Source organism: Cherax quadricarinatus, chromosome 15, assembly GCF_038502225.1.
Source record: "Cherax quadricarinatus isolate ZL_2023a chromosome 15, ASM3850222v1, whole genome shotgun sequence".
Lineage (NCBI taxonomy): Eukaryota > Metazoa > Arthropoda > Malacostraca > Decapoda > Parastacidae > Cherax > Cherax quadricarinatus.
In genome coordinates this window covers 51,565,205-51,637,293 of record NC_091306.1, presented here as the reverse complement: position 1 = coordinate 51,637,293, position 72,089 = coordinate 51,565,205, and positions in this window count along the sequence as shown.

Below are 72,089 nucleotides of genomic sequence, written 5' to 3'. Positions count from 1 at the left end.
GCTGCCTACTGGTGTTATTACTGCAACAATATTATTTGCTATATTCCTCCATTTTAGGTGCCTTAAGTTGAAATCCCCCAGGAGCAAGATGTTGGGTGCAGGAGCTGGAAGGTTTTCCAGACAGTGGTCAATTTTTAACAGCTGTTCCTGGAATTGTTGGGATGTTGCATCCGGAATAATTTTCCTTTGCAGGTGCAATAGCTCTGCCAGGGTTTTCTTTTTGTGTGCAATCCTGTTTAATTTTAGGGAGTCACATGACAATAACTCCTTGTGAATATGCCACTTCAGTGTATGTGCTTTGCTGTATGCTTTATTATTTTATATCAGTAAGTTCTGTAGCTGACAGCAAGATTTGGTGCTATCATTTCCCAAAATGGCTGACACTAGTGAAAATTCTGGGGATGACATGCATTTGGAAGATGACATTGAATCAAATTCCCATGTTAGGGACCTGGATAAGGAAGTAGAAATTATACGAATGAAATTAGCCCTAGTTGCCTAAGAAAATGAATGCTTAAGGATTGAACATACAAAGATTCAGGAACAGAGAGCTTTAGAGGAGCTTAGGGCTGAAGAAAGAGCTAAAGAGAGGCAGCTTGCTTCTCATCCAGCCACAGACACGAGGGTAGATGTTTTTCATTTGGATAAAACGATAACATTTGTGCCCAAATTCCTAGAGAAGGATCCAAACCATTTTTTTCTGTTATTTGAAAGTACAGCCAAATCCCAAGTTTGGCCGGAAAAGGAATGGGCGACATTAGCAAGAACCTAATTAGTTGGTAAAGGGTTACAGGCCGTTAGTTCTTTAGAAGGATCTGCCTTTTCTGATTATCATAAACTAAAAGAGGTAGTTTTACTGGCTTATCAAATGTTACTGGAAAGGTACCGGCAGAAATTTAGAGGACTAAAGTTTCAGGCAGGTCAGTCTTTGGTGTAATATGGTAAGGAGAAGATGTCACTTCTAAATAGGTGGTGTCGCTCAAAGGGGGTGGTAGGCAATTATGAGGGTGTAATTACCTTAATTTTGTTAGAGGATCTTTTGAGAAATGTTCCTTCTGACCTTAAGGCATATCTTGAGGAGAAGGATCTTGATGATTTTAATAATGCTTTAGAGCTGGTTGACAGATTTTTAGCTAACAAAAAATTTCGTAGTAGTTACCACACCCCACATACTAATAATGGTAAGTTTTCTCCACCCATCAATAGGAATAAGAAATTTCAGAAGTTTAAGCCAACCATTTACCAGCCTAATAACCACCAGAGTTTTAATAAGCCTAATTTTCTGGTACCTCCCCGAGAAGGTTTTAAGCCAGCTGTCACAGGTCCAGGACTACCGGGGACAGGTAGAAAGAATCCAGTTTCTCAAGGTCATGGGCCCCAGCCTATGTCAAGTGTGCAGGGGGCTTTTAAACATTATCACTGCACATATTGCAATAAACAGGGCCACCTGCAGCCATATCGTCGAAAGATGCTTAGGGACCAGGCTGTAGCAGATGCTTCTCCAGTAAATACACCGGTTACACATGATGTTGCTTGCATTGCAGTCTTGCCCCAAGGTATCCAAAGAAGACCAGCAGTCTTAGACCCTCGGATGAAGGTCTATTCAAGTAAGTCTACTGTGGCCTTACACCAAAATGAAGGTAGGGTCACGGGTGTTATGTCTTTGAGGGACACTTGTAGCACATACACCTTGCTTTGCAGGGGTGTATTGCCAGTGTCGGATGACACATACACTGGATTGGACATTTTTCTTAAAGGAATAACTGGAGTCCCTGTCAGGACTCCAGTGCACAGGTTATGGGTAGAGTCTGTGTACCAGTCTGGGTACCTACCTGTAGGTATTGCAGAAGATGTATCTTTTGCAGGAGTTACCTTCTACTAGGCAACAATGTTGTGGGACTCATCAAAAGTGAGGAATGTTTGGTTTTGCAGGACCTTGCTTTACAAGGTGGTAATAACCTAATTGGAGCGATGGTGCCTGAAAATTTTTCAGTGTGTGCTAGGACTAAACAGAGGAACAAGGTAGCTGTGCCTCCCTGTGATGCTTCTGCACACTGTGGTGATGGTTTGGGCCTGGGGAGCCTGTTCATTGAGTCTGACCTGCAGAAGACTCCGAGCAGTGATGAACCAGCTCAACCAGAATCTGGTCTTGGTGCTGATGTGGGAAAAAATCCCCTGACTCTGCAGCAGCTGAGTGAGGCCCAGGAAGGTTGTGACCTCCGGAATGCTATTCACTTATCAGCTGTTGTGGAGGATGTGGTTCCTAAATTTACCAAATATTTATTTTGCAGCGTTGATCAAATGAGCAAGACTCTTTTTAAGAGGACCTGTGCTCGCGTGGCCGCAGCAGAACTATTTAAGTGTCATTGTCTGTATTTTTTACAGATTCTGAAGGAACGACATTTCAGTGTTAAAACGGGAGAGCTGAATAATCGGTGTTTATTAATAAATTCTTTTTTTAACAGGTTACCAAAGTCTATACCCTTTCTGAATAATTTTGTGTATGTGGCTTTGAGATTTCTGGTGAAACATTTTTGCCTGTTAGGCTTTGCACAAATCACCCAGAAGTCATATTTTATGAAATGTCATGTAATTTTGAGAGGCCTACTTGGCCCTTTCAGGGTTTCGGACGTTTTAGTACGGCTTATGAACCAGGTTTTTGAAGTACTAGTACGCCTAAATTCTAGCACCCTCAAATCTAGTGAGAGAAAGCTGGTAGGCCTACATATGAAAGAATGGGTCTATGTAGTCAGTGTGCACAGTATAAAAAAAATCATGCAGCACACAGTACGTAATGAGAAAAAAAAACTTTGACCGTGTTTTTGGATTGAAACAGCGACTTTGCACTGTATTTTTGTATGGTATTTATTGTTGAATTCTAGTTGTCCTGGTCTCGTTTTATAGAATGGAAGACATATTACAGAAATTGAGATGATTTTGGCTGGTTTTACAATGAAAAGTACCTTGAAATTGAGCTCAAAGTAGCAAAAATGTTCGATTTTTACCAAAGTTCAAAAGTAAACAAATCATGCCACACATCCAATACACATCAACTGGTGAGTCTAATATTCTTTCACGAGTGTGCTGATATTATTTATACCATTTCTACACTAATGCAGTAGTCTGCATAACAGTAAATCTATTTTTTGTGAGAATAAAAATTCAAAGTAGAAAGCAAAAGAATGTAAGAGGGGCATGGGGACGTGACTAATGAACAGAGGAAATGTTATTTTAGTGCCAGGAATGTCTTTCTTGTTTATTCTGGACCATATTTGGAAATTGGCATCTTTTGAAATTATGTGAAATTGGCAAAATTGCTAAATTCTGACCACTGTATTGGATAGTTGAAATCGGTAAATAGGTGGTTTCTTGTACTCATTCGATAGAAAAGATGGAGTTCTAGCGAAATAGTTATGATTTATGTCGACTAGTACATTGGAATTGGCCAAGAATAGGGCTCAAACTGGGCAAAATCGCCGATGCGTAAACATCTTCGAGACCGCTAACTTTGCGAGAGCATAATTCCGTAAGTTTTCCATCAAATTTCATACTTTTAGTGTCATTATGATCGGGAAAAGATTCTCTATCTTTTCATTAGATTTTTTTTTTTAAATTGGGCGACTCTTAGAACAAGTCTGGGAGAGGGACTGGGGACCCTGAAAGGGCTAAGGTTAAATTTACCAATGTATATCATCCTAGGAGCCAAAGAAAAGCACAGTGTTTTTTTCCCAATCTCTGGGTAAAACGTTTGTTTTACCCAGTACCAGAAGGACTGGGATGAGGGAATTCTCCTCCTTTTCATTACCGTGTGGGGAAGCACTCTGGAATCATTAGGCCATGGGCTACGTGAGGATGGTGATGTTTCCCCCGCGGTGTTTTTTCTCAGTTTCAGAAACTGCTTGGCTAAGATGAGATTGATGGCACTAGTGCACCAGCCTGACAGTCCACCCAGGATGACGTGGGACCATGAGGTGGTGCTGCATATTCTGGAAGCTGGAGAGATGAGATTGGCATTGGAGCCGGGTCCTGGGAAGGCTATGATGGAACTGTGTGGAGGCTTCAAAATGATGGTGGATAAGGTCCCTGAGAAAGATAATGTAAGCAGGAAAATTGTAAGAGATTGTGGAAGATTTGGATCTTCTGAAAAACAGATTGTAGTGGAGGCTCAGCCATAGTGCACCTTAGTGAAAGAGCTTTGGGATGCTGAAAAATGGGGCCATGTTAACCCCCATGAGGTAAAGGTTTTGGAATTTGTCAGCAGGCCTGGCATGATGTAAACTGGGGTGAAATAGGTTTCTTGAAGGAAGGGAAGTGTTTTTTTCTAGAGATTGTGTTTGTACCCAGCGAGAGTCGGTGGACGTTGTCTTTTACTGGTCTCACACTAGGTGATACCTTGAACACGTGCACTGACTGCCGCCAGGTACATTTAAGAAATAAGGTTTTGTTTCCTCTTTATGAACTACATGCAAATTGTGTGAATGAACCGTGGAGGGTCTTCTAATTCCCATGACCATGTGTGCCAAGGACACACCCATATTTGTAACTTTAATATCTCTGTACATGAACCTTTTGTATGCCATTAACCCTCAAGATCTTTTATGTGTAATCCTGGGTTACCCACCCCGGGTTTTGCAAAATGATACAAGGGTTGGGGCAGTCTTGTTGCAGGGTAGAGCAGGAGAAGTAATGCCACTCGGCTGCTTCTCAGCAAAAAGTAACAGGCACCAAAGAAGTTATACCACCATAGAAAAGGAGGCTCTTGCTTTAGTGTTGGCAGTACAACATTTTGAAGTTTATATATCATCATCGGTTCACCCTATAACTTTGTATAGAGACCATAATCCTTTACGTTTCCCTCAATGAGGAGCCACAATCAGAGACTTACGAGGTGGGCCTTGTTTCTCCATCTTGTGATTCATGATGTGAAGGGAGCGGAGAATGTGGTTGCTGATGCCTTATCTCGTGTTTAAAGTGCACGATGTAGTGTATAGATCACTTATCAATTCTTATTTTGCAGTGATTTGCGGTAGACGAGTAGATAGAACCCTGGACCACCCAAAGGAGAAGGGCAGGTTGAGCTGGAGCTGGAGGTATCAGGATTCCCTAGTGTGTGTGTGTTTTCGGGGTAGTCACATCAAGTGCCATGCCTAGGTAAGGTATGCTACATTTTTTAGGTGTTGGCTGGGATGCCTCGCCTCCTTTTATGTTGGTATAGGAATTGTTGGACCTGCAAGTTTTAGTGAATGCGGGGTTGGCGGTGATGCCCCCCACTGTTTGGGTCATGTCTCTTGATCCAAGGTGTTTTGGTTCTCCAGGACCTTTTAATTTTTTTTCTTTTTTGGGATCACCACTGGGGTGACTCCAGGGTCCTTGGAATGACTTGTAGGTGTCGGCTTGGGAGGTCCATCTTTTGGGGGTCTTCAGTGATGACTCCAGAGTTTTACGGCCACAGTCCCACCAACAAGATTTATGTGACTATCCATCCGTTTTTTTGGGGGGACTGATATTTTTCCCTCTCCTGTGCTCTCCTAATTCTCGCAGAGATGTGTCATGGGGAACCGGTTTGTTTACTAAAAATTTCTGTGAGATGGGAGTGATAATGCAATGTTGCTTTCTAAATAGAATTTAACATGTAAAATCTGTTCTTCTTTTCTTTGAACTCCTGGAAAATGTACTTACTATTTAAAAGTTTTTTTTTGGTGGCACATACAGTTTGGTCTGCCTTGCAGCATATTGAACTTTTGTGTTACTTCATAAAACGGCATTCCTCAGGGGCACTTATGTACAAAGTTAACTTGCTTATTTATAAGTTTGCTTGATGTAATTTAGGTAAAATGCATCAATGCCAGTGCCTGGCCAGCGCTGTGTTGTTATGGTGCCTTTTCCTAACACATCTGTCTAAGAGCGTGACTGTGGGCTCGTTTGGCATAGAACTTGATCACTTTTATATTTGGCGAGTTTCACATGTCCGCAGGCTAGTACCTCATGATTGTATGGTGGTCATTCCCCAGTTATCATTTTCCCCATTGCCTCAGACCTTACTGTGGAATTTTTCTTTCTTTTTCCTTTTGCCTAGCGGTGTCCGTAGGGACCCTGCTAGCAGAGTGAGACCTATGGTCTGGGGGTGGCGGTGTTATGCAGAGTTCTGCATGACAATGTAATGTATATACAGTAGAGAAGGGTGTCATAATAGTATGAATGTTATAATTATAAAGCATAATTTTATAATTCATAATGTGCATTTGGGGGCACTGTAAAGTAGTTGTAATGTAAATTATAAAGAAATCCTGCTAGGGATTTATTTCCCAACTGTGTTTGGGTACGCGGGGTAAGCATGGCTGGGGGAGTCACGTGGAGTCAGCATGGTGTGGAGGCTGGCGTCGGAGATGCTGTGTATTTAAGCTAAGTTTGTAGTTGTGTACTCCTTTTGTTTAGCTAACTCAAGCTGTAGACTCCTCTATGGCTTGCCGGTATGCTCACCTAGGCTCTGACATCGTCAGGGTGCCGTGGGATGAGTGAGGAAATAAGAAATGGGGTTGGTATTGGAGTAGTGGCGGCCTGGCCCTGACTAGGCCCAGTGTAATGGTTACTGGACCGCCAGCCGCCTTCTTCTTGTGCCTGCTATGTGGGCATTTAGAATACAAGATGCATGAAAGTGTTTTCTAGAGTGTATATATAGTGTTATGTTGAATAAATAGATGTATTTTCCTAACTAGGATTTTTTTTTTTTTTTTTTGCCTAACTCTCTATTAACCAACACATTGAAGTACAAATGCTGGTTTAGCGCTTTCTGTTTTGACTGGGATAGCCCTGGGAGGCCTGTTTATGCTTGAGATTTGTGTAACTTTTACCTTTGCCCTTAGACAAGGCTCTAGCCACCAGGTGCCCCACTTTTCTGCGTAACAACAGGTAAGGTGAATCCCAAGGACTCTTAATTCGTTCCAGAAGGCCATGAGCTAGAAGAAATTCTACTTCTTGCTTCAATATCTGATGTTTTGCTGGACTAACTCTACATTAGAGTAGTTTGATCAGACAAGAATTGAAGAGTTCCACTTCATGATATCCTAGAGTGCACGTCTTGGGCACATCTCCAAATAAACTGGTATAGTTTAATATGAGAGTTTTAACTTCTTCTTCGAGCTGTCCAGATTGGCCAGGAGTTTATGAAGATTTTGTAGAGACTGAATTTTTAAGGTGAGCTTCTACTGTTAACACAGTCAGATAATGGTATATACATTGTTGTAGATATTGATGGATATTGTCGGTAGAGTTTTAGAATGATAAGGTTTCAGCTGATTTACATGAAAAAACTCGGTTGTTCCGCTTTCCTGGTATGTTCACTACATAATTTATGCCATTTTCTTTGCTCACCACCTCATAAGGACCTTGGTAACGTGGTAAGAGAGCATGGCTAATCTTTGAGTCATTACTAAATCTTTGACTTCAAATTCGCCTGGTTTCGCTCATTTGTGTTACAAACGCTTAATCTTCTTTTGAGCTGTACCCAAATTTTCAGCGGTTAATTCATTAGCGTAAGATAAACGTTCTTGCATGAAAGCTGAAGATGCTTCTATAGAAGATTCGGTCTTGCCAGTACAAGTATCTCTTAATACAGGTAATGGGCCTTGGACCTGTTGCCCCTAGATGAGTTCAAACGGGGTGAAACACATACTCTCTTGCTCGCTTTCTTGTAAAGCAAATAACACAAATGGGGCCCCTTCATCCTTGTCTTGGGAAAATTGTTCACAGTATGCCAGTAGCATAGATTTTAGGGTCTGATGAAAACATTCCAGAGCTCCTTGGGAATGAGGGTGATAACATGTGGATAACAGAGATTTTTTTATACTTAGATGGGACAGCACTTCTCTGAAGGTTTTAGAAGTAAAGTTCGTCCCATGATCTGGCTGAATTTCCCTGGGGATTCCCACTTGCGAAAAGATGGAATTGGGGGCGGGGGGGGGGGGTATATGCAGGTTTAGTGGCCTTCTGACAAATATTCCTTTACATAACTCTTTCCCAATCTTTGACCAGTAGAAATGTTTCAGTATTTTTCCTAAGGTTTTCCGTGTCACTAGATGACCACCTAAAGGAAGGACTATTATGAGAAAACTGAAGAGTTGTATTTCGGAAAGATGTAGGTAACACCACCAGGTTTTTCTTGGTCTTGGAACCTTTACCAATCTCTTTCTTCATAAGGATGCCATCACTGTCGTAAAAATAACAGTTTTCTAATTATTTAGCCTTTTCTTAAGAAACTGTTATGCTTTTACTGTACTCTTAGTCCGGATCTAATGCTTGAGCCTGTATTAAGTTCTTTTTCCCCAGTCTTTTCTCTCCTGACCACTCAGAATTTGAAATTATCAAGGCTTGACTGGGCCTAAAAATACCGGTTTGGACTACATTACTGAATAATAAATCCAAGCCCTAATCTTTACTTTCTCCAGACTTGTCAGAAGGTGCCTCAAAATCTGCCGATTGAGACAACACTTGTAATGATGTTTAATGGAAATAAAGCAGTACCTTCGTTAGAAAACTCTAAAGCATAGTTATCTTTAGACTGGTTATTTATCACAATAGGTTCTTTGCAATTCCCCTGATGACATATGTCGTTTCTGAGCAATAGTCCTACTCCTTGTATGGGTAAATCTTTACTAGATAATCCCACGGTTATCCAACCGACATTGTCGAGGAACTCGAGAAAAACTATGTAGTGGTACCTTAATCAAAGCTCCTCCGTATGCTTCTAATAAGACTTCTGTTTTTGTGTCTGAGTGCTCACCAAGGGGTAATACATCTTTCCTCAACAGGGACAGATAACTCCCAGTGTCCTGAAAAGTAGTAAATTTGACTAAGCTTTTTCCGTCGAGTCGAATTTTTGCTTCGGCAAGGTAAGGTTCAATTGCCTTGCGCACTTTCGTTACAGAATGATCTTAGGATGTAGTCATCTCGTCTGTTGGTTTTCTGGACAGGACGAGATTGAGTTTGCACCTAAAGCCTGTTATTTTCCATTATCAGAATAGTTGATCACTTGAGTAGGGTACTTCCTGTCTTGCTCGAGGTTCCAATCACATTTTTGAAATTGACATTGAAATGTTTATTTCTCTGTAAAGATTGCAAAATGGGGTTTACATATTATAGAATATTAATTACAATTTGTGGTTTACATATTATATAATATGAATTACAAAGAAGGCCACTAGCATGCCTAGGCATTTCTCTTATAACAGTGACCTATCAGGTGTTCAGATTTGCTGCAGTATTAACAAAGCAGTTTGGGAGCTTCTTCCCTTTCAAAACTTAGTTGTCTTACCGGTGGAGAATCATTAGACCACTTCATATGGAACCATGTCCAGATGTTTTCTTTGATCAGTCATCTGATGCACTGTTTCGTAATTATCCGCTATAGAAGTGGTGTCAATCAGATTTGAAGTGGAACGCCCTATGGGATAGATATCAGGATATTTTTTTAATAGCGAAAGAAGTCTTCAAGTAAGATTAATTGAGAAGGGAGTCTACCGTAGTATAACTTGACGCCCTAAGGCATCTCTCAAAAATGAACTGTTTTCCCGGAGAAACTCCACACAGGATTGATGTGGAAGACGTTTCAGAGTCCGGTATACTCGTAGGTAACTAGCTGGCAACAAGTCGCATGCATCTAACATGGCTTTCTTTACCATACCGTAGTGAGAGTATTGGGCAAAGCGACGAGTTGCTGTGCAACTGTTTGTTTTTCCTCTCAATGTAGTATGCATTAGAGACCCAATGTTCACGGGGCCAACTCATGATTCTAGCTTGATTCTCGAATGCTTCGAAAAAAGCGTCGAGGTTTTCTTCGCAAAACTTAGGGACCATGCCAGCGGCTCAATGGATATTAAATGTCTCGGCATTTAATGAAGTGTGACACTCAGTTTTTCCTCTCATGAGCTGTGTCTCATATCTTATAGATTCTCTCTCGAATTCTTCCTGTTTGAACTCACGTTGAGCTTCGACGTGAGCTGTCTGTAAGTGTAAGAAAAGCCCCCGTCGCTCGAACTGTTCTCGAGACTTGATTTCCGGAGGAATTTGTATCGAGTTTAACTGAGGAAACGCTGGATTTTCTCTTGCATGACCACTAGGTTCAGTGAGTTTAGAAAATGAAGTACTACCTGGAGTACTTGCGACAAAGTCTACTGTTTCCAAATTATCTTCGGCTTGAGTGAAAACAGGCCTAGAAGACTTTTGTCTTGTTGATCTTCTATTTGTACTCACTGAAGGCAGTATTATATTATCTTCTATTGACAGCTGTTCAGCATGTGAGATCAAACTTTCTGTTTCTCCAACTTCCTCTACGGGGTCGTCATCGAGAGCCTCAGGAAAGAGTAAGTTTCGTATGATAGCTCGCACCATATTTGCTGTACAGTGCTTATTTATGATGAAAGTGAGGAGAACAAAAAGCTTCGTAAAATCCCTTTAATATAATAATAATAATAATAATAATAATAATAATAATATCTTCATACTACAAACATGAGGTATACACAAGAAACTACGATTCAAAACAAATATATTGCACTGAATGAAAATCCTGGACATCGGATATTGAAACAATACCTATTACCATTACATTGAGTCACAAGAAAATTCAAACAAATTATTGCACTGAATGAAAATCCTGACATCGGATATTGAAATAATACCTATTACCATTACATTGTTAACATTATAACAACTATAACCAATACTATATCTGATGCCGAAGCTAAATACATGTGTATAAGTTAACAATAGTAAAAATGCAACCTAATTCTTCTTCAAATTAAGCATTCTATCTCTTAATTAGCTCGGAATTGATATATGTACAGTACAATTATCCTTCATTTTTTTTTTTTCAAATTCCTTCTGCTCTGAACACAAGAAAGGAATATAGAATAAGAATGGACCTACATAAATTTAGAAACCTCATATGCAAACCACTACACTAATCAGCACAGGTCTATTGATACATCCCTCTCTTTATGAGAATACGTTCAAATTTTTTCCAATAAATTGCTTGCCATAAAAACATTGAACCACCTTGTTATAATAAATAGTCTTGTAATGTCAAGAAGCATTACACCATTATCATAAGTTATACCATCTACCTAAGCCTAGTATTCCTACTACAATATGATTATCGTAACAAACCATAAATTTACCAAAAACCCACTAACTATTCTAAATCGTTGATGTACATATTTACAACGAATAAAAAACAATAAAAAGGAAATCCCACTCTTCTCATTCTAAATATTTCTGACTGTCAGTTCTCCAAAGGTAAATATTTCTGACATGTGCTAAACAAAGGAATTTTAATATAAAACATACTGACATATTTAACACATTCACATCCACCTTCAATTATAATGATACCTCCATTCAACCAAGAATAATGCATTCACCTGTATTAACTCCAAGAGTACAGAAAATTTTCCGTTAACAAATCTTAGCAATATTCATCATATTGCCTCCATCGATAAATACATTAAAAGGAAAAAACAACCTTAAAATATCAAAACTACCTATTTTCTAATTTACACCATTTAAGTTGTGCTTTACATAAGAAAAAACTCTGTAATTAAACTGAAAATAAAGATCTTTTTACCATTTACAATTGAATCAAAATCATTAAAGACACCTATAACATATTTGAATCTCATTGAAAAATTTCATCATAAAGTCCTTGAAATGATTTATACATGAAAAATAATAATATGCAATCGTAGTGCAACACACTTCCAAATGATAACTGTGTAGTACCTGAAACCCTCGGGGCAATAACCCTATTGCCCCTAGATATCAAAACTCAATTATACATCCATAAAAACAACTCTCCATGCTCACTCCCCATTCTAGGAAAATAGCCCGTTGTATCCCCTTACCCACTTTGCAAATCCCATAAATCCCTTAATGTGAAATTTCGATAACCCTCACTAAAATCTCTCTCCCATCTCCCTCCATACACCCCTTTATTCCTACACTGTGTCCTATAAAAAGTTGCTGCCAACGCATTAATTCTTGCACGCACGTCCGCCTCCCTCATAGCCCACATCATATATATATAATCCGTAATCATATACCCAATCGCATTCTCAACCCTTTTATTCACCCCAGTTATATCTAAACTTAAAACCCTCAAGACCTGCAAACCCCCTCCCCCCACTAACCTTAAAACCTTACCCATCCAAACCCTTATAAGTTCAATACAATCGCAAAAATACACCGTATGATAAATAGTCGCCAATCCTCCACAATCCTTGCATTCCCCATCCTCTCGTATTCTCTTATAGAATAAAACCATTCCTGACGGCAAGATTCCATGTAAAAATCTATACATAACTTCTCTGACTTTAGGTTTTAAACGCAATTTGTTTAAACGCCCCCAAATATTACGCCAATCATACATCGGATAAACTCCTTCTACCGCCGCTACCACAGCCTTACCATCTACCCTATCAAGATTTCTCAATTTAATATGTGAAGGATCCCTCACGTTTATGAAGACCCGTAACATTGCCTCACCTATCATGAACTCCCTACCCCCCACCACCGTCGCATATCCTGATGTATCCTATGAAGACCGTCTTCTTTCGCCCCCCCCCTCCCGCTTATAACTACGTTTTAAATACATACTTATTATCCTCTTTTCGACATCTATAAGACCCAGCCCTCCACGGCCAACCGGGAGTGTGACAACCGCTCTACTTAACCATTCGCTCCCTGTTCCCCAAATGAATCTAAAAACACTTTTTTGTAACCTTTTTAACTCACAACGAAGTATCGGAAATATTACTGTAACATGCCATAGTTTACTATATAATAGCACATTCGTTGTAATCACCCTTTGTTGCAAACTTAAATTAGCAGCTCTTAAACCACTGAGGCGCTTCAGAACACTATCAACGATACGCACGGAATTTATTTGTTGTGCTAACTTGATATCACTTACATAAACGATCCCACATATCTTTATTTGGTCCACCCTTTCCCACCTTTCAGCAACCATTCCTTCCTCACGTGACCCTTTTCCAAGATTCATATACTTTGTTTTCCCCGTATTAATCGTCATGCCAGAAGCCTTTTCAAAAACTTTCACTAACTTTTCTACCCGAAGCAAATCCATGTTTTCTCTCACCAAAATCGTCGTATCGTCGACATATCCAACAATGCCCGCTCCCCCACCCCTTACATTACCCATCCCATTTGCTTCCAATAAAACCCTTATCCCTCTATAAAAGGGATCTTGAAAACAAGCAAAAAAAATTTGTGAAAGGGGACAACCTTGACGCAAACCCCTTCCCATCTGAATTCGATCTCCCAACCTCCCATTCACCTGCACACGCAAGGTTGCCTCCTGATACATTAATTTGGCCCATGATATAATTTCCGCCCCAAACCCCTGCCATCTCATGATCTTCCATAACGTCTCCCGTTCCACACTATCATATGCCGCCTCCCAATCTATAGCCAATACCCCCCCCCCTCCCAATCTTACTCTTTCTTCAATAAAACTTCTAATCATACCGTGACCTTCATACATAGACCTGCCCGGCACCCCATATTGTCCCTTGTCAATCACTTTGCCCAGGACTTTTTTTTATTCTGTTAGCCAAGATCCTTCCAAAAATTTTATAGTCCCCACATAATAACGAGATTGCACGATAATCTTTAACCGTTAATGGCTCACCTTTAGGAACTAGGACGACCACAGCCAACCTTTGTTGTTCCCCTAAAACCCCATCCCGCTTCATTATATTGAATAAACGTACCAAAAACCCCTTTAAAACGTTCCAATTTTGAAGATAAAAGTCGCTGGGCAACCCATCAATTCCTGGCGCCTTACCTAATTGCGCCCCAGATAAAGCCTCCCAAGTCTCACACTCCGTTATCGGCCCTCCCAACATCAAACGATCATGCTCCATCAGCTCACACTGCACAAACCTACCGATTGACTGCAATGCAATTTCACTTATTCCAACACTTTGCGTTTTCAATTTAACCCAAGCATCAATATACCCACTCATACCCTCCGTCGTCGTCAACACCTGATTCACTCTATACCCCTGCATACCTACCTGAACATTCAACCCCATTAACTCCATTGCCTTGCGACGTCTGTGTTGATTCCTCAACACACACGCCGACGGCCGATCTCCCCACAAAACCTCTTCGATTCCACCCTTAAGCCTTTCCCCATCAAACCTTTCGTTTTGTAAATTTCTTAGTTGCTCCTTAATTCTTTCAATTTCTATAACAGGATAATTAGCATTCGCTTGTACATAGCAGTCGCGCAACTGCCCCTCTAAATATCGTTGGAAACCATACTGTAACTGATTATATCTCACCCCTTGACTAATATAATATTCCTTAATTCGCTTTTTGGCTATCGTTTCCCACCAATTAACCAAAGCCACATCTCCAGGTGCTTCAACCACAAGGCGTTCCCACATATGCCCAAAAGACAAACGACTTTCCTCTCTCTTCAATAACTTTACATTCAATTTCCAAAATGATGGACCCCTCCTAGGCACACCCTCAATATCTACATCCATTACAACTCCTCTATGATCCGAAAAAAACACATTTATCACATTCACTCTCCGCACTGTAACCGCACAAGACACGTACATTCTATCCAATCTCGCCGCATAATCTCGTCTAATGAAAGTATGCTCCACCATGCCACCCCCCCCCCCACACACACATCCATTAAACCCACACTCGTCAATAAATCTCCCAGGAACCCCAAGCAACAACCCGCTCCTCGAGGCTCCACATCTTTTCGTCGTATTACACAATTCCAGTCGCCCCCTATTATCGCTACATTTGGTAAACTACGTAGATAATATACTAATACATCTTGTACAAAATGTGTTTTAAGTCGTACATCTCCCTCGGCCGGCCCATATACACATACAAAACTTATGTGTACTCTACCCCATAAACCATCCACCCTAATCACTCTCCCCTCCCCCCTTTCACTATGCCGTACTACAAACGGGCTATTTTCCTTTACCAGAATGGCGACGCCCCCTTTTAACCTCGTCGCATATTCCATATACACATCGTAACCATCCATTTCTAACTCATATCCAATTCTGTAATTGTGTTCTTGGATAAATACCACATCCACATCTAGACGCACCAAAAATTCATTAAACCACTTTCGCTTAGGCTCAGATCTCAAACCGTTAATATTTATTGTCAAAAACCTTAAAGTCAATTAATGGGATTTTCCTTTCGTTCTAGGTATAGACTTTTCACTTATACATTTTACAACACCTCTATCCCTCCCCCCTTTTTTGGGAACCACCTTGATAAACTCTTGTTTCGTGGATTCACTGTTCCCTTTCCTCTGTACATCCTCCCAAGACTTTTTCCCTGGTCTTTGGGCAGGAGTAAGCACGTCGTCTGAGTCCGATGGGGTCGCAGTTCGCTTTTGCGTCCTACTCTCCACCTGCATTGGGATTTCTTTAGTACTATCGTGATGCACCTCCACTTCTGCTACATTCACCATCATACCATGCGATACACTAGACTCAATGCTTTCATCCGTCGCCTCACCATGATGCTCAACCGATCCCAAAATTGCACCTGGATCCTCCACACGGTTGACGATCGACTCGTCTAACAAAACATCCAGTGGCTTCACTAAAGACGCCGCTACATCCTCTTCCCCCATAGTGGGCAGAGTCTCTTCAAATACTTTATTTATGTCCAGTGACGGTGATTCTCCTCGCTGTATTGCATCCTGCAAAGCATTCTCCTTTGCTTTTCCTACCTCATCACTCCAAGATGACCGTTGTCGAGACAGGTTAGCATAAGACTGTTCTCGTCCCTCACCTTCCTCGCCTCGACCTCTTCCGATTGTCGCTGTTGCGATAGTTGGAGATTCCCACGACGCTTACCACACTGTGCCGCTATGTGGTCATACGACCCACACAGCCGACACGTACGACGTTGCCCCGCATATGTTACATATACTTGAGTTCGAAATGCTTGCAACATAATATAGGATGGTATGGAATGGCGTAAGGTCATTTTGACTGAATATGTTCCCTCCAAACTTCCAGCATAAGGTCCAGCGGCCCACCGACCTGCAGAGGCCATATGAACCGTACCATAATTACGTAGTTCATCTTTTATAACAAAATCAGTCGCCTCAAAAGGCACATTCCTGATTTTTACCCATGTGTAATGTCGTGATACATCATGAAGACGTACTGATACAGCTGAACTGACGGCTATAATGGTCTCTTGATACTTATCAACCACCACTTCGTAGACATTTACTGACGTCATTTTAACGAAGATCCATGTCGTCCCATTAAGTGCTACACCACATATCTCTTCATTTGCGATACCGTAGGTATCACGGATAATCGCCGGTAGCAACAAATCCATCGCGGCTCCCGTGACAGCCCCACGGGCCAACTCAACGCAGACAGTGTTGATGCGCCTGCTGCTATGCAGCGCCATGTTGGAAAACAAAGTTTTCACCAGCTAACGCCAGGGGTAGCAGCTCAAACAGGTAAACTGCGCACAAGCCAACTCAATCAGGAGCGTCTGCGCAGCCTGTCCGCACGGCCCAATAGCGATGCGAACAATAAGTTGCATTTTTTTTTTTTTTTTGCATAACGAATATTTGAACGACAAGACAAGGCAATAATTGTCTGGACAATTCATAATAATTACTTGACGTTAGTTTCTTTCAAGGTAGTGTCCCGCCACATTGAATTTATATCAGTAGATGTGGAAGTAAAAATGCTATACAAGATATCTCCAAAATTAGGGGCGATAATTTTCTTAATAGGCATAGAAGAGTTCTAGTGTTACCCAATCATCATCATCTGCAGGCAGGTTGCTCAAGATCATTGGTCGATGGTAATCGTCTTTATGGATGAAACGACGCAGCCTCAGTGGGAGAGTCATTCTTTGAGTCCTGTGAGGAGGAGTATTGATGATATAATCAGTGGTATTTTCAACTTGTAGAGGATGTTCTCTATCTGGCATGTATAGTTCTTGCATTGCATAGAGTTGTCTCTTCTTCAGCGTATCAAGGCGTACATTTAAGGCAATAATATCCTGTTGTATGTGTAAATCTGCCATTTTCACATTGTCTCTACTCCTGGTACCCGTAATAAAGCGAAGAGCTCTATTCTGTACCCGTTGCAACCGTAGCATGTGGGTCTTAGTTGTTAATGTCATTGGGACACATGGGTATTCGAGTATAGGTCTTATTATCATTTTATACAGATGTTTTTTGACATGTGGAGGAGCTTGATTGAATCTAAAGAGACTCCTAAGACCGGCTTTGACTATGTTGATCTTTTTATTTACATGAGATGTTGAGTGGAGCAGCCTGTCTATTTCATATCCCAAGATCTTGTTAGGATTTCTAATGACTACAGATGTACCTCTGATGGAGATACCCCCCTTATCTTCGATGGTTGATGCAAAACATCCTATCGTGCTAACAAGGACTTTGTCAGGGTCAGTCGTAATTCTCCATTTCTTTTCCCAATTGGATGTTCGACAAAGTTCAATATTCATTTTTTCTTTGACTCTCTCATACTTGTATTTTCCTGTTACCGGAGTTGACGAGACGACATGGATAACATCATCTGCAAACTGCGTTATAATTGTATCATTAAACTCTGGTTGAGGAAGATCATTCACATAAATGTTGAATAGAATTGGACTAAGACAAGAACCTTGTGGGACACCAGCTGTCGGTATAAAAGGCTCTGTCGATCTGCCGTGAAACGTGGGAATGATTTTTCTTTGAGTTAAGAAGTTATATATTAATCTGAGAAAGGTCCAGTTATGGTCTGGTAGGTCAATAAGTTTGTATATAAGACCATCATGCCATAAGCCATCAAACGCTTTATGAACATCTCTGGTGGCAATTAGGGCAAGATTGCTCTGATGTTTTAGACTTGCTACAGTATCGAAAATAATATTTATTGTATGATGGGTACCTCTATGTGCTCTAAAGCCAAACTGTTTTTCAGTGAAAAGGTGATTAAATTCCATATAGTAGTTCAGTCTGTTGGAAATGATCTTCTCCAGAACTTTTCCAGTAACTTAAAGTAAAGATATAGGTCTATAGTTCCCTGGTTGATGGATGTCTTCATTGGGCTTGGCAAGAAAGATCATCCTAGCAGTCTTAAAAACAACTGGAAAATGTCCTGAGGCCAAGATGGCATTAAAGATATTAACCAAAGACTGTTTACAATTTCTGGGTAGGAACTTTATTTGTTTCATTGTTATTCCAGAGAGACCAGGGGCTCTATTTAGCATTTTTCCAATAACCTGACTCATCTCGAGTAATGTAATAGGTCTAGTAAGCGGGTGGGCGTCTTCAAGAGTTGATGCATCGATGGAAGGTAGTGGTTGTAGATCATCTAAGTTCTCATCTCTCCATTCATTTACTGTGGGAGAGAATTTTCTCCCATACATCACCCATCAAATTAGCCTGGTCCTGTGGATCATCAAGTTTAATCCCAACATCTTCATCATCCTCATCAGCGAAGGAATGAATTAGGTAGTTAGAAGCCTTGTGATCTTACAAATACTCGTGATTTCTAGTCAGAGCCAATTTATATTAACCTAGATAACTTCTCGACTTGAATACAGGAGAAAACAAAGTAGACCTTCTTGAGACAGTGAGAGACATTGTACTACTAATACCACAATAGTCACACCTGACGTCAGCTCATGTCATGTGAGTAGTGCAGAGGTGACTGGCCACACAATTGTTAATTGGCTACTAATGGAGATAATCGCAATGTATATATTAAATACATAAACTAATATGAAAGTTGTGCAAGAAGGTATAAAATACCGACAATATGAAAGTTGAGACACATGTGCAACATCTCAACATCTTTATTGTAGACGTTTCGCCATCCAGTGGCTTTATTAATACTGATTACCTCATCTTTTGTATATAATTGTACTGTCTTCCAATCATGTCCTAGAATCTGTTTTGATAAAGCCACTGGATGGCGAAAAGTCTACAATAAAGATATCCAGATGTTGCACATGTGTCTCAACTTTCATAATATGAAAGTTATATCTTTAAAACCGTATTTCGGTGTAACAAACACAGTTTTTATTGAACATTAAAATGGTATAAAATACCGACAGATTGTTAGGTAAGACACATATGCAACAGTTAAGTATCTTTATTTCGAAACGTTTCGCCTACACTTTATAAGGCTCCATCCTGTCACTTCAACTTCATATTGGTTCATACTATGGAACAATGCTCTTCTCCAGACTGAGGGACTGACCACCTCAAAACTTTAAGGGTGATGGACTGATTACATCGTCTTCAAGTATCTTCTGCTTCTATCAACTTTTCTGTACTCGACTGAAGAAGCCTACTGTGTAGGCGAAACGTTTCGAAATAAAGATACTTAACTGTTGCATATGTGTCTTACCTAACAATCTGTCGGTATTTTATACCATTTTAATGTTCATTCTGTCAGACACTGCAACACAAGGGTATCTTGGTACAGACCATCAACTTCGACAACCTCTACTAGTGAGAACGGCTGGGTTTGAGAGGGACCTGCCCTCCCAAAGCAACCTACGTCTCACCTCCTGGCACTATATAAGGCTCCATCCTGTCACTTCAACTTCATATTGGTTCAGACAACGGAACAATGCTCTTCTCCAGACTGAGGGACTGACCACCTCAAAACTTTAAGGGTGATGGACTGATTACATCGTCTTCAAGTATCTTCTGCTTCTATCAACTTTTCTGTACTCGACTGAAGAAGCCTACTGTGTAGGCGAAACGTTTCGAAATAAAGATACTTAACTGTTGCATATGTGTCTTGCCTCACAGTTTTTATTAATGGAGACTCCAGCAAAGTTAGTTTGAAATCAGCGGTGAAATCAGCAATTAAAAGTCATCTGCGCCAGTGGTTAAAGCTGAGGAATTAATTAAAGAAAACACACAATCCCATGGAAATTCTGCTTAGACTAACACAACACAACGACCACAAGAGGAATATGTAAAAAAGTGTAAAAATGAGAGTTATTATTTGGTAATACAAAACTCACCTATTTTCTATGTGAAATAGTAGTGATCAAAAAATGGTCGGCAATGAGATATCATATTACAGGTAAATTTATCATGCAGCATATGCCACGGCCGCATCCTCAGAAGATATTTCTTTCACCATAGCATATAAAGTTGGGCCTAATAAAAAAAAACTGCGCAAAGGCCGTGAAGCTGCAGGATTTCGTTACTTTAAGGAAATATTTGAAGGAGTTTTAACTGACACGAAACTCAAGTCCAGAGAACTTGTTGGGCCACAAATACGTGAACTGTTGTCCGATCCAGTGTTCCTGTCAAAACGGACTTTACTAGAGCTGGCTGCGTGGGGAGCTTTGAAACATGTTGTCTAGAACTTCCTAGGAAGGCACAAACTAGATTATCATGCCGAGTAAGCGCAAAATATGATGGACTCTTATAAAGCACTGGGTTGCCGTATGTTCAAGCAAATGTATTGTTTGCTTTCATACTTGGACTTTTTTCCAACCAATATTCATGCTGATAATGATGCATGTGCTGAAAGCTTTTTATCAGGATATGACGACACTGGAGGACATAGATTGCATTTTCTTGGACTGTAAGAAGGCGTTTGACACAGTTCCACACAAGAGATTAGTGCAAAAACTGGAGGACCAGGCACATGGTACGAGGCGAGGTGTCAGAGTGGGCGCCTGTGACGAGTGGGGTTCCACAGGGGTCAGTCCTAGGACCGGTGCTGTTTCTGGTATTTGTGAACGACATGACGGAAGGAATAGACTCCGAAGTGTCCCTGTTTGCAGATGATGTGAAGTTGATGAGAAGAATTCAATCGGACGAGGACCAGGCAGAACTACAAAGGGATCTGGACAGGCTGCAGGCCTGGTCCAGCAATTGGCTCCTGGAGTTCAACCCCACCAAGTGCAAAGTCATGAAGATTGGGGAAAGGCAAAGAAGACCGCAGACGGAGTACAGTCTAGGGGGCCAGAGACTACAAACCTCACTCAAGGAAAAAGATCTTGGGGTGAGTATAACACCAGGCACATCTCCTGAGGCGCACATCAACCAAATAACTGCTGCAGCATATGGGCGCCTAGCAAACCTAAGAACAGCATTCCGACATCTTAATAAGGAATCGTTCAGGACCCTGTACACTGTGTACGTTAGGCCCATATTGGAGTATGCGGCACCAGTTTGGAACCCACACCTAGCCAAGCACGTAAAGAAACTAGAGAAAGTGCAAAGGTTTGCAACAAGACTAGTCCCAGAGCTAAGGGGTATGTCCTACGAGGAGAGGTTAAGGGAAATCGACCTGACGACACTGGAGGACAGGAGAGATAGGGGGGACATGATAACGACATATAAAATACTGAGAGGAATTGACAAGGTGGACAGAGACAGAATGTTCCAGAGATGGGACACAGCAACAAGGGGACACAGTTGGAAGTTGAAGACACAGATGAATCACAGGGATGTTAGGAAGTATTTCTTCAGTCACAGAGTAGTCAGGAAGTGGAATAGTTTGGGAAGCGATGTAGTGGAGGCAGGATCCATTCATAGCTTTAAGCAGAGGTATGATAAAGCTCATGGTGCAGGGAGAGTGACCCAGTAGCGGCCAGTGAAGAGGCGGGGCCAGGAGCTATGACTCGACCCCTGCAACCACAACTAGGTGAGTACAACTAGGTGAGTACACACACACACAAACACACACACACACACGAAGTTGAGGTAATCAGTCCCTCAACCTGGATTCGATGTGTTCAGTCCATCACTTCCTACAAGAGTGATGGACTGAACACATCGAATCCAGGTTGAGGGACTGATTACCTCAACTTCTACTCTCCTTACCCACTTCTTCTTTGTATTGGACTGATGAAGCCACTGTGTGGCGAAACGTTTCTTCAATAAAGATTCCCATGTGTTGCATAAGTGTCTCAATTCTTCACTACACCCTTCGTCTACAGTGTCCTCTTCTACCTCCCAAAATACAGTACAGGAAAGGAAGCTGAGGGTATGGTACATCAATGAAGATGGAATAAGTAGCAAGAAAGAATCACTGATGCATCCCCTGACATCATAGCTCTAACAGAGAAAAAACTCACAGGAAAGATAACAAATATGATCTTTCCAACTGAATATCAAATCCTGAGGAAAGACAGAGAGAACAGAGGAAGAGGAGGAGGAGGGAGAGGTGGAGGTGGAGTGGCACTCCTCATAAAAATCCAGCGGAATTTTGAGGAAATGGGAGGAATGGGCAGAGGGGAAGCAGACGACTTCACTCTAGAAACAGTTCAGAATAGGGGTCCAAAGATGATGATAGCAGTAATGTACAACCCACCACTAAACAGCAGGAGGCCAAGACAAGAGTATGATGAGTGCAATAAAGCAATGGTGGATACACCAGCTGAAGTGGCCAGAAGGGCCCACATGGGTAGGGCAAAATTACCCATCACAAAGGATTTTTTCCATAAGAAGATTGACTGGGAAAACCTAGAGCGACATGGGGGACAAGTAATGTGGAGAGCTAAGATACTGGAGGCAGTATTGGAAAACTTCATGCACCAACATGTTAGAGGATACAACCAGAGAGAGAGGATAGGATGTTGTAGCAAGGTTGGATCTCATAATCACCTTGAACAGTTCAGACATAGGGGATATCACACACGAAAGACCCCTTGGCACTATTTATCAAGACATTCTGAGTTTTGAATGTCTTATAGACCTAACAGTGGAGAATGCAGCAGCACGAGACGGACGGGAGAAGCCAAACTTCAGAAAATGGGGACTACACAGGCATGAGGAGATTCCTGCATGAAGTGCAGTGGGAAAAAGAACAAGAGGGAAAGACAGGAAATGACTACTAAGTGCAGGGAGGCAGAGAAGTTCAAACCAAAGAGTAGCAGAAAAAATGGCAAGACCAGAGTAAGCCCATGGTTTAACTGCAGGCGTAAAGAGGCCAAAGCCAAGTATGCTAGAGTATGGAAAAGTATAGAAGGCAAAGGACTCAAGAAAACAAGGAGCTGAGCAGAAGGACCAGAGACGAATATGCAGGGATAAGGACAGAAGCCTAGTGGCAATATGAGAACGACATAGCCTCAAAAGCCAAATCTTAACCAAGGTTGTTATACAGTCACATTAGGAGGAAAACAACAGTCAAGGACCAAGTAATTAGGTTGAGGGACGAGGAAGGGAAGCTCACGAAAAGTGATCAGGAAATATGTAAAGAAGATTTATTCAGTGTATAGAAAGAAATGCTTCCAGCAAACCGAGGAGGTAGGGTGCACCAATACACATAACCAAGGAGGAGGTAAAGAAACTGCTATGTGAACTAGTTACCTCGAAGACAGTGGGCCCAGAGAACATATCTCCATGGGTCCTGAGAGAGAGAGCAGAGGAACTGTGTGTGCCGATACCAACAATGTTTCATGAATCTATCGAAGCAGGGCAACTGCCTGGGGTGTGGAAACAGCAGATGTAGTTCCAATTTCTATGAAAGGAGAGAGACAGGCAGCGCTAAGCTACAGACTTGTGTTACATGTATAGTATGTATAGTATGTAAAGTCATGAAAAAGTTTATCAGGAGGAGAGTGGTAGAGCACAGGGAATTTGGGCTCTTATTTGACAATCAGCACGGCTTCAGGGATGGGAAATCTTGTGTCACAAGTTTACTTGAGATCTACGATAAGGTAACAGAAGTAAGACAGGAGAGAGAGAGATGGGTAGATTGCATCGTTTTGGACTGTAAGAAGGCTTTTGATATAGTACCGCACAAGAGACTGGTTCAAAAGTTAGAGGAGCAGCCAGGAATAATAAGGAAAGGACTGCAATTGATTAGGGAATAACTGACAAGAAGGAAGCAACGAGTGTTGTTACGTGATGAGTGTCAGAGTGGGCACATGTGTCGAGTTTGGTTTCACAAGGGTCAGTCCTAGGTCCGGTGCTGTTTCTTGTATATGTGAATGACATAATGGAAGGAATAGATTCACAAGTGTCGTTGTTCGCTGATGATGTGAAACTGTTGAGGAGACACAAGCGGACGAGGATCAGATAAGATTACGAGGAGATCTGAATGGGCTGCAGATCTGGTCTCGCAAATGGCTCCTGGAGACTAACCCCATCATGTGCAAATTCGTGAAGATTAGGGAAGGACAAAGAAGACCGTAGACGGAGTACAGGCTAGGGGATCAAAGGATCTTTGGGTAAGCATTATACCGGACACCCGAATCTGCATGACAGTGTCTTCCATTGCAGACACTGCAAGGCTCCAGGCGGACATCAACCAAATCTTTCAGTGGGCTGCAGAAAACAATATGAAGTTCAACGATGAGAAATTTCAATTACTCAGATATGGTAAACATGAGGAAATTAAATCTTCATCAGAGTACAAAACAAATTCTGGCCACAAAATAGAGCGAAACACCAACGTCAAAGACCTGGGAGTGATTATGTCGGAGGATCTCACCTTCAAGGACCATAACATTGTATCAATCGCATATGCTAGAAAAATGACAGGATGGATAATGAGAACCTTCAAAACTAGGGAGGCCAAGCCCATGATGACACTCTTCAGGTCACTTGTTCTATCTAGGCTGGAATATTGCTGCACACTAACAGCATCTTTCAAGGCAGGTGAAATTGCCGACCTAGAAAATGTACAGAGAACTTTCACGGCGCGCATAACGGAGATAAAACATCTCAATTACTGGGAGCGCTTGAGGTTCCTAAACCTGTATTCCCTGGAACGCAGGAGGGAGAGATACATGATTATATACACCTGGAAAATCCTAGAGGGACTAGTACCGAACTTGCACACGAAAATCACTCACTACGAAAGCAAAAGACTTGGCAGACGATGCACCATCCCCCCAATGAAAAGCAGGGGTGTCACTAGCACGTTAAGAGACCATACAATAAGTGTCAGGGGCCCGAGACTGTTCAACTGCCTCCCAGCACACATAAGGGGATTACCAACAGACCCCTGGCAGTCTTCAAGCTGGCACTGGACAAGCACCTAAAGCCAGTTCCTGATCAGCCGGGCTGTGGCTCGTACGTTGGTTTGCGTGCAGCCAGCAGCAACAGCCTGGTTGATCAGGCTCTGATCCACCAGGAGGCCTAGTCACAGACCGGGCCGCGGGGGGGTTGACCCCCGGAACTCTCTCCAGGTAAACTCCAGGTAAACATTTCTCATGAGGTGCACGTGAATCAAATAACTCCTGCAGCTTATGGCCACTTGGCAAGCCTGAGAAAAGCATTTTGACTTCTAAGTAAGAAGTCATTCACGACACTGTACACCGTGTACAGATGCATGCAGCATCAGTATGGAACCCACACCTAGTCAAACACGTCAAGAAATTGGAGAAAGTGCAAAAGTTTGCAACAAAACTAATCCAGGAGCTGAGGGGTATGTCTTACGAGGAAAAGTTAAGGTAACTCATCCTTATGACATTAGAGGATTGGAGGGATACGGGCGACATGATAATGACGTACAAAATACTGAGAGAATTTGACAAGGTGGACAAAGCTCGAATGTTTCAGACATGGGACATATAAACAAGGAGCCACAACTGGAAATTGAAAACCCAAATGAGTCATAGGGATGTTAGGAAGCATTTCTTTAGCCTTAGAGTTGTCAGAAAGTGGGATAGTCTAGAGAATGAAGTAGTGGAGGGAGGTTTTACATATAGCTTTAAGGCAGACGTATGACAAGGCTGTAAAAGCGGGGAAAGAGTGACCTAGTACCGGCCAGCGAAGAGGCGGAACCAGGAGCTGGGACTCGATCCTTGCAATCACGTGTAGGTGAGTACACACACACATACACACAAACACCGACGAGGACAGGCACCACTGTTGCTGCTAGGGATCATAAATATACAAAAATGCAGCAGAACATGTGGTAACCTCAAAGTGAGAGGGATAAGTGCAAAGTCATGAGAGACTGGTGGGTGGGCAGCAAAGGAAACATTACAGAGAGTGAGGAAAAAAAACAAAAAACAAAAAAATGAATAAAAAAATAACAAAAACTGGAGCAGTAGGATCAGTCTTGGGCATGTGCTGCTGCCAATGTATAAGTATGTGTACAAAACATGGAATGAAGTGCTTAAATGTGAGGAGAGAAAAGTGAAAACCTTAGAGGGCTGAGGGGAGTATATATCGAGTTGAAATGGATAATCAAACGATCTGCCAAAAATTTGGAAGGATCGGTGCAGTACGAAAACGCCAGCCAGCTGCTGCCATGACCGTCACTTCGCCACCATTTCGCTGCCAAACAACAAGTAATCACCTATCACCATCAAATGTAAGGTCATGAAGATCGGGGAAGGGCAAAGAAGACCGCAGAATATAGTCATGTTGGCCAAAGACTGCAAACCTTACTCGAGGAAAAAGATCTTGGGGTATGTATAATGCCGAGCACATCTCCTGAGGTGCACATCAATCAGATAACTGTTGCAGCATACGGGCGTCTGGCAAACCCAAGAATAGCGTTCCGCTGGTTCAGTAAGGAATCGTTTAAGACTCTGTACACCATATACGTCAGGCCACACCTGGTCTTGCACATCAAGAAGAGTACGGAAGGTTAAGGGAAATCGGCCTGACGACACTGGAGGACAGGAGGGTCAAGGGAGACATGATAACTACATATAAAATACTGCGAGGAATTGACAAGGAGGACAAAGACAGAATGTTCCAGAGATGGAACACAAAAACAAGGGGTCACAATTGGAAGTTGAAGACTTCTATGAGTCAAAGAGATGTTAAGAAGTATTTCTTCAGTCATAGAGTTGTCAGAAAGTGGAATAGCCTATAAAGTGGCGTAGTGGAGGCAGGAGCCATACATAGTTTTAAGACTGGGTTTGATAAAGCTCATGGTGCAGGGAGAGAGAGGACGTAGTAGCGAGCAGTGAAGAGGCGGGGCCAGGAGCTATGAATCGACCCCTGCAACCACAAATAGGTGAGTACACACTAGAAACAAAAATCGATAGGGAAAGGAACTGGAAGAGAGAGAGAGAGAGAGAGAGAGAGAGAGAGAGAGAGAGAGAGAGAGAGAGAGAGAGAGAGAGAGAGAGATGACAGCCAGTTGCTTACGCACTGGCCTAGAATTTTACAACTCACCTGGAGTTTACTTGGAGAGGATTTCGGGGATCAATGCCCCAGCAGTTCGGTCTGAGACCAGGCCTTATGATGGATCAGGGTCTGATAAACCAGGCTGTTACTACTGGCCGCATGCAAACTGACGTACGAACCACAGCCTTGTTGGTCTGATGCTGACTTTAGGTACATGTCCAGTGCCTTCCTGAAGGCAGCCAGGGGTCTATTGGTAATCCTGCTTATGTATGCTGGAAGGTAGTTGAACAGTCTTGGGCCCCGGACACTTATTGTGTTGTCTCTCAATGTACTCGTGGCGCCCCTGCTTTTCATCGGGGGAATGTTGCATTTCCTGCCGAGTATTTTGCTTTCATAGGGAGTGCTTTTCTTGTGCAAGTTTGGTACCAATCCCTCCAGGACCTTCGAGGGAATACAGATCAAGGATCTTCAACCGTTCCCAGTAATTTAGGTGCCATGGGTTCTAATCCCACCAGTACAGTGGTTTGTTTGCAGTCTTGTTATTACGATTTCGTGAGTCAAGAACAAGAGATTCAAACTACTATGAGACTTACAGTTGCGGAGAACAGAATTATCCGGTTGACAAATTTTCATTCAATGAAAACCACAATTAAGGAACACAGAAATGTATGAGTTGTTTACCTCGACTGTGAATGAACAATAAAGAAGCGGGAACAACTTTTTAAGAGAGTACGTAGGTGCCAGAGAAGGAAAAAGGATACAGGGCATACATTGTCAGATGTGAAAGCTCAGCCTCCGTAGGAATGCCAAGCACACCTACTCACATATTAACTAACATTACCATAATAACCAAAATAATAAACTATATCCCACCCCTTACCCTACATCCACAGTCTTCACCCCTCACCCCTTCCGGTGCAAAAACCTTCATTACATCTGCCTCTCACCACATGCCCCCCTACCCCACCTACCCCATTCACGCCACATTCCACTCTCCTCATTCACATCTTCTACATACAAGACCCTGACCACTTCCGGCACAGAAAACCTACCCTGACCGTCACCCCCCAATTCACACTCCTCAACCCACACTCCCCAACCCACACTCCCCAACCCACACTCCCCAACCCACACTCCCCAACCCACACTCCCCAACCCACACTCCCCAACCCACACTCCCCAACCCACACTCCCCAACCCACACTCCCCAACCCACACTCCCCAACTCATGTGCAAGGACCAGGAATTCAGGAACCTGAGAACCGAAAATAATAATAGAAAAGAAGTTGAAGAAGCGAATAGTGGAAGCATCCCCAGATATTATATCACTCAGAGTTCGAAGCTCCCAAAGATGATAACAGACAAATTCTTCCTGACTGGATAACAGATTGTGAAGAAAGACATAGGGAACAGAGGAGGTCGAGGAGAAGCACTGCTAATCAGGAACCAGTGGGATTTTGTGGCAATGAATGGAAGCACCAGAAAGGAAGCTGACGGCTACATATGAGGCTCACTCAAAACCGAAGATACCAAGGTGGTGATAGGGGTGATGAACAACTATTCACTAAACAGCAAGAAACCAGCACATGAATTTAATGATAATACCAAAGCAACGAAAGATATATTAGCTGATGAGTTAATATTTCGTTCGGATTTTTAACCCCGGAGGGTTAGCCACCCAGGATAATCCAAGAAAGGCAGTGCGTCATTGAGGACTGTCTGTCTTATTTACATTGGGGTCCTCAATCTTCTCCCCCAGGATGCGACCCACACCAGACGACTAACACCCAGGTACCTATTTGCTGCTAGGTGAACAGGACAACAGGTGTAAGGAAACGCGTCGAAATGTTTCCACCCCGACGGGAATCGAACCCGGAACCGCGGACCGCCGAGTGTGAAGCGAGAGCTTCGCCTAGGTGTATTTCTGTAAATGTTAATGGGTTATGTAGCGGTATGAAGAGAGATTGGTTTCGTAATTTTCTGAATAAATCTAGAGTGGATGTTGTGTTCCTGCAGGAGCACAATTTTAAAGAGGGTAGGGTGTTGGAGGTGGCAGGATTTCGAGTAGTTACCCTGCCATCTCCCCGTCTAAAAGGTGGTGTGGGAATTTTAATAAGGGAGACGAGCCCGTTTGTTTTGCAGAGAAGCGAGGGAGGAGGGGGAGGGAGGGTGTTGCGTATGGATGGGTGGTGGATGGGTAAGCGTGTGTCTTTTGTGAGTGTATGCGCCGGCAGAAAATAACATAAAGGTAAAGAATGATTTTGTGTGTGAGGATCTTGTGTTTTTCTTAATTAAGTGCACTGCCAGAGGTGGCGATACTTGGTGGGGACTGGAATAGTGTAATCAGGGTGGCTGATGTGGACCCAAGAGGGGCTGGATATATGTCTGTGGCTCTTAGGGATTTATTAAGGGATGTTAGGTTACGTGATGCCTTTGGGGGGGCGGTGTGGGAGACGGAATATACGTTCGATAGGAGTGGATATGCTGCGAGACTAGATAGTGTACCTTTCTCAGGGAGTTGATGTGAAATCTTTCAGTACTGTTGAGGCTACAATGTCAGATCATAGGGCAGTGGTGGTGGAGGTTGGGTGGGGGACGCTCGAGGACATATATAGAAGTTATTGGAAATTAAATATAAGTGTGTTAGGTGATGAGGAGGGGTTGGAGGGGTTTTCAGTCCTATGGAGGGAGCTTAGTGTGGAAGAACAGGGAGTGGATGACATTGTGACATGGTGGGATAGTGTCGCAATGGAAAGGATTAGAAAGTTTTATGTGAGAGAAGGAAAACGTATTAATAATTTAAAATATGGACTGGCTAACTATTTAGAGGATAGGTTAAGAGGTTGCTATGGGCGGGGGGTGGGTGGTAATAATTTTCCTATGGATGAAATAGCTGAAATAAAGGGGAGGTTGATATATATATATATATATATATATATATATATATATTTATATATATATATATATATATATATATATATATATATATATATATATATATATATATATATATATATATATATATATATATATATATGCAATAAGATCACAGTAAACAGGTGATTTCAGAATATGCAAAACAACCACTCTGAAAGAATAGAGAAATTCCAAGCGCTTTCGTGACTACTCACATTATCAAGGAACTATGAAAGTAAAGCATCCAAGGAAGCTATATAAGGGGTCTGGCCAGCACCTCACTATCAGATCCCACAACGGTTAAACACCGATCCATTTATAATTAATAGAATTTGGGAAGAATTTAATAATACACTGGACAAATAATAATTTTTAAATTTTCTTGGGTAGAATAGTTTGTGGGGTGAGTTGTGCAAAGGACCTGTCCAAGTTGGGTCGGCGCGCGTCAGGTGTTTAACCGTTGTGGGATCTGATAGTGAGGTGCTGGCCAGACCCCTTATATAGCTTCCTTGGATGCTTTACTTTCATAGTTCCTTGATAATGTGAGTAGTCACGAAAGCGCTTGGAATTTCTCTATTCTTTCAGAGTGGTTGTTTTGCATATATATATATATATATATATATATATATATATATATATATATATATATATATATATATATATATATATATATATATATATATATATATATATATATATATATATATATATATATATATATATATATATATATATATATATATATATATATATATATATATATATATATATATATATATATATATATATATAAGTAGTCATTTTTCTACTGGGGGAACTTCCGGTTTAGGGCCTTCCACTGAGCGGTCCTTCCGGTTTAGGGCCTTCCACTGAGCGGTGACTTCCGGTTTAGGCCTTCCACTGAGCGGTGTATCCGGTCTAGGACCAGCAGCTGGAGGGTCACCTTTTCACACCTAGGTGTTACTTCCGGTTTTGACCATGACCTCGCCCTCGAGACTACCTCACCCTTGACCCCCCCAACCAATACCCCCGCCCACGACCCCCCCCCACTTCGCGACCCCGCCGTCGTGCCGCGCGCCCGCGCCCGCCCGCCCCGCGCGCCCGCGCCCGCCGCGCCCCCCCGCCCGCGCGCCCGCCCGCGCGCCCGCCCGCGCCCTTCGCGACCCCCGCCCGCGCCTTCTGCTGCGCCTTCTGCAGCGTCGTCCGGATCGCCCCCGCGCCTCGAATTTTTTTTCGATTTTTTTCGAATTTTTTTTGAATTTCATTTTCTTGTGCTCTCCATCTCCTCGGATCAAATTTTTGAGGTTCCCCCTCTCACTTTCACCCCCATCCCAAAATTTCTCTATATTACCAAGTTTTTGGATTCCCCCCTATGGGGGTTTCGAAATTCTCCATCTCCTCGGATCAAGGTTTTTGGATTCCCCCTCCCACTTTCACCCCCCAACCCCAAAAAATTTCTCGATAATACAAAGTTTTTGGATCCCCCTATGGGGGTTTCGAAAGTCTCCATCTCCTTGGATCAAGGGTTTTGAATTTCTCCAATTCCTTGGATCAAATTTTTGGGTATCCCCTCCCCCCTATGGGGGTTTCGAAATTCTTATGACTCCATCTCCTCGGATCGAGTTTTTTGGATCCCCCCTATGGGGTTTTCGAAATTCTCCATCTCCTCGGATCAAATTTTCTCGACAATACAATTTTTTGGATTCCCCCCTATGGGGGTTTCGAAATTCTCCATCTCCTCGGATCAAGTTTTTTGGATCCCCCCCTATGGGGTTTTCGAAATTCTCCATCTCCTTGGATCAAGGGTTTTGGATTTCCCCCTTGGGGTTTCCGAAATTCCCCTCCTCGGATCAAAATTTTCTCGACAATACCATGACTCCATCTCCTCGGATCAAGTTTTTTGGATTCCCCCCTATGGGGTTTTCGAAATTCTCCTTGGATCAAATTTTTGGATCAACCCCTCTCACTTTTGGATCCCCCCCATGGGGTTTTCGATAATACCAAGACTCCAAATCTCCTTGGATCAAATTTTTGGAATCCCCCCTCTGGGGGTAAGCATTCAAATGAACTCCTCCTATGGGGGCATGCTTACTACAGGTCTAATGAAGGGTGTTTACTCGACGGTCAGTGACGTCATTATTCCTCTCATTAAGTTAAATGAACTAAAAAAGGACCACACATACAAGCTGAATCTTGTCGACCCTTTTAGTTCATTAAAGTTAATAAAAAGGACCACGTTAATAAGATGACGCACACAGGTTGAATCTTGTCTACCCTTTTACCCACCCTCCCAAACCCTCACACTCCAACCAACACCTCACAATTTTCACTCATAACCCCCAATTTTTCTCGTTTTAACCCTTTTAGTTCATTAAAGTTAATAAGGGGACACATGCATCAGAAAGTCACCACATCGCTTACATCCACTTTCGTTAAATTCACTACTCACAATTTTACATATTACGAAGTTAAATACGCACTTTTACTTTGAACATCTTCAAAACACTCTCATAAATCATTTGAATACTCACAAAAAATACCTTTATACATTTCCAAACAACACTGAAATACTCCAAAAACATCATTCGAACACCCCCAAATCACCTCTGAATACTCCCAGAACACCTTCATAAGTACTCTTGCACATCATTTGAACACCTTCATAAGTACTCTCATAATCATTTGTACACCTTCAAAAAACACCTTTGAATACTCACATAAACACCCTTGAACACCTTCAAAACACCTTCAAAGCACTCTCATAATCATTTGAACACACTCAAAACACCTTTGAATAACCTCAAAACACCTTTGAACACCTTCAAAACACCCTTGAACACCTTCAAAACACCCTTGAACACCTTCAAAAACAACATTTGAACACACTCAAAACACCTTTGAACATTTCCAAAACACTATTTGAGTACTCCCAAATAAGATTTGACATCTCTAATTTATCTGCACTTACACATTTCATTAAATTACAACTCATCCCTCAGTCTCCAGACTAGGCATTTTCTCGTTTTTACCCTTTTAGTTCATTAAAGTTATTAAGGGGACACAATACATCAGAAAAAAAAAAAAGTCACAAAAACTAACTCAAACACTTTACTTTGAACACCCCCAAAAACACTCTCATAATCATTTGTACACCTTCAAAAAACACCTTTGAATACTCACATAAACACCCTTGAACACCTTCAAAACACCTTTGAATAACCTCAAAACACCTTTGAACACCTTCAAAACACCCTTGAACACCCTTGATCACCTTCAAAAAAACAACATTTGAACACACTCAAAACACCTTTGAACACCTTTGAACATTTCCAAACAACACTGAAACACTTCCAAAAACACCATTTGAGTACTCCCAAATACACCACTGAACTACTAAAACACCGCTGAATTCAATCAAAACACCCTTCAACACCTTCCAAACACCTTCAAAACACCTTGAAAAAACACTTCCAAAAAACACAAAAAACACAATTTGAGTACTCCCAATTACACCACTGAATACTACTAAAACACCGCTGAATTCAATCAAAACACCCTTCAACACCTTCAAAACACCTTTGAACACCTTTTGAACATTTCAAAACACCACTGATTTTGAGTACTCCCAATTACACCACTGAATACTACTAAAACACCGCTGAATTCAATCAAAACACCCTTCAACACCTTCAAAACACACCCTTTGAACACCTTCAAAACACTCTTGAACACCTTTTTTCTCGTTTTAACCCTTTTAGTTCAAAAACACCTTTGAACATTTCCAAAAAATAAGGGGACACTATTTGAGTACTCCCAATTACACCACTGATTACTACTAAAACACCGCTGAATTCAATCAAAACACCCTTCAACACCTTCAAACACCCTTGAACACCTTCAAAACACTCTTGAACACCTTCAAAAACACCTTTGAACATTTCCAATCAACACTGAAACACTTCCAAAAAACACAATTTGAGTACTCCCAATTACACCACTGAATACTACTAAAACACCGCTGAATTCAATCAAAACACCCTTCAACACCTTCAAAACACCTTTGAACACCTTCAAAACACCTTTGAATAACCTCAAAACACCTTTGAACACCTTCAAAACACTCTCATAATTGAACACACTCAAAACACCTTTGAATAACCTCAAAACACCTTTGAACACCTTCAAAACACCCTTGAACACCCTTGATCACCTTCAAAAAAACAACAAAAATTACACCACTGAATACAAAACACCGCTGAATTCAATCAAAACACCCTTCAACACCTTCAAAACACCTTTGAACACCTTTGAACATTTCCAAAACACTATTTGAGTACTCCCAATTACACCACTGATTACTACTAAAACACCGCTGAATTCAATCAAAACACCCTTCAACACCTTCAAACACCCTTGAACACACTCAAAACACCCTTCAACACCTTCAAAACACCTTTGAACACCTTCAAAACACCTTTGAACACATTCAAAACACTCTCATAATCATTTGAACACACTCAAAACACCTTTGAATAACCTCAAAACACCTTTGAACACCTTCAAAACACCCTTGAACACCCTTGATCACCTTCAAAAAAACAACATTTGAACACACTCAAAACACCTTTGAACACCTTTGAACATTTCCAAACAACACTGAAACACTTCCAAAAACACCATTTGAGTACTCCCAAATACACCACTGAATACTAAAACACCACTGAATACACTCAAAACACCACCAAAATCACCATAAACTAAGATCAACACCCACATCCCACAACACCCACAACCCACAACACCCACAATTTTTTCTCGTTTTATCTAATTTCATCAGAAAGTCACAACACACACACCTCCCATTTTTTTCTCGTTTTAACCCTTTTAGTTCATTAAAGTTAATAAGGGGACACACTACATCAGAAAAAGTCACAAAAACAACCCACTTATAACGTCTTTTCGGTATCTCTAGTTCGACAACAACACCCACATCCCACAACACCCACATCCCACATCCCACACACACACACAGACACACACACACACACACATCCCTAACCTAGCCTAACCTAACCTAACTTATCCTAACCTAACCTAACCTAACCTAACCTAACCTAACCTAACCTAACATAACCTAACCTAACCTAACCTAACCTAACCTAACCTAAACTATCCTAACCTAACCTAACCTAAACCTAACCTAACCTAACCTAACCTAACCTAACCGAACCTACCCTAACCTAACCTTACCTAACCTAACCTAACCTAACCTAACCTACCCTAACCTAACTTATCCTAACCTAACCTAACCTATCTTAACCTAACCTAGCCTAACCTAACTTAACCTAACCTAACCTAACCTATCTTAACCTAACCCAACCTAACCTAGCCGAACCTATCCTAACCTAACCTAAAATATATTGGAACACTTCCAAAATACATTAGAGTACTCCAGAATTACTTTGAACGACTCCATTTTTTTTTTTTGATATTTCCAAATTAGTTTTGAAAACTTTATCGTAAAATCGAACATTATTTTCTTGTTGGTAAACACACTCAATGGTAGAAATATTTACTCGATTTCCGAATAGAAACACTTTCCTCGCTCTGAGAGACTCATTGTGGGTCACCCCTTCCCCCCCCCCCAACACCACTGGGTAATGCGGTTCACACCCAAGGTAGATTTAAGATAATCATGAACACCTGCGTCAACTCAGGACAGACAGACGCCATGAAATGCGGGTAACATCCAAGGTAGAAAATCATCTCTTTCCAGACCAACTGTCTATCCTAACCTAACCTAACCTAACCTAACCTAATTCCTAACCTAACCTAACCTCACCTAACCGAACCTAACCTAACTCCATCAATCACCTCTATCCTAACCTAACCTAACCTAACCTAACCCATCAAACACCTCTATCCTAACCTAACCTAACTCCATCAAACACCTCTATCCTAACCTAACCTAACCTATCCTAACCTAACCTAACCTCCATCAAACACCTCGAATACTACCTAACTTAACCTAACCTAACCTTACCTAACCTACCGAACCTAACCTAACCTAACCTAACCTATCCTAACCTGTCCTAACCTAAACCTAACCTAACCTAACCTAACCTAACCTAACCTAACTTATCCTAAGCTAACCTAACCTAACTTATCCTAACCTAACCTAACCTAACCTAACCTAACCTAACCTAAAAAATAACGAACCTAACCTAACTTATCCTAATCTAATCTAACCTAACCTAACTTATCCTAACCTAACCTAACTTATCCTAACCTAACCTAACCTAACCTAACCTAAAATAACCTAACCTAACTTATCCTAACCTACTCACTTTACTTTGAACACCTTCAAAACACTCTCATACATCATTTGAGACCCCCTTTTCTCAATATCTCTCATCCACAACCTTTATCATCTCACTACAGAACAACCCCAAGATTACTTCGAACACTCTCATAAAGCATTTGAGTACTCACATAAACACTTTTGAACATTTCCAAACAACACTGAAGCACTTCCAAAATATCATTTTGATTACTCCCAAATAAGATTTGACAGCTCTAATTTATCTACACTTACACATTTCATTAAATTACATCTCATCCCCCCAAACTCCTCCCTCATTCTCCAGACTTTACAACATTAGCACAAAAAAAAAAAAAAAACTAACTCATACACTTATGACATGAGACATTACCATATCTAACACACTGACTAACTTTGAACCAACTCTGAACACCACTGATCTTCTTCAAAAAATGCTCTGCACATCATTTGAACACCTTCAAAAAAAAACACCATCAAACACCTCCGAATACTCCCAAAAAACACTACTGATTACTACCAAATCACCACTGAATACTACCAATCACCGTCAAAATCACCAGAAACTAAGTTTAACATCACCATCTAACATCCTTTTTATAGAAATCCCCTCAAATCACTATAACCAAGAACTCCCTCCCCATTTGGCGCATGAAAAAAAAAAAAAAAAAGCATGAACACAAACCTAATACGCAAACACTTAGTACATGATCACCATCAACTGAAAACATATCTTGTACACACACATAATATAAGACAATCACCAACTACAATCACCCATGTTCACTTACCTCAAAATCACTAATATCACAGAAAACAATCATTTTTATAAACATTTCACACACACACACAAAAAAAAAAAAAAAAAATCATATTTGACAATATCTAAGCGCACTCACCTCACTACCACCAACACACGATGTCTCACCTCACAGGACCGACGAGCTGGGAGGTGAGCTCGTCGGTCCTGTGAGGTGAGACATCGTGTGTTGGTGGTAGTGAGGTGAGTGCGCTTAGATATTGTCAAATATGATTTTTTTTTTTTGTGTGTGTGTGAAATGTTTATAAAAATGATTGTTTTCTGTGATATTAGTGATTTTGAGGTAAGTGAACATGGGTGATTGTAGTTGGTGATTGTCTTATATTATGTGTGTGTACAAGATATGTTTTCAGTTGATGGTGATCATGTACTAAGTGTTTGCGTATTAGGTTTGTGTTCATGCTTTTTTTTTTTTTTTTTTTCATGCGCCAAATGGGGAGGGAGTTCTTGGTTATAGTGATTTGAGGGGATTTCTATAAAAAGGATGTTAGATGGTGATGTTAAACTTAGTTTCTGGTGATTTTGACGGTGATTGGTAGTATTCAGTGGTGATTTGGTAGTAATCAGTAGTGTTTTTTGGGAGTATTCGGAGGTGTTTGATGGTGTTTTTTTTTGAAGGTGTTCAAATGATGTGCAGAGCATTTTTTGAAGAAGATCAGTGGTGTTCAGAGTTGGTTCAAAGTTAGTCAGTGTGTTAGATATGGTAATGTCTCATGTCATAAGTGTATGAGTTAGTTTTTTTTGTGCTAATGTTGTAAAGTCTGGAGAATGAGGGAGGAGTTTGGGGGGATGAGATGTAATTTAATGAAATGTGTAAGTGTAGATAAATTAGAGCTGTCAAATCTTATTTGGGAGTAATCAAAATGATATTTTGGAAGTGCTTCAGTGTTGTTTGGAAATGTTCAAAAGTGTTTATGTGAGTACTCAAATGCTTTATGAGAGTGTTCGAAGTAATCTTGGGGTTGTTCTGTAGTGAGATGATAAAGGTTGTGGATGAGAGATATTGAGAAAAGGGGGTCTCAAATGATGTATGAGAGTGTTTTGAAGGTGTTCAAAGTAAAGTGAGTAGGTTAGGATAAGTTAGGTTAGGTTATTTTAGGTTAGGTTAGGTTAGGTTAGGATAAGTTAGGTTAGGTTAGGATAAGTTAGGTTAGGTTAGATTAGATTAGGATAAGTTAGGTTAGGTTCGTTATTTTAGGTTAGGTTAGGTTAGGATAGGTTAGGTTAGGATAAGTTAGGTTAGGTTAGCTTAGGATAAGTTAGGTTAGGTTAGGTTAGGTTAGGTTAGGTTAGGACAGGTTAGGATAGGTTAGGTTAGGTTAGGTTAGGTTCGGTAGGTTAGGTAAGGTTAGGTTAGGTTAAGTTAGGTAGTATTCGAGGTGTTTGATGGAGTTAGGTTAGGTTAGGATAGGTTAGGTTAGGTTAGGTTAGGATAGAGGTGTTTGATGGAGTTAGGTTGGGTTAGGTTAGGTTAGGTTAGGTTAGGATAGAGGTGATTGATGGAGTTAGGTTAGGTTCGGTTAGGTGAGGTTAGGTTAGGTTAGGAATTAGGTTAGGTTAGGTTAGGTTAGGTTAGGATAGACAGTTGGTCTGGAAAGAGATGATTTTCTACCTTGGATGTTACCCGCATTTCATGGCGTCTGTCTGTCCTGAGTTGACGCAGGTGTTCATGATTATCTTAAATCTACCTTGGGTGTGAACCGCATTACCCAGTGGTGTTGGGGGGGGGGACCCACAATGAGTCTCTCAGAGCGAGGAAAGTGTTTCTATTCGGAAATCGAGTAAATATTTCTACCATTGAGTGTGTTTACCAACAAGAAAATAATGTTCGATTTTACGATAAAGTTTTCAAAACTAATTTGGAAATATCCAAAAAAAAAAAATGGAGTCGTTCAAAGTAATTCTGGAGTACTCTAATGTATTTTGGAAGTGTTCCAATATATTTTAGGTTAGGTTAGGATAGGTTCGGCTAGGTTAGGTTAGGTTAGGTTAAGATAGGTTAGGTTAGGTTAGGTTAGGGTAGGTTAGGTTAGGTTAGGTTAGGTTAGGTTAGGTTAGGTTAGGTTAGGTTAGGTTAGGTTCCGTTAGGTTAAGTTAGGTTAGGTTAGGTTAGGATAGGTTAGGTTAGGTTAGGTTAGGTTAGGTTAGGTTAGGTTAGGTTAGGTTAGGTTAGGTTAGGTTAAGTTAGGTTAGGTTAGGCTAGGTTAGGTTAGGTTAGGATAAGTTAGGTAAGGTTAGGTTAGGTTAGGTTAGGTTAGGTTAGGTTAGGTTAGGTTAGGTTAGGTTAGGTTAGGTTAGGTTAGGTTAGGTTATAAGGTTAGGTTAGGTTAGGTTAGGGATGTGTGTGTGTGTGTGTGTGTGTGTGTCTGTGTGTGTGTGTGGGATGTGGGTGTTGTGGGATGTGGGTGTTGTTGTCGAACTAGAGATACCGAAAAGACGTTATAAGTGGGTTGTTTTTGTGACTTTTTCTGATGTAGTGTGTCCCCTTATTAACTTTAATGAACTAAAAGGGTTAAAACGAGAAAAAAAAATGGGAGGTGTGGGTGTTGTGACTTTCTGATGAAATTAGATAAAACGAGAAAAAATTGTGGGTGTTGTGGGTTGTGGGTGTTGTGGGATGTGGGTGTTGATCTTAGTTTATGGTGATTTTGGTGGTGTTTTGAGTGTATTCAGTGGTGTTTTAGTATTCAGTGGTGTATTTGGGAGTACTCAAATGGTGTTTTTGGAAGTGTTTCAGTGTTGTTTGGAAATGTTCAAAGGTGTTCAAAGGTGTTTTGAGTGTGTTCAAATGTTGTTTTTTTTGAAGGTGATCAAGGGTGTTCAAGGGTGTTTTGAAGGTGTTCAAAGGTGTTTTGAGGTTATTCAAAGGTGTTTTGAGTGTGTTCAAATGATTATGAGAGTGTTTTGAATGTGTTCAAAGGTGTTTTGAAGGTGTTCAAAGGTGTTTTGAAGGTGTTGAAGGGTGTTTTGAGTGTGTTCAAGGGTGTTTGAAGGTGTTGAAGGGTGTTTTGATTGAATTCAGCGGTGTTTTAGTAGTAATCAGTGGTGTAATTGGGAGTACTCAAATAGTGTTTTGGAAATGTTCAAAGGTGTTTTTGAAGGTGTTCAAGAGTGTTTTGAAGGTGTTCAAGGGTGTTTGAAGGTGTTGAAGGGTGTTTTGATTGAATTCAGCGGTGTTTTAGTAGTATTCAGTGGTGTAATTGGGAGTACTCAAATTGTGTTTTTTTTTGGAAGTTTTGTAAGGTGTTTTGAAGTGTGTTCAAATGTTGTTTTTTTGAAGGTGATCAAGGGTGTTTGAAGGTGTTGAAGGGTGTTTTGATTGAGGTGTTTTAAAGGTGTTTTGAGGTTCAAATTGTGTTTTTTGTGTTCAAATGGTTTTTGTTTTGAAGGTGTTCAAAGGTTGAAAAAAAGGTGTTTTGAGTGTGTTCAAATGATTTTGAAGTGTTTCAGTGTTGTTTTGAAGGTGTTCAAGGGTGTTTTGAAGGTGTTCAAAGGTGTTTTGAAGGTGTTCAAAGGTGTTTTGAGGTTATTCAAAGGTGTTTTGAAGGTGTTGAAGGGTGTTTTGATTGAATTCAGCGGTGTTTTAGTAGTATTCAGTGGTGTAATTGGGAGTACTCAAATTGTGTTTTTTGGAAGTGTTTCAGTGTTGATTGGAAATGTTCAAAGGTGTTTTTGAAGGTGTTCAAGAGTGTTTTGAAGGTGTTCAAGGGTGTTTGAAGGTGTTGAAGGGTGTTTTGATTGAATTCAGCGGTGTTTTAGTAGTAATCAGTGGTGTAATTGGGAGTACTCAAATAGTGTTTTGGAAATGTTCAAAGGTGTTTTTGAAGGTGTTCAAGAGTGTTTTGAAGGTGTTCAAGGGTGTTTGAAGGTGTTGAAGGGTGTTTTGATTGAATTCAGCGGTGTTTTAGTAGTAATCAGTGGTGTAATTGGGAGTACTCAAATAGTGTTTTTGGAAATGTTCAAAGGTGTTCAAATGTGAAGGTTTTGAAGGTGTTGAAGGGTGTTTTGATTGAATTCAGCGGTGTTTTAGTAGTATTCAGTGGTGTAATTGGGAGTACTCAAATTGTGTTTTGTTGAAGGGTGTTTTGAGTGTATTCAGTGGTGTTTTAGTATTCAGTGGTGTATTTGGGAGTACTCAAATGGTGTTTTTGGAAGTGTTTCAGTGTTGTTTGGAAATGTTCAAAGGTGTTCAAAGGTGTTTTGAGTGTGTTCAAATGTTGTTTTTTTGAAGGTGATCAAGGGTGTTCAAGGGTGTTTTGAAGGTGTTCAAAGGTGTTTTGAGGTTATTCAAAGGTGTTTTGAAGGTGTTCAAGGGTGTTTATGTGAGTATTCAAAGGTGTTTTTTGAAGGTGATCAAGGGTGTTCAAATGATTATGAGAGTGTTTTGAATGTGTTCAAAGTAAAGTGTTTGAGTTAGTTTTTGTGACTTTTTTTCTGATGTATTGTGTCCCCTTAATAACTTTAATGAACTAAAAGGGTAAAAACGAGAAAATGCCTAGTCTGGAGACTGAGGGATGAGTTGTAATTTAATGAAATGTGTAAGTGCAGATAAATTAGAGATGTCAAATCTTATTTGGGAGTACTCAAATAGTGTTTTGTTCAAAGGTGTTCAAAGGTGTTTTGAGTGTGTTCAAATGTTGTTTTTGTTCAAGGTGTTTTGAAGGTGTTCAAGGGTGTTTTGAAGGTTATTCAAAGGTGTTTTGAGGTGTTCAAATATTCAAAAGGTGTTTTGAAGGTGTTCAAGGGTGTTTATGTGAGTATTCAAAGGTGTTTTTTGAAGGTGTACAAATGATTATGAGAGTACTTATGAAGGTGTTCAAATGATGTGCAAGAGTACTTATGAAGGTGTTCTGGGAGTATTCAGAGGTGATTTGGGGGTGTTCGAATGATGTTTTGGAGTATTTCAGTGTTGTTTGGAAATGTATAAAGGTATTTTTTGTGAGTATTCAAATGATTTATGAGAGTGTTTTGAAGATGTTCAAAGTAAAAGTGCGTATTTAACTTCGTAATATGTAAAATTGTGAGTAGTGAATTTAACGAAAGTGGATGTAAGCGATGTGGTGACTTTCTGATGCATGTGTCCCCTTATTAACTTTAATGAACTAAAAGGGTTAAAACGAGAAAAATTGGGGGTTATGAGTGAAAATTGTGAGGTGTTGGTTGGAGTGTGAGGGTTTGGGAGGGTGGGGCATTAATGTTAGAGTAAAAATTTTTAATTTTGCACCAATAGAATCTTGGAAAACTTACCTAACCTTATTATAACAAGAGCAATTTATTTTAGCCTAACCCAACTAAATATATTTTAAATACGTTTACAATAATTTAGTACTAAACAAACACAATCAAATATATTTTTTTCGTTAGGTTCAGAATGATTTTGGCGAAATTATTGCATACACAAATTTTCACTAGTCCTATATGGCAAGATGAGCGTTGCTATTTAAGCCAAGATCGCAAGTTCTGCCTATTCGGCACGACATATATATATATATATATATATATATATATATATATATATATATATATATATATATATATATATATATATATATATATATATATAATTATATATATATATGTCGTGCCGAATATGTAAAACTGGTCAATTAGCAAGAACTCATTTAAAATTAAGTCCTTTCTGAAATTTTCTCTTATACTTTTAAAGATATATTTTTTTCATTAATGTTAATGTAAAAAATTTAATTTTGCTCCAAAAGAATCTTAGAAAACTTACCTAACCTTATTATAACAAGAGCAATTTATTTTAGCCTAACCCAACTTAATATATTTTAGATTTGTTTACAATAATTTAATACTAAACAAACACAGTGAAATATATTTTTTTCGTTAGGTTCAGAATGATTTTGGCGAAATTATTGCATACACAAATTTTCGCTTGTCCTATATGGCAAGATGAACGTTGCTATTTAAGCCAAGATCGCAAGTTCTGCCTATTCGGCACGACATATATATATATATATATATATATATATATATATATATATATATATATATATATATATATATATATATATATATATATATATATATATATATATATATATATATATATATATATATATATATATATATATATATATATATATATATATATATATATATATATATATATATATATATATATATATATATATATTATATATATATATATATATATATATATATATATATATGTGTGTGTGTGTGTGTGTGTGTGTGTGTTTGTGTATACAGATATATGTGTGTGTGTGCATATATATATATATATATATGTATGCAAAACCACAAGGGGAGAATAGAATGATAGCTCTAGGCCTTTCATGTTGCAATCAACACATCTGCAGGAGCTTGCAAAATTGCAGAAAAGAGGAGGATGTCCAATCAACTATGTTCCTACAGGACCATCTTCACTGGAGTGAGTGAGTGGAAGAAGGAGAGAGGAGGGTACAAGAAGTGCCCATAGGCACAACAGTGCCCACAGTCAGAATAATGAATATTACAGCATTAGAAAAATCCCCCAAGGAATGATATTGTATTAGCCTAAACGAAATTAACGTGGCAATAATAAAGAAATCGGTCATATTCTGCTATGACATCAATAGCTTTAAATACATAAATATATTGTCAGTGATATAGAAGTCACTGGCAATTATAAGGTAGCCTCCCACGGGACGACGTGTCCCTTTTACAGTGACGAGAAAACGGTAACATTTAGAGGTGAGACTTCTAAAATCGGTGTAAAGGAAACTGGGCTCATTAAAATAAAATCATTTGAAAAGGGAGATATCTGACATAACAAAAAAGATGGCCAAAGATATTCAACCCACAAAGTTCTAAGACAAACTCTGTTTCAACCTTCAGAAACTGCAGTAAAGATAGATCCTAATTCATCGATGAGGCACTACATTTAAGACAGTCTAATGCATTCATTAAGAGCCTAATTTTAGACTAGGTACTGTTGCCTCAACTAAACACACATCAAAATTTGAACAGCCCATCACTGATATTGTACAGCCTATGACTGCCTGTCATGTTTAATAATTGTCGATTCTACAATATTCCTTTCAAGCCAGGAGGAATAAAGGAAGATGATTCTTGATTGCACCCAGTTTGCCAGGTTATTACAAGCTCTAATGTGGTTGAAATTCACATTCGACTCCTGTGCTATACGTATCGAATAATGGTGTTGGGAAATTCTCAACTCCAATGGTTTTCCTGTTTGTCCCAAATAGGAGAGACTGCAACCATTGCAACCAACTCTGTAGACTCCACCAACACATTGTCGGGGCGCATTCTTAATCAGGATGCTTCTAACAGTCCTTAAATTCTTAAATACTACTTGTATATTAAATCTTCTAAGAGCATTGGGCAGGATAGATAAGTTCTTGTTATATGGGAGGACCAGCACATTCTTTGTATGAGGTGTTATCCTATTTTCTGTTCTATAATATTTTCTTAGCTGCCAGCAAGGCAGATTCCACAAACATCTTGGGATATCGCAGTTTCGTGCCATGTCAAATATTTTCCTAATTTCTTTATCTAGGAACTCCAGACTGCACACTCTATAGGCTCTCTAAAACTTAGTAGAAAATACACTCCTTTTGGCTCTAGTCTCATGGATGGAACAGTAGTGAATGTATGAGCACACATTGGTCGCCTTCCTATATACTGTAAACTTAAACTTTCTATCAACCTGGTGTATCAACACATCTAAGAATGGAAGTTTACAGTCCACCTCTTTCTCCACGGTAAATTTAATACATGGGACTAAAGCATTAAGTCTTGGTAAAAAATGTATCAAGGGCCACATCATTTGGCCAGAGACACAAGATGTCATCCACATATCTGAACCATTTAGCTCTACATGGCAGGATATTTTTCAACAGTCAAGCCTCGAAAACTTCCATTCTTGGATGTGTTGATACACCGGGTTGATAGAAAGTTTAAGTTTACAGTATATAGGAAGGCGACCAATGTGTGCTCATACATTCACTACTATTCCATCCATGAGACTAGAGCCAAAAGGAGTGCATTTCTTACTATGTTTTTGAAAGCCTATATAGTGTGCAGTCCGGAATCTGCCGTTTGTGAAATCTGCCTTTCTGGCAGCTAAGAAAACTTGTTATAGAACAGAGCCTAGGATAACACCTCAGACTAAGAATGTGCTGGTCCTCACATATAACGAGAATTAATCTATCCTGCCGAATGTTCTTAGAACATTTAATATACAAGTAGTATTTAAAAAATCACGGACTGTTAGAAGCATCATGATTAAGAATGCACCCCAACAACGTGTTGGTGGTGTCTATAGAGTTGGTTGCAATTGATACAGTCTCTCCAATTTGGGAAAACGGGAAAACCATTGGTGGTGAGAATTTCCAAGCACCATTATTCGATACATATAGCACAGGAATCGAACGCGAGTGTCAACCACATTAGAGCTTGTAATAACCCGGCAAATTGGAGGGAAGGAAGAGTCATCTTCCCTTGTTCCTCCTGGCTTGAAAGGAATATTGTAGAATCGGCAGTTATTAAGCATGATAGGCGGTCATTATACAATATCAGTGACGAGCTTTTCAATTTAGATACTTTTTTAAGTTGACGCAATAGTACACAGTCTAAAATTGGGCTCTTATATTAATGCATTAGACTGTCTTAAATGTAGTGCTACACCGAGGAATTAAGGCCTATTTTTCCTGCAGTTTCTGAAGGTTTAACCAGTTTGCCTCAGAATTGTGTGGGTTGAATATCTTTGGCCGTCTTTCTTGTTATGGCAGATGTCTCCTTCTTTAAATGAGTTTATTTTAATGAGGCCAGTTTCTTTTCAACAGGTTTTAGAAAATGTTACCATTTTCTGGCCACTTTAAAGGGACACGTTGTCCCATGGGAAGGTACCTTTTACTTGCCAGTAACTTCTATATCACTGACAATATATTCATGTATGTAAAGCTATTGATGTCATAGTGGAATAAGACCGAATTTTTTATTATTGCCACGATAATTTCGTTTAGGCTACTACAGTATTATTGCCTGTGGAATTTTTCTAATGCTATAATATTCATTATTCTGGCTGTGGGCACTGTTGTGCTTGAGGGCACTTCTTGTACCCTCCTCTCTCCCTCCCTCACTTACTCACTCCAGTGAAGATGGTTCTGTGGGATTGAATTTGGTTGGACAGTGTCCTCTTTTCAGCAATTTTGCTAGCTCCTGAAGAAGTGTTGATTGCAACACGGAAGGCCAAGAGCTATCATTCTACTCCCCCGTGGTTGCTTTGCATCCTGTATTGCTTGATTTGCGATATTTGCATTATATACACACACACGCACACACACACACACACACACACACACACACACACACACACATATATATATATATATATATATATATATATATATATATATATATATATATATATATATATATATATATATACACATATATATATACATGTATATATATATGCCTTTTCTAGATGTTTTAATTATTAAGGGTAATAATGAATTCAAATTTAAAATTTACAGAAAACCTACAAATAACTGTTCCTATGTCCACTATTGTTCCTCGCATCAAGATAGAGTCAAACTGTCTGTTTTCTCATCAATGTTTTTGAGAGCTTTACGAATTTGTTGTCCTGAGTTCATAGATGAGGAAATATCCAAAATTTATGAAATAGGTAATGATTTAAAATACCCAAGAAATGTAATTGATAAATCTTTTAAAGTTGCTAGAAATACTTTTTACAATCCAAAAAGGGATAACCAGCCTTATTCAACTAAAAATATGTTGGTTCTCCCTTACCATGAAAACTTGGTTGATATGCCTTCTCTTCTTAAGACTTTTAATATTAAAGTTGTATTCAAAAATCTTGATACAGTAAAAAAACTTTTGATAAAGAATTCCCCCCAAAATGCTGATGGATGTGTCTATAAGATTCCTTGTAAAATTTGCGATAAAGTTTATTACGGTCAAACTGGTAAAAATCTCGAACTAAGATTAAAACAACATAAATATAGCATTAGAACTGGACAAGATTCCAATGCTCTATTTATTCATGTAAGAGATTTTAACCATCCAATTGATTTTCAAAAAGTTGAGAAAGTAGTATCAAGCAAGTCCATGATCGACAGGAATATAATTGAATCTTGTTTCATAAAAAGCAGTTTTGACAATAATATGAATATTTCCTTTGGTTTATATAAATTAGATCCATTTATAATTAATAGAATTTGGGAAGAATTTAATAATACACTGGACAAATAATTTTTAAAGTTTCTTGGGTAGAATAGTTTGTGGGGTGAGTTGTGCAAAGGACCTATCCAAGTTGGGTCGGCGCGCGTCAGGTGTTTAACCGTTGTGGGATCTGATAGTGAGGTGCTGGCCAGACCCCTTATATAGCTTCCTTGGATGCTTTACTTTCATAGTTCCTTGATAATGTGAGTAGTCACGAAAGCGCTTGGAATTTCTCTATTCTTTCAGAGTGGTTGTTTTGCATATTCTGAAATCACCTGTTTACTGTGATCTTATTGCATTAATGGATACCACACGACTCTTCAGAATGTTCTCGATAAGCTTTCCTAATCATATATCTTTTGTTTCACAGTTTTCTTCTGCACTGATCAAGTCCCACAAGTTAAAAATTCGACTTAATTTCTTAAAAAATTGTTTAAATGAACAAGTTCTGCCCAAGTCTCTTTTACCCAATAGACTCCTTGACATGAGAGATCGTCCTTTTGATGATTTTATGAGAATTATTCTTCAGAAACATATTGAAATAACTAAAATACAGGAGAAGGAAGCATTCAAAATATTGAGAAACAAAAAATACTCTTTTAATCAGGCCATTCCATCAGAATGGAAACACAGTATGTTGGATCATTGCTATAATAAACTCAGAAGAATTTGTAATGAACTCAAGAGCAAACTACAAAGAAAATTAGACATTTTAATTGAAAATAGTGATTGGACAAAGCATGCTAATAACAATTTTGTAATTAACTTATCAGATGAAATTTTAGACAAACATACAACTGCTGCTCTAGGTTTTGGCCTAAGTTTTGCAACTTCAAAAAAACTTAATAATGTTGAAATTGCAAAAGCCTTTTGTAACTTTGAAAAATTTTCTGATTTATCCTCTGATGAAATTAATATTAGTAAAGGAATGGTATATAGCTCTATGTTAAAACCAAACATTCCCAATTGCCCTCAAAGATTCTTTAAGTCTTATGATACACTTAATAACAATAAAAATTTGCGCCTTACTAAAGCAGACAAAATAAATGCAATAGTAATTATGAAAGAAAATGATTACCAAGAAAAAATGAATAATCTCTTAGATGATACTGAAACCTATTCTAAACTTAGGAAAAATCCCCTAGAAACCGTTAACAGCAATTTCAATAAAACAATAAAACTTCTACTGAAAGGCAAAGATGAATTAGTCAAACAATTTACTTCCACTAATCCATCTTTACCTTACATGTATGGACTAATAAAAACACACAAACCAGGGAATCCAGTCAGACCAATTATTAGCTCCATAGGGTCAGTTTCATATAAATTATCCAAATGGCTTGTTGATATTTTGAGCCCTATTGTTGGCAAAATTTCTAACTTTAATGTTAAAAACAACATAGACTTGGTTGATAAATTAAGCTCCTTGACTGACTTAAATGATTTTAACATGGTTAGTTTTGATGTTACTTCCTTGTTTACGAAAGTTCCTGTTGATGATTTATTAAGTTTCTTATCTGAAGAACTCGTTAACTATGATTTACCATTGCCAGTTCCTACTATCATTAAACTTATTAAACTTTGCATTGTTGATGCAAAATTTGTATTTAATGATAAGTTTTACACTCAGAAGTTTGGTATGGCAATGGGAAATCCTCTTTCACCTGTTCTTAGTAACCTATACATGGAATTTTTTGAAACAAGGTTGCTTAACACAATCCTCCCTAATAGAGCTAAATGGTTCAGATATGTTGATGATATTTTGTGTCTTATGCCCAAAAATGTAGATATACACCATTTCCTTGGAAAATTAAATAGCTTAGCCCATTCTATAAACTTTACTGTTGAGTTTGAAGAAAATAACTCATTGCCTTTTCTAGATGTTTTAATTATTAAGGGTAATAATGAATTCAAATTTAAAATTTACAGAAAACCTACAAATAACTGTTCCTATGTCCACTATTATTCCTCGCATCAAGATAGAGTCAAACTGTCTGTTTTCTCATCAATGTTTTTGAGAGCTTTACGAATTTGTAGTCCTGAGTTCATAGATGAGGAAATATCCAAAATTTATGAAATAGGTAATGATTTAAAATACCCAAGAAATGTAATTGATAAATCTTTTAAAGTTGCTAGAAATACTTTTTACAATCCAAAAAGGGACAACCAGCCTTATTCAACTAAAAATATGTTGGTTCTCCCTTACCATGAAAACTTGGTTGATATGCCTTCTCTTCTTAAGACTTTTAATATTAAAGTTGTATTCAAAAATCTTGATACAGTAAAAAAACTTTTGATAAAGAATTCCCCCCAAAATGCTGATGGATGTGTCTATAAGATTCCTTGTAAAATTTGCGATAAAGTTTATTACGGTCAAACTGGTAAAAATCTCGAACTAAGATTAAAACAACATAAATATAGCATTAGAACTGGACAAGATTCCAATGCTCTATTTATTCATGTAAGAGATTTTAACCATCCAATTGATTTTCAAAAAGTTGAGAAAGTAGTATCAAGCAAGTCCATGGTCGACAGGAATATAATTGAATCTTGTTTCATAAAAAGCAGTTTTGACAATAATATGAATATTTCCTTTGGTTTATATAAATTAGATCCATTTATAATTAATAGAATTTGGGAAGAATTTAATAATACACTGGACAAATAATAATTTTAAATTTTCTTGGGTAGAATAGTTTGTGGGTGAGTTGTGCAAAGGACCTATCCAAGTTGGGTCGGCGCGCGTCAGGTGTTTAACCGTTGTGGGATCTGATAGTGAGGTGCTGGCCAGACCCCTTATATAGCTTCCTTGGATGCTTTACTTTCATAGTTCCTTGATAATGTGAGTAGTCACGAAAGCGCTTGGAATTTCTCTATTCTTTCAGAGTGGTTGTTTTGCATATTCTGAAATCACCTGTTTACTGTGATCTTATTGCATATATATATATATATATATATATATATATATATATATATATATATATATATATATATATATATATATATATATATATATATATATATATATATATAACACATGCGAAATGATCTCTGGCTGAAGGAGACTCGAACCTACGAACCTTGGAACAAGGTACGCAGTGCTTTACCAATCTACCCACACTGGACCAATACCTTGGAGTCCAGCTTGCGCTAGACTTTGATCCAAGGCAGCCAGCTTTCAGGGAGAAGGCTTACAGCTTTTCATCTCATCCCCTGCATGCATCAGCCTTACTAGAGATTTCCAAGGTTCGTAGGTTCGAGTCATCTTCGGCCAGAGATTCAGCCAGAGATCAGTGTTTGTGTATATTTCGCCTGGTTTTCTCTTGCGAATTCCTTGTGTATGTCTAAATAGAATGCCAATTTTGTTCCTTATTATAATTGCAAGATTCAATATATATATATATATATATATATATATATATATATATATATATATATATATATATATATATATGTCGTGCCGAATATGTAAAACTGGTCAATTAGCAAGAACTCATTTAAAATTAAGTCCTTTCTGAAATTTTCTCTTATACGTTTAAAGATATATTTTTTTCATTAATGTTAATGTAAAAATTTTTAATTTTGCACCAAAAGAATCTTAGAAAACTTACCTAACCTTATTATAACAAGAACAATTTATTTTAGCCTAACCCAACTAAATATATTTTAGATTTGTTTACAATAATTTAATACTAAACAAACACAGTGAAATATATTTTTTTCGTTAGGTTCAGAATGATTTTGGCGAAATTATTGCATACACAAATTTTCACTTGTCCTATATGGCAAGAATATATATATATATATATATATATATATATATATATATATATATATATATATATATATATATATATATATATATATATATATATATATAGGATGGAGTCCACCTCTGGTGTAAATTGTGGGACCCATAGCCTCGGAGAAGTGGATAAAAAGGCTTCAAGGAAGAATATTTGGATTTCTTCCTGAAGCCGTTTGAATATTCCACTTCCCCTACCACCCCATCTTTTAGTATATATTTTTTTTACCAATAGGAATATTTTATTACATAATATGGTACAGAAGATTTAAGAGATACATTGTTGATATAAAGGTGGCATATACGGTACATGTTGTTACGTGTGTATCACCGATTATAAGGCGAAAATCTCATCCAGCTCCTCAGAGCTGGGGCGTGTGCCCAAAATACAGCAGGCATTACCCCTTTGAACAGCCGCACTGAGCCGCTGGAACAGAAAACTAGCTGCCCTGGGATCCCTAGTTACCCTGATGAGTCTTTTTCCCAGCTCCTTAAGGAATTTAGATGCACTCTTTCCCCATGAGCCAAGGGTCTCTGAGCCTATGGGAACAAACATATAATGATGGGCAAGTTCTCCATATTTTCTAGACTTTTGGGACTCCCTGAAGCTGGCAGCTGCCCCTCCTTCCTCCCTGGTGTATTGGAGATAGGTATCAGCCAAGGTAGATGCACATGTATAGTCCCACACCACCTGCTTCCCATCTGTCCAGGCTTGAAGGGTGATACCATCTGGACGCTTCTGGCTGCCATCAGATCTGCATAGTTGGGGTGGCTCCCTTACTGCTGGGCATCCAGCTGTTGTGAGGCTCCTCTTGATAATGTTATTAACCTCCTCATGTCTTGCAATCTTTCCCTCGGATTTACGGCACACAAGACCATGGTACCCGAATCGGTCTGCTGCTTCACTGCCACAAATACACCTGTGTTCGGCGAGAATAGGGGCGGCAAGTCGAAGGGCAACACCGATGCGGATGGTCTGTGGGTCGAGGCGTGTGCCAAGGCTGGAGTTGGGAACAGCCAACAGAAAGTCCCCAGCATGAGGGGCTCTCACTGCCAGGAGGCGGGCTCTATCCTTCCCTGACACACTCTGAAGCATTGTTGAGGCTATATTTTCCACTATTGGACCATCCCAGTGCGATTGTTTGTAGTTGTTGGGGGGAGCAGGTCTGGTTTCAGAGCCCGTTAGATTATCCCAGATCATTGCTCCGTCAATGAATTTTTGGTCCTGGACTCCAATCTTGTCCCTAAGATGTTCAGGGAGAATCGCTGCTACAAGCTCTCTGGATGCAATACACGAGGACAGAAAAGCAGGTAACGCAATCTGTGATGACTTGCGGACACCAATGCCTCCTAGTCTGACTGGAAGTGTAGCTTGGTTCCACTGCCCGTCTTCTAGAGTAAGGTTAAGTACTTTCGTAAAAATCTGCCTCAGAATACTGTCATATTCGTGCAGTATAGGGTTATCATATGAAGGTGCACATCTTAGGAAATATGTCAACCTGGGCAGACTCAAGCACTTTGTGAGAAGGTACAAGGCATCGTGGGTGTCCAGATTGCCTATTCGTTGTTCCATTCTCCTTAACTCTTCCAATTTCTTCCTGAGAATTGTGTCAATGGCATTGCTTCCCAGAGGTGCTCCTAGCAAGACACTATTTGTGGGGGCAATGACTGCTGCTCCTGGTAGTTTTGATCTCACTGCATTTATCACTTGTTGACTGACTGAGATGATTTCACATTTGGATGGATTCAGGATGAGACCCATTTCCTGTCCCCGTGTCATTACCTGTGTAAGGTCATGTAGGAGGGACTCCTTTGTACCTGCTAGTGTGCCATCATCTAGGAACCAGATGTTTAGCTCGCTGGTCAGTCTGACTGTGATTTCCCTAACTGCTATACAGAAGAGAAATGGTGCAAGAGGATCTCCTTGTTGGACACCCTCCGATGATGTGATTTCATGCTCTCCAAAGAGAAGCATTGATTCCTTGCTATACCCAGCTGAAACAAAAGGGAAGAGACCAGGGAAATGTTCTTGTACTGCTGCTAATACCACGTCTCTTTTCAGGAGATTGAACGCATTCTTGAAATCTAATTTTACCACTGCATTGTCCTCAGGCAGGTTGTTGATATACGCCCTTGTTGCATGAACCGCTGCTTCACTTCCTTGAGAGACCCCAAAGCCAAGCTGGTTTGGTTGAAGCATCATGGCTGCCTGTGCACGAATACTTCGGACAGCAGCTTTGGATACGAGGCGGCGTAACGTGTTGCCTACTGCAATTGGCCGAATTCCTCCATCCTTCTTTTTAAGTGCACAAAGTGTTGCACCAAAAAAGAAAGGTCTAATTTCATCAGGAATCAGACCAGCCAAGGAATTGTTGACGAACCTTGTGATCTCTGAAAGCAGTGTCTCTGCAATTTCCCCAATAACTGGATTAACCATTTCCTTTAAATGCTGTGGCCTTATTCCAGTGTAACCCCCAGCAGAGCCAGATGGGAACGACATTATTGCTTTGTAAATGTCTGAGTCTTCCACAATCAATGGTTCCATAGTGGGGACAGAGGTGTTGGAACTGTTGGTGCCACTGGTTTCCCTGGCAGGGTGCTTTCCTCTAAGTGCTTCAGCCGTGTCAGCATCCCTGGGAGCAACTGTATCTTCACTGGTAATAATTCTGATTGCCCCCACTGTGTTGCCCTCTTCAATTTTCTTGCTCACCTGGACTCTGACTTTTTCACTGTCAGTAGAGTGAGTGGGGGTTCTGCCTCTCCCTTTTTTGTGTTGACGGGGAAGGCGAATGAGGTTATCAACTCTAGGAAAATCTCTTAAGGATTTAATTATCATTGAGGCTAGCCTCTTTCCCCTTCTTTCCGGCACAGCTAAGCAGACATTGCCAAAAAGTAGCAAGTTGTGCCATGCCTTGATGGTTGGTGGAGCATTTAAGATAGTGGAACCATCGTTTACTTTTTTCAGGAGGTCTGTAAGTTTCCCAGCTGCGTGTGGACGGGCTGCTTTGGGAATATGTGTGAGTGTCCTCGTACCTGTTGCTTTAATTGCTTCCAAGAGATTGTCTGATGAGATGAAATCTGTTGGAGTGGGTTCAGGTGCCTGAGGTGGCTCTGGATCATCACTTTCCACAGGAGGACATCCTGAACCAGGGCAACTACCGTGTTTGCGGAGGAAACCATTATATATATATATATATATATATATATATATATATATATATATATATATATATATATATATATATATATATATATATATACATCCATTGTTGTCGAACTAGAGATATCGAAAAAAATGTTATAAGTGGGATGTTGTTGTGACTTTTTCTGATGAAATTAGTTAAAACGAGAAAAAATTGTGGGTTGTGGGGTGTTGTGGGTTGTGGGTGTTGTTGTCGAACTAGTGATGCCGAAAAAGTGGTTATAAGTTGTGGGTTGTTGTTGTGGGTGATGTGGGTTGTGGGGTGATGTGGGTTGTTGGTGTTGTGGGTGTTGTTGTCGAACTAGAGATACCGAAAAGATGTTATAAGTGGGTTGTGGGTGTTGTGGGTTGTGGGTGTTGTGGGTTGTGGGTATTGTTGTCGAACTAGAGATGCTGAAAAGTGGTTATAAGTTGTGGGTTGTTGATGTGACTTTTTCTGATGAAATTAGTTAAAACGAGAAAAAGTTGTGGGGTGTGGGTGATGTGGGTTGTGGGTGTTGTGGGATGTGGGTGTCGTGGGATGTGGGTGTTGTTGTCGAACTAGATACCGAAAAGATGTTATAAGTGGGGTTGTTGTTGTGACTTTTTCTGATGAAATTAGTTAAAACGAGAAAAAATTGAGGGTTGTGGGGGTTGTGGGTGTTGTGGGTTGTGGGTGTTGTGGGTTGTGGGTGTTGTTGTCGAACTAGAGATACCGAAAAAGTGGTTATAAGTTGTGGGTTGTTGTTGTGGGTGTTGTAGGGTGTGGGTGATGTGGGTTGTGGGTGTTGTGGGATGTGGGTGTTGTGGGTTGTGGGTGTTGTTGTCGAACTAGAGAAACCGAAAAGATGTTACAAGTGGGTTGTTGTTGTGGGTGATGTGGGTTTGTGGGTGTTGTGGGTTGTGGGTGTTGTGGGTTGTGGGTGTTGTTGCCGAACTAGAGATGCTGAAAAGTGTTCATAAGTTGTGGGTTGTTTGTTGTGACATTTTCTGATGAAATTAGTTAAAACGAGAAAAAATTGTGGGGTGTGGGTGATGTGGGTTGTGGGTGTTGTGGGATGTGGGTGTTGTGGGGTGTTGTGGGTGTTGTTGTCGAACTAGATATATCGAAAAAGTGGTTATAAGTTGTGGGTTGTTGTTGTGACTTTTTCTGATGAAATTAGTTAAAACGAGAAAAAATTGTGGGTTGTGGGTGTTGTGGGATGTGGGTGTTGTGGGTTGTGGGTGTTGTGGGTTGTGGGTGTTGTGGGTTGTGGGTGTTGTTGTCGAACTAGATATATCGAAAAAAGAAGTGATTCTGTTATAAGTGTTCGTGTGTGTTTGGATTGTGTTCATGTTTTTTTTTTTTGCGTTCATGTTATATCTTAGTTGGAGGTGAGTGGGATCGTCTTGGTTATAGTGATTTGAGGGGATTTGTGTGAAAATGGGTGTTAGTCTGTGATGTTGATCTTAGTTTATGGTGATTTTGGTGGTGTTTTGACTGTATTCAGTGGTGTTTTAGTAGTATTCAGTGGTGTATTTGGGAGTACTCAAAATGATATTTTGGAAGTGTTTCAGTGTTGTTTGGAAATGTTCAAAGGTATTTTTGTGAGTATTCAAATGATTTATGAGAGTGTTTTGAAGGTGTTCAAAGTAAAGTGAGGTGTGTGTGCGTATTAACTTTGTAATATGTAAAATTGTGACTAGTGAATTAATGGAAAAGTGGTTATAAGTGTTGTGGTGACTTTTTCTGATGAAATAGTTAAAACGAGAAAAATTGTGGGTTATGAGTGAAAACTGTGAGATGTTGGTGGGAGTGTGAGGGTTTGGGAGGGCGGGGAGAAGGGGAAAGGAGAGAAGGTTACTTCGTGGGGGAGTGACCTGAGATGTTATCTGAGATCGGTCAGTTTTAAGATTCGCTGGACTTTCTTCTGATGAAATAGTTAAAACGAGAAAATTATCTAGCCTTGAGGAGAGTGAATCTTTTGTAAAGAAATTGTGAATTGTTGTGGGTATTAACGAAAAAATGTGGAATTATTTGGGTTATCCTGGGTTAAGAGTGAAAATGTTTTCCCTATGTTGTATATGAAATGCATTGGTTGTATAATACATAGTGTTATCCTGCATTTTAAGTAAATGTCTGCTCGACAAGATTCAGCCTGTGTGCGGGGTCATCACGTGACGTCACTGACATAGGGGGAAGTCGACAAGATTCAGCTTGTATGTGTGAGGTCATCACGTGACGTCACTGACCGCCAAGTAAACACAGGTGGGGTGACGTCACACTTGTTTAGACCTGTAATAAGAGAAAGTACCATGCCCCATAGGAGGAGTCCATTTTTGAATGCTTACCCCCAGAGGGGGGAATCCAAAAAACTCGATGCGAGGAGATGGAGGAGAAAAACTTGATCCAAGGAGATCATAAGAATTTCGAAACCCCTTGGGGGGAATCCAAAATTTTATCCGAGGAATTGGAGTCTTTGTATTATCGAGAAAACCTTGATCCAAGGAATTGGAGCAGGGAATTTGGGATGCAAGTGGGAGTCCATTTCGAATGCTTACCCCCAGAGGGGGGAATCCAAAAAACTTGATTCGAGGAAGTGGAGTCTTTGCATTATCGAGAAAACCTTGATCCAAGGAAGTAGAGCAGGAATATTTGGGGTGAAAGTGGGAGCCTATTTTGAATGCTTACCCGCAGAGGGGGGAACCCCAAAAAACCTTGATCCAAGGAGATGGAGTCTTTGTATTATCGAGAAAACCTTGATCCAAGGAGATGGAGTCTTTGTATTATCGAGAGAAAAAAAATTTGGGTGAAAGTGGGAGTCCATTTTGAATGCTTTCCCGCAGAGGGGGAAATCCAAAAAACTCGATCCGAGATCATAAGAAAATGAAATTCGAAAAAATTTGGGATGGGGGTGAAAGTGGGAGGGAGAACCTCAAAAACTTGATCCAAGGAGACCACAACAAAATGAAATTCAAAAAAAAATTCGAAAAAAATCCGAAAAAAATTCGGGGCGCGGGGGCGATCCGGACGACGCTGCAGAAGGCGCAGCAGAAGGCACGGGCGGGCGCGAGGGCGCGGGCGCGGGCGCGAGGGCGCGGGCGCGAGGGGCGCGGGCGGGCGCGAGGGCACGGTTGGCGCGGGGGTCGTCGGTGGGGGGCGTGGAGGGGGAAGGCGTGGGGGGGGTTGAGGGGGGGGTCATGGGGGGGTCGTGGGTGGGGTCGTGGGTGGGGTCGTGGGTGGGGGTCATGGGTGGGGTCAAGGTCATTAGCGTAAAGGTGTGAAAAGGAGTCCGCTCATATATATATATATATATATATATATATATATATATATATATATATATATATATATATATATATATATATATATATATATATATATATATATGTTACAAAAAACGCGATTCTAAAAGCTTAGAGATCTCCAGTGAATACTAGAAAGGACTGCCCTTCTAGCATCCAGCCTGTTACTGGGTTTTCGTAACAAGTAGTCAGTATCCTTGTCCAATTATCCATTAGAATTCAGTATGATTCAATAGTGCTTCAGGATTACAACTGGTAGGCTACTAACTAGAGAAATTAAAATTTAATAAATTTATTAAGTCTAGAGGTATATTATCAAATTAAATTAAATTAAATTAAATCACAGTAATCAAAATAATATCACTTCTCTCGAGTTCAATATTATTGTGCTGAAAGCACATATCACATTTATAATTCTTAAGTACCGTCTGGTACATTAACATTTAATAAGATATTACAAATATGTACAAGTAAGTTTGTGTATGTGTGTAAGTGCTCTAAGTAGTTCGCTATGTCTCACGACTCGACTAGACTTAAACAAGTGACTGACAAAGTCCTCAAATAAACTAACTTCTTGACCGACTGGCAACCAGAACAGTCTGCTTGAACAACAAAAAGAATGCTAAGCCCAATAGCAATACAACAAGCAACTGCGACACAGAATCAGGAACAAGGAGATAATATAACGACACTAAGTAGGGACCATCAGCAGATCCTCCACAAAAGTTACAAAACTCCCATACTACTGAATCTAAGTTCAGCATAAGAAAATCCCCGACTGTGATAATACACAGATACCAGTACAAATTAGGTCAGAAGCTATAGCTCAGGACCTGAGTTACTCAGAGTGTCTATGAGACACACAATCTCAGTACAACGTCGAAAATCACTAAGTCTATACAATGTTCTGTGAACAGAGTTCTACAGAACTAACAAGAATAATGAGACAGACAATCTGTCCAACCACCAAGAGAGTCTAGACCAGACTGAATACTTCAGGCGAGGTGAGAACACCCCCCCCCCTTCGATCACGTGATAGCTCCGTGGACAGCAGTCGCCCAGCAAGAAGCAGAAGCCGGCAGAATAACGAGCAAAGAGCGATAATTACAGTAGTTAGACAATCAAGACTTGAACTGAGCACATAATATGTTACATCCGACCTAACAAATAACTACGTCAAATAACAATATAAAGCAATACATTTACGATTTAGCTATTATCGCAAATATAAGCAATATAAAATTAAATGAAAAGGTAATAATTATATATATACATAATAATCATTGCAACCCATTCAGGGGTTGCAACAATCATAGTAGAGGAGACTGCATTCCACTCTTAAGTAGTGGTTGTGGAATGCTATGCAGTATGGACATCTGAGTATGAAACAGCTTAAGGTGTGTAGTGAGGGGGGGGGGGTCTGCGGCAGGACAGTGTTGCGCCACGCAGTACATCGCCCACACCACACTACCCACTCAACACTCAGCTTCTGTCTCCTCCTCACACACATATCATACTGTGAATATATAAATATAATAATTAGACATGAGTATATATAGTTAATATGGGCTGGAGGGATTAAGTTACTTTACTGAATTTGACATAGCAAGTAACAAAAGGTATTTGGGCATAAAATTACGTTAATTTAATGTAACTGATAATTATTAAGGACGTGACAGAGCGTCAGCAATTACATTACAATGACCACTTATGTGTTTTATACTAATAGAATAAGGTTGGATTCTGAGGGCCCACCTCATGATCCTAGCATTTTTACTTTTCATAGTGTTTATATAAGTGAGGGGATTGTGGTCTGAAAAAACGTTAATTTTAAATGGGGAAGTGCCCAAATACACGTCAAAATGTTCCAAGGACACCACAAGAGCTAGAGCCTCTTTCTCAATAGTGGCATAATTTTTCTGGTGTCGTTTAAGCTTAGATGAATAGTAACATATAGGATGGAGAATGTCAGTGGATGTTGACTGTTGGAGCAGCACAGCACCCACTGCATAACCACTCGCATCTATATGTAAAAAGAAGGGAAGATTGAAATTAGGACTCTTCAACACAGGAGCAGAGGATAGCAAGCGCTTCAACCTTTTGAACGAGTCTGAACAATCTCTAGTCCAGGTGAACTGAACTTTGCTACTAGTAAGCTCAGTGAGAGGAGCTGCAATCTGAGAAAAGTTTGGACAGAACCTGCGATAATATCCTGCCATACCCAGGAATCTCTGTACTCCCTTCCTATCCTGTGGCACTGGAAATTCAGAAATTGCACGAACCTTAGCCTCAATAGGAGCAACCTCACCTTGGCCGATACAAAAGCCTAGATAGGTAATCTTGGCTTGACCAAAACTACATTTAGCTAAGTTAACAGTGAAGTTGTAGTGCGCCAGTCTCTCAAACAATGCTCTGAGACGCGTCAAGTGCTGTTCCCACTCGTCACTGTACACCACTAAGTCGTCAAGGTAGGCTTCTACTCCTTCTAAGTTGTGGGTCAACTCGTTCATTATACGTTGGAATGAAGAAGCCGCGTTACATAGGCCGAAGGGGGTGACGAGGTAGTTAAACAATCCATCTTGAACAGTAAAAGCAGATATTTCTTGAGCACGTTCAGTAAGCGGGACTTGATAATAGCCTCGTAAGAGATCTAAACGGCTGACAAACTGGGCTCCTGACACACGGTCAATAAGGTCGTCAATGCGAGGTAGAGGATAACCATCAGGCAAGGTGACAGAGTTCACTTTCCTGTAATCAGTGCACATCCTGAAACTACCGTCAGGTTTAGGCACTAAAATACAGGGAGATGCCCATGGACTTTTACTGCGCTCAATAAGTCCGTGAGATAACAGAAAATCAACCTCTTCTCTCAATGCTTTATGCTTTGTTGGACTCATCCTATATGGTGATTGCTTAATGGGTGATGCTCCCTGTACATCAACGTCATGTACACCCAGAGTACAACGTTTAGGAACATCACCGAACAATTCAGGGAAATGCAAAATCATGTTTTTAATATCACCAGCTTTATCAATCCCAAGGTTACTAAGAAAATCGTCTAGTGATTGTAGAGTCACTGAATTTTCTAAACGCACCTCTATACCTCTAGAGATGTCAGGTAGACTGACGTTTTCTTCCTCTGTCCTAGGAAGAATAGATGTAGTAGGTAGAGGACTAGCGTAGTATGTCTTAAGCTGGTTAACATGGTACACATGATTAGATTTCTTTTTCCCAGGCGTACGTACCAAATAATTTACGTCGCTAAGCTTTTTCACTACTTCCAGGGGACCATCATACCTGGCTTGTAGAGCATGACCTGGTACTAATTTCCGAGCCATCACCTTATCTCCTGCTTTAAAAGAACGAGAGACAGCACGCTTGTCATAATGTTGCTTCATTCTAGCTTGGGCTGAAACTAGGTTTTTCGAAGCTAGCTCTCTAGCGGCTGTCAAATGTTGCTGCATTAATGAAGGTGAAGTACTCAATGATGGATTTGATTTTCCTGTCCACACGTCTTTTAACACTGCGAGAGGACCACGCACTTGGTGTCCGAATATTAATTCAAATGGATTAAACCCGAAACTTTCTTGCTCACTTTCTCTCATAGCGAACAGAAGAAAAGCTATACCCTCATCCCAGTCTCTAGAAAAATGTTCACAATAAGCTCTCATCATGGACTTCAGTGTCTGATGAAATCTCTCTAGAGCACCTTGTGACTGTGGATGATAACTGGTTGAAAGTACAGACTTTATTCCTAGGTGGGATAATGCTTCTCGAAAGATCTTAGAAGTGAAGTTAGATCCCTGATCTGATTGTATCTCTCGTGGCAATCCAACCTGGGAGAAAAATTTCATCAGCGCTCTCACAATAGCACGAGCATTAATTTTTCTCATAGGAATAGCTTCGGGATAGCGTGTTGCAGCGTCCATAATAGTAAATAAGTATTGGTTTCCTAGTTTGGTTCTAGGCAAAGGACCAACACAATCAATAATAAGACGTGAGAATGGTTCACCATCCACGGTGATAGGAATGAGAGGTGCAGGTGGAGGTGTGTGTGCTGGCTTGCCTGTCACTTGACACACGTGGCAACGTCGCACATGATCAGCTACTGTTTCCTTCATCTTTGGCCAAGTAAAATGTTTTGCCAGTTTACCGAGTGTCTTCTTGACACCCAAATGTCCTCCTATGGGACTATTGTGAGCAAAATCAATGGCTTGTTCACGAAATGTAACTGGTAACACTACGAGATGCTTGACTGTGGTGGAAACACTATCAGCTGACAACTTACATGTATTTTTCTCCATCAGTACACCGTTACTATAATAGTAACAATTATCGAGATCCTTTGCTTCACTCTCAGTAACTGCTATATCTCTCAGTCTTTCCAGTGACTGATCAACAAACTGATCCTTGATTAAATCATCATGAGTTAGAAATTTAACGTCAGTTGTGTCCTGACTAGGTTGATGACAGGGGGGAGTCAGTGTTAATGATCCTGGGCGCAGAGCGTCACTAAACAACATATTCAAGCCCAAATCATTGTCATCCACTAACTCAACAGGAGACAAGGATGGTTGTTGTATCTTTGACATAGCTCTAGTAATTGCGCTGAGAGGAAATAAAATAGGCTTCTCTCTACAAGCTTCAATGGCATAATTATCATCAGTGTTATTATCAATCACAAGTGGTTCTTTACATATACCAGCATGAAGGATATCGTTCCCTATCAACAAGTCCACTGACCTGATGGGAAATACACCACTGGATATACCCACTGAAATATAACCAGTATAATAGCTTGTTTCAATGTAAACTTTGTGCAGAGGTACTTTTATAACAGCCCCTCCATAGGCTTCTAACAATACATCTATCTTGCAATAGGTATCATCAGTTATGGGCAGTACATCTTCTCTCAATAACGTGAGATAACTGCCAGTGTCTCTGAAAGTAATTATCTCAGTTAGATGTGATTCGTCAAATCCTACTTTACCTCTCGAAAAGTAAGGACTCATCGCTGAACGAATCTTTTCGTCAGATACACTTTCTGACGCTAGTCATCTATCCTGAGTAACATTATCTAAAACAGTAGGATCAGAGGTATTACTAGGATTTTGGTGCCTTTGTTGCTCGGAAGAGGATACGACTTGAGTGGGGGCGCCAGCCGCACGACTGCTTCTCGTATCTCTTTCTAACTTATAGCAATACTCTCTAGCATGTCCTTTTCTGTTACAATAGGTACATTTAACTTTCTTTTTCTCGATATCAGATTTCTGTCTAGCCACAGAGACAGATTCAGGATTGTGAGTTTTCCTGGTAAAGGTACGAGAAGTTACAGTAGCAGGTACATCAGGCCGGCAATGAGCAGCTGATTTAGGTTGCCAACTTCTAGGACAATTTTTAGTTACCTTGTTTCTCTGTGTTTTAGTACGTACAAGTTTGTGAGAAATCTCGTAATTGTCTGCTAATGCTGCAGTTTCCAGAATATCCGAGGTAGTATGATCGATCAGATATTCTTGTATGTCAGCAGACATACAGTTGTTAAACTCTTCGTGTAGTAACAACTGAACAAGGCTGTCATAGTTGTTACACTTGGCAGATCTACACCATCTCTCAAATGCAACTTTTTTCTCACGAGCAAACTCTACACAAGTTTGATCTTGTCGTCGTTGTAACGTATGAAATGCATCTTGATAACTTACAGGTAACATTTTATACATCTCTAGAATAGTTTGCTTGACAGCGTCATAACTAATGTACTTGGCAAATGGTAAAGCAGCAGTGCAACTTTGAGCTCTTCCTGTCAAAGCTGTGTGCAACAAGGTAGCCCAGTGCTTACGTGGCCAGTTCATAGCACGTGCCTGGTTCTCAAACACATCAAAATAAGTGTCTAAGTCACTCTCAAAAACTTAGGAACCATGGATGCAGCTTTCTGCACATTAAATGTGTCCTGTGATCTATCAGTCTGTTGTCTTCCAAGACGAACATTTTCTCTCTGGAAATCTTCTTCGTTCAATTTCCTCTGTGCCTCTATTTGTGCAGTCTGCAACATAATGAGGCGTTCAAACCTCTCAAACTGTTCCTGAGAGATAGGACCAGTGGGTAATGGAGGAGTAGGGAAATTAACATGGTCTGGACGGTCCTTAGGTCGGACACCTCGTCCAGCCGTCTCTAGAGAGTCTAGATCTGGTCTAGGATAAGTAGATACAGGTGTAGCATACACTGTACTAGTATGAGGCTGAGTCATCCTACCAGCTACACTCTGTACTATTGTGTCAGTGAGGGAGAACTGAGCTACACTAGGCTCAGACACTTCTGCCTTAGTTGCTCTTTCTTCTACGTCATCAAGTAGAGTCATACTTCCTAATTGTGACACTAGGCTTTCTGAATCTGAATCATAATCAGACATCTCTGTATGAGCAGGAAACAATATATCTTTAATTAACGCTCTGACAGTTTCTGCGGTGTAATTCCTGTTATACGTCACACCGAGATATTTGGCTACTCGCCAACACGTCTGAAGTTTTAATGTACTTAACTCAGACAAAGTCAGAGTATCAATTAACTGTTTCACTTTGGCATACATCACGAAAATAATTGTACTACGAGAGAGTGATTATGGGAAACTATAATCCTAATAGGAATTTTAGTGTTGGTTGTCTTAGAGCTAGAACTCATAAACAGTATTTCCATCTCCTTGGATCAAGAGACTCAGTCAGGTACATACATCCACCTGGTATGTTGTACAAGACTAAACTCAAAGTCTTCAGATTAGGAAAGTACTCAAAGTGTTTGATCATAGAGTTACTAGTATGTCAAACTGGACAATTTCTCCAACACCTTGGATCAAGAGCATCCCGGACAGGCCCCCATTTGTTACAAAAAACGCGATTCTAAAAGCTTAGAGATCTCCAGTGAATACTAGAAAGGACTGCCCTTCTAGCATCCAGCCTGTTACTGGGTTTTCGTAACAAGTAGTCAGTATCCTTGTCCAATTATCCATTAGAATTCAGTATGATTCAATAGTGCTTCAGGATTACAACTGGTAGGCTACTAACTAGAGAAAATAAAATTTAATACATTTATTAATAGTAAGTCTAGAGGTATATTATCAAATTAAATTAAATTAATCACAGTAATCAAAATAATAATCACTTCTCTCGAGTACAATATTATTGTGCTGAAAGCACATATCACATTTATAATTCTTAAGTACCGTCTGGTACATTAACATTTACTAAGATATTGCAAATATGTACAAGTAAGTTTGTGTATGTGTGTAAGTGCTCTAAGTAGTTCGCTATGTCTCACGACTCGACTAGACTTAAACAAGTGACTGACAAAGTCCTCAAATAAACTAACTTCTTGACCGACTGGCAATCAGAACAGTCTGCTTGAACAACAAAAAGAATGCTAAGCCCAATAGCAATATAACAAGCAACTGCGACACAGAATCAGGAACAAGGAGATAATATAACGACACTAAGTAGGGACCATCAGCAGATCCTCCACAAAAGTCACAAAACTCCCATACTACTGAATCTAAGTTCAGCATAAGAAAATCCCCGACTGTGACAATACACAGATACCAGTACAAATTAGGTCAGAAGCTACAGCTCAGGACCTGAGTTACTCAGAGTGTCTTTGCGACACACAACCTCAGTACAACGTCGAAAATCACTAAGTCTATACAATGTTCTGTGAACAGAGATCTACAGAACTAACAAGAGATCTTCCAATGGGCCAAGAGATTTAGGCACTTGTCAAATCTGTCCAACCACCAAGCGAGTCTAGACCAGACTGAATACTTCAGGCGAGGTGAGGACACCCCCCCCCCTCGATCACGTGATAGCTCCGTGGACAGCTGCAGCTCAACAGAAGCCGGCAGGGATAACGAGCAAAGAGCGATAATTACAGTAGTTAGACAATCAAGACTTGAACTGAACACATAATATGTAACATCCTACCTAACAACCTAACAGTCAAATAATAATATAAAGCAATACATTTACGATTTAGTTATTATCGCAAATATAAGCAATATAAAATTATATGAAAAGGTAATATACATTATATATATACATAATAATCAGTGCAACCCATTCAGGGGTTGCAACAACGTATAAGAGAAAATTTTAGAAAAGACTTAATTTTAAATGAGTTCTTGCTAATTGGCCAGTTTTACGTATTCGGCACGACATATATATATATATACATATATATATATATATATATATATATATATATATATATATATATATATATATATATATATATATATATATATATATATATATATATATATATATATATATACATATATATATATTTATATATATATATATATATATATATATATATATATATATATATATATATATATATATATATATATATATATATATATATACACATATATATATATATATATATATATATATATATATATATATATATATATATATATATATATATATATATATATATTTATATATAAATATATATATATATATATATATATATATATATATATATATATATATATATATATATATATATATATATATATATATATATATATATATATATATATATATATATATATATATATATATATATATATATCAAAAAGGGGTCCCCCAGCATGTATCAGCCTTACTAGAGATTTTAACAATGCAAGGAATTCGCAAGAGCACTTGAAATATACACAAACACTGATCTCTGGCCCAAGGAGACTCGAACCTACGAACCATGGAACAAGGTACGCAGTGCTTTTTACCATTTTCACAACACTGGACCAATACCTCGGCGCCCAGCTTGCGCTAGACATTAATCCAAGGCAGCCAGCTTTCAGGGAGAAGGCTTTCAGCTCTTCATCTCATCCCCGGCATGCATCAGCATTACTAGAGATTTTAACAATGCAAGGAATTCGTAAGAGCAGGCGAAATATACACAAACAGTTGAGTTTGCAAAGCTCAAATTTTCGACGATCTGTCTATACTCAAATCAGCATGTTTTGTAAGAGCTACAATACTTGTACACTTGCTATATGTAACATCTATCATAAATTTCAGCAGTAATCATGAATTAAAGGTAAGAATTTTGCTAAACTACATTCACTAACGGAGCACGTTTGTAGAAATAGCCTTACAGAGCAACATCTGTTGTAGCATTAGCGAGACTCACAGTGTAACACCACAGCTGGATGGTTGCCAGGAATCGATAGCAAATTCTTCTGAAAAGAAAAGAACCCAAACTACATTAATTAAGATGAAGACTAAGACATATTATGAGATAATCACATTATTTACTCCTGTCCCAAATAATATGTACACTTCTATATGTGATCATCTGTCTTCCCTCCACCTATTCTTCTCATCTCCTCAAAGCTTCATTGGTTTTGATGAGCAGTGCTACTTCATCTGCTCTGTTTACTTGTGTTGTTGTCATCATCTGATATCCAGCTGGGAAGATCACGTGCTATTATCTTCATAAGTTTTGTCTCTGTAAATGTTCTAATGTCTGGGATGCCTCCACTATTTGCTTACTACATTCATGATTATTATTTGTTATTCCATCTGCATTAGTATGCCATACATTTACCATCTTTCTTTTACAGAGTTTATATTCTTTGGTTCCTGAGCTCCTGGGTCAGAGGGAAAATGGTTGATATGGGTTGGGATATAGGAGTTTATTTATTTACTTATTCATTTTTTTTATTTTATTATTTTTTTTTTTTGCACCGGAAGGCGTGTTGTGTTATTGTGTTTGAGTGGCAGAGGGAGGCTAGGACTTCAGAAGGGTCTGTGTGTGGGTGTGTCTGGGAGTCACCTTAAGCTGAGCTTCCATACCTATCGATGCATGTCTTGTCGTCCCTTCTTGTCTTTGGTGTCTTTGAACCCTCTTATTGTTCCATTTCCTTTCTTGCTCTGTTTCCGTTAGGGTTAATTCAGTGGTATTATTTTGTCTGCCTTAACCGTATTTTTTGTTGCATGATTCTGTCTCATGCCATTTTTGTGAGTGGCAATTTGACTAGATATATTTTTTCCTTTCAGTACTTCCCAAGCCTCTGATATTGTGTCATCTGAGTTACTATGACGTCCCCAACTATAAGTCTGATAATAGTTTTAATCTCAGGTTCCTCCGCCTTCTATATATCATCGTGATATATAGAGATCTGTTTCTCACCCCTCTTCCCACTTCATTTCCCTCCAGATTTGTGTGTCTGTTTTGAGCAATTCCTTTGCAATTCTCCCTATCATCTCCTTCCCATCCAGGTTAGTTAGAAGTACTTTTGGAAAGATCTTGTTTGCTCTCTTTCCTTTTCCTTCTGTCCTTATACTTGCTAGAAGTATTCCTGCTCCGATCTTGTTACGCTTCCCTGGACGATTAAACTTAATCCCTCTTCGCCCCTCCCAGGGTTTGTACCTGTCTTAGCAGCCACAGCCGTTCTCTCTCATTTCTTGTTTTCTGCAGATACCTTCTCTGCTTCCTCCTCCTTTGGGTTTCTAAAATCACTAAACTTTTTTCCCCTCTCTTGTTCCATCTTGCACATAAGCTCTGCCGCCATTAATTCCTTTTCAGTCCATTCATGTCACGATTATTCTTCCCCGGTTCCCTTTACAGCTTACTGGTGCTAGAATCTTCAGTTGCTGATATACCTATGTACAGAGATCAAATGTCAGCTGCTGGCTCTGCCTCCTCGCTAGTCGCTATTACGCTCGCAGGTAATCAAGGCCTGTTATCCTGGGGCGTTAAGAGAATTGGAGGTAAATAAATACAGCAGTTCATTTTGAATTGCATTTTCCCTCACCAAGTATATATAGATTTTTACAACTATGTACACTATAAACAATATTTGGAAATATATGTGTACAACACGGCGAGTCAAGGCAAAACCACAGCCAGAGACTATACCTCCGGTTTCAACCAGCAGCTGTGTGGATCTTTGAATTTCTGACATACCACTGTTTCATCGTATTTTGAGCTGCTTTTAAATTAGCCTTAGCCAACTGACGTGCCAGCTGCAACCTTGAAGAAGGGTTCTAGAGTGTTGAGCAGGCTTCTTTTCCCATTATTCTGCGGAAACTGAGGCGGAGATCTGTGACTAACAGCTCCCGTAGCGGAAGAAACGTCAATCTGGTGAGCCATACCTGCTTCTGCTGTAACCTTTGTACGAATAATGCCACGAACGGGGAATTCGCCAACAACGCTGTAGAGAAAGCTTGGGCAGATTTAGTAGAGTGAATTAAGACATCAGTCTCCTGACTCGAATAGGTGGCATTAACCTCAACACAACAAGCTGTCTGAAATACATGCTCAAGCAGCTATGCACGGTACGACTGCAGAATACTCACACATTAGCAAGGCTGACACGCAATAGCAAAGCCGACTGCAGAATACTCACACACAATAGCATGGGTGACAATAGCGAAGCGAATGCAAAGTTGACACGCAATAATCGGATGCGTTAGCAAAGCTTGACGATATGCCAGATAGCAAGCTATCTAGACAACACAAAGACTAGCTCCTGCTACAGCTCCTGGCTTCGAGAGCATTAAAGATATGTATGGATTCTGCCTCAACGACTTCACTCTACAGGTCGTTTCACTTCTTGACTACTCTGAATATTTTTTCCCGGTTTCATTCACATCCATGATACGTTCAAGTCTCAGGGTATTTAGAACAAATAACGAAGAGCGTCAGTTACAATTACACTGAGTGAGGTCGTAGTTTCCAAAACCTTAACAGCAACAAACATTCCAAATAGCTCAGTTGTTAAGGTGGAAGCACAGGAATTAATTCAAATACTCCTCTGTATTACGGTGCCATCACAACGATTCACAAAAGCACTTCCCGTCTTCCCAATGTCAGTCTGTGTACTCACCTAATTGTGGTTGCAGGGGTCGAGACTTAGCTCCTGGCCCCCGTCTCTTCACTCACTGCTACTACGTCCTCCCTCTTCCTGCTCCGGGAGCTTTATCATACCTCGTCTTAAAACTATGAATACTTCCTGCCTCCACTACATCACTTGCCAGACTATTCCACTTCCTAACAACTCTGTGCCTGAAGAAATACTTCCTAACACCCCTTTAACTCATCTGAGTCTTCAGCTTCCTATTGTGACCCCTTGTTTCTGTGTCCCATCTCTGGAACAACTGTCTCTGTCCACCTTGTCTATTCCACGCAATATTTTGTATGTCGTTTTCATGTCTTCCCTGACCCTCCTGTCCTCCAGTGTCGTCAGACTGATTCCCATTAACCTTTCTTCGTAAGACGTTCCCCTTAGATCTGGAACCAGCCTTGTTACAAACCTTTGAACTTCCTCTAATTTCTTGACGTGTGTGACTAGGTGTGGGTTCCAAACAAGTGCTGCATACTCCAGTATGGGCCTGACGCACACAGTGTATAAAATCTTGAACGATTCCTTAATGAGGTACCGGAACGCTATACTCAGGTTTGCCAAGCGCCCATATGCCGCAGCAGTTAACTGGTTAATGTGTGCTTCTGGCGACGAACTCGGTATTATACTCACTCCTACATCTTTCTCATTGAGTGAGGTTTGCAGTCTTTGGCCTCCTAGCCTATACTCTATCTGCGGTCTTCCTTGCCCTTCTACGATCTTCATGACTTTGCATTTGGCGGGGTTAAATTCTAGGAGCCAGTTGCTGGACCACGCATCCAGCCTGTCCAGGTCTCTTTGTAGACCTGTCTGGTCCGCATCTGACTTAATTCTCCTCATTGATTTCACATAATCTGCAAACAGGGACACTTCTGAGTCTATCCCTTCCTTCATGTCGTTCACATACCAAGAATAGCACTGGTCCCAGGACTGACCCCTGTGGGACCCCGCTCGTCGCAGGCGCCCACTGTGATACCTCATCACGGACCATGACTCGCTGTTGCTTCCCTATTAGGTATTCTCTGATCTATTGCAGTGCCCATCCTGTTATATGTGCCCGAGCCTCTAGCTTCTGTACTAATCTCATGTGAGGAACTGTGTCGAAGACCTTCTTGCAGTCCAAGAAAATGCAATCAACCCACCCCTACCTCTCGTTTCTTACTTCAGTTACTTTGTCATAAAACTCTAGTAGGTTTGTGACACAGGATTTGCCTTATATGAATCCGTGCTGGCTGTCGTTTATAATCTCTTTTCAGCTCCAGGTGCTCCACCACTCTCCTCATGATAATCTACTCCATGAATTTGCATATTATACACGTCAGTGTATAAGATGGGGACTACATTTGTCATCTTCCATGCTTCAGGTAGTTGCCCAGTTTCAATGGAAGTGCTGAATAATTTGGTTAGTGGCACACACAGTGTCTCTGCTGCCTCTGTAAGGACCCATGGAGAGATGTCCGATCTCACCGCCTTTGAGGTACTAAGGTCATTTAGGAGCTTCTTCACCTCCTCCTCAGTTGTGTGTGTGTGTGTGCGTGTATCTCTATGAGTGTGTACGTGTGTGCGTGTGTGTGTGTGTGTGCGTGTATCTCTATGTGTGTGTACGTGTGTGCGTGTGTGTGTGTGTGTGTGTGTGTGTGCGTGTGTGTATGTGTGTGTGTGTGTGTGTGTGTGTATACTCGCCTAATTTTACTCACCTAATTGTGGCTGCAGGGGTCGAGACTCAGTTCCTGGCCCTGCCTCTTCACTGACCCCTACTGGGTCCTCCCTCTCTCTGCTCCATGACCTTTATCATACCTCGTCTTAAAACTATGTATGGTCCCTGCCTCCACTACACTGCATGCCAGAATATTTCACTTCCTAACAACTCTGTAGCTGAAGAAATAATTCCTAACATCCCTTTGACTCATCTGAGTCTTCAGCTTCCAATTGTGACCCCTTGTTTCTGTGTCCCTTCTCTGGAACACCCTGTCTCTGCCCGCCTTATCTATTTCACTCTCTATTTTGTATGTCGTTATCATGTCTTCCCTGACCCTCATGTCTTCCAGTGTCGTCAGACCGATTTCCCTTAACCTTTCTTCGTAGGACATTCCCCAGAGCTCTGGAACTAGCCTTGTTACATACCTTTGCACTTTCTCTAATTTCTTGACGTGTGTGACCAGGTGTGGGTTTCAAACTGGTGCTGTGTACTCCAGTATGGGCCTGACGTACACAATGTATAAAGTCTTGAACGCTTCCTTAATGAGGTACCGGAACGCTATACTCAGGTTTGCCAAGCGCCTTTATGCCGCAGCAGTTAACTGGTTAATGTGTGCTTCTGGCGAAGTACTCGGTATTATACTCACTCCTACATCTTTCTCCTTGTGTAAGGTTTGCAGTCTTTGCCTTCCTAGCCTATACTCTGTCTGCGGTCTTCTTTCCCTTTCTTCATTCTTCATGACCTTGCATTTGGCGGGGTTGAATTCTAGATGCCATTTCCTGGTCCA